Consider the following 60,948-nt stretch of genomic DNA (forward strand, 5'->3'; position numbering starts at 1 on the left):
TAGCTTTGCTGGGTAGAGTAATCTTGGTGGTAGGTTCTTGCTATTCATCACTTTGAATATTTCTTGCCACTCCCGTCTGGCCTGCACAGTTTCTGTTGAGAAATCAGCTGACAGTCACATGGGCGCTCCCTTGTAGGTAACTAACTGCTTTTCTCTTGCTGCTTTTATGATTCTCTCTTTGTCTTTTGCCCTTGGCATTTTAATTATGATGTGTCTTGGTGTGGTTCTCTTTGGGTTCCTCTTGTTTGAGGTTCTCTGTGATTCCTGGACTTGTAAGTCTATTTCTTTCATCAGCTAGGGGAAATTTTCTTTCATTATTTCTTCAAATAGGCTTTCAATATCTTGCTCTCTCTCTTCTTCTGGCACCGCCATAATTCGGATGTTGGTATGCTTGAAGTTGTCCCAGAGGCTCCTTACACCATCTTCACATTTTTTTATTCATTTTTCTTTTTGCTTTTCTGGTTGGGTGTGTTTTGCTTCCTCATATTTCAAATCATTGATTTGATTCTCAGGATCCTCTAGTCCACTGTTGAATTACTGTATATTATTCTTTATTTCAGTCATTGTATGCTTAATTTCTGACTGGTCCTTTTCCTTTTTTTTTTTTTTTTTTTTTTTTCCATTCTCACTAAGATCCTTGAAAGTCTCACTAAGTCCCTTGGAGGTTTCTAGAAGATTCTTGAGTAACCTTATAACTGGTTTTGAACTCTATATCCAGTAGTTTGCTTTCTTCCATTTCTTTCGTTTGTGACATGTTTCTTTGTCTGCATTTTGGCTGCTTCCCTGTGTTTGTTTCTATGTATTGGGTAGAGCTACTAAGTCTCCTTGAGTTGATAGAGTGGCTTTGTGTAGTAGGTGTCCTATAGGGCCCAATCAGTCTCCCTAATAACCTGAGGTGGACAGTCTAGGTACACCCCTTTGTGGGCTGTGTGCACAGTTCTATTGTAGTTGAGCCTTGATTGCTGTTGGTGTCACTGGGAGGCATTGATCTCCAGGCCAATTGGCTGTGGGGGACCAGCTGCGACTACAGAGTGGGAGAGCTGCTGTGGAGGAGACATCCTTATGGAGCAGGACTTGCTTCAGTGGGGCTTTGGTGCTCACTGAGTCTGCCCCTTGAGTGTGTCACTTATGGATGTGAAGAGTTGTAATCTGGTATGGTCTCACACTGACCACTGGGTACTCTGGCTCTTTGGTCTCCAAGGAGGTGCAAAGTAAGCCACTGCCTAGGGCCACCCAGCAGGAGCTACAGAGAGATCTGCAGATTCCTCTTCTTTGTATTGGGTTTGGAAGTGCCCAGACTAGGCCCAGCTGTGAAGCAAGGCAGGCTGGTGCTGGTGCTGGGTCTTGGGCCTTTTATTGATAGCTTTGGGGCTCCCTGACCCAGCTGCAGCTTGTTTGACAGGTTTTTAACCTGAGAAAAGACAAGCTATTCATATGCAAAAGCCATTGCTGACAGCTTGGACGGGGTTGTAAATTGAGTGGGGTCTCAGGAATCACCAGGGCAGAGCAAACAGAAATGGCTGCCAGTCAGCCCTGCAACCAGGAAGGTCCCAGCATGGAAACAATGACCACTGCAAGCACCTCCATCTGGAAGAAAGCCTGCCCCGATGCCCCAGGCAATCCAGTTTCTCCTCAAATGTCTGGTTCCCCAAAGCCTTGCCCTGGTCCTGGAGCTCAGAGGAAGTGGAAGCTTGTAAATTCAGTTCATGGTGCCAGCCTTTTAAGAGGAACAACTGGGTCTTCAGCAGCCTCTGTATCACTGAACCTCAATCTGCACTGGTTTTTACAGCCCGTAGTTCTTACTGCCCTTGGAGACTTCTTTTCCCAGCTCTGGGACTCTGTGCTGGGCGTCTGGAGTGGGGCTGGGACCCCTTGCTTCTCCGGGCAGCCTCTGCAGAAGTGATCTCCCTCCTGATTAAAAAAGTGGTATACATGGGTGCCGGACCAGCCTGTTCCGTGCCTCCATACCTCCGCACCTCCTACCAGTCTCAGTGTGCTGTCTTCTTTACTTCTCTAGTTGTAGTACTTCCATTCAGCCAGCTTTTCGGTGTTTCTGGATGATGTTGTTCTGTATTTTAATTGTAATTTTGATGTGGTTGTGGGCGGCAGCGAGTACAGGCATTTGCCTACACTGTCATCTTTGTTCTCCCCATTACTAAATTTAAAGGATTCAACATTCTGCCATATTTTCTTCAAGATTTTTTTAAGTATATAAAACATTAAAATATTCTCAAGACTTGATTTCATTTCCTTCCTGCTCTCCCTTTTTCTCCCTCCTGTGTGGTAATTAACAATATTTTGAAGTTTTCTCCATTGCAGGTTTCCACACATTTATCTGTCAGCATTATCCATCGGTACATTATAATTATTGACATTATTGTGCAGGGACTTCTTTATACCTCCATTGTCACTTATTGTTGTTTATAAGTGACAATGCTCTATGTCCAGTTTTTTGTGGGTGAGGTATCCTTTGCTTCTGGCACATTTTAAATTCTGTTTATATTTGTTTCAGTTTTTTGTTTAGATTTATTTCAATTCACAAATTCTCTCTGCAGTAGTCCATACAGGATTCATATCTTTATTTAATTTTGGAAAATTCTTCTCAATTATTTCTTCAAATACTGCCTCTTTACCATTTCCTTCATTCTGTTCTAGAATACCTAAGAGACAAAGGATGGGCCCTCTCTCTCTAGCCTCTATGTTTCACCCCTGTTAGTTACTTATTTATTTACCTCCCTGTGAATTTCGTGCTAAACTGAATTTTGTGCTTAATTTTATTTATAGTTTTATTTCAGTTTTCTAATCTTCCAATTTACCAATTTTCCCTTCAACAGTCTATTCAAGATTTACTCACAGGCAGAATTCAGGTGTGTTTAAGAGCTAGGGCTCTGCTGCCAATCTGTAAGAAGGTTCAATTCCACTTCTACCATTTATTAGCTAATGGGTTTGGACAAATTACTAGCTTCTCTGGACATCAGTTCTTTCATCTGAAAAATAGAAATAATAGTACTTACTTCACAGTGAGTTTTTTTACTATGAAGAGAGCCAATATATGGAAAGCACTTAAAATAGTTCTTAGCACACATGGTAAGGCTCAATAAATATTAACTGTTATTATGATTGTTCAATTAATATCTAAATTTATTTTAAAACTTTTTTTAAAAATATATTTTTATTGATTTTTTTACAGAAAGGAAGGGAGAGAAATAGAGTTAGAAACATCGATGAGAGAGAAACATCAATCAGCTGCCTTCTGCACACCCCCTACTGGGGATGTACCCCAAACCAAGGTACATGCCCTTGACCGGAATTGAACCTGGGACCCTTCAGTCCGTAGGCCAATGCTCTAGCCACTGAGCCAAATTGGTTAGGGCTATTTTAAAACTTTTTAAAAGAATTAATTTTCATATCCTTCCTTTTTCTTTTAAATCTTCACCCAAGGATATGTTTTCATTTATTTATTTGTTTGTTTGTTTGTTTATTTATTTATTTATTTAGTAGAGAAAAAGGAAGAGAGAGAGAAACATCAATGTGGTTGCCTCCTGTATGCACCCTGACTGAGGATCAAACACACAACCTAGGTATGTGCCCTGACCAGGAACTGAACCCACAGCTTTTTGGTGAACAGGATGACACTCCAACAAACTGAGCTGCCAGGCCAGGGCTATCCTTCCTTTTACAATTGCTGCCTTTAAAAATAATTATAATTTTTAATACAAATTACATCTTCATTTATCTCTTTGAACATCATAAGCATCCTTTTAAGTATTTTTCATATTGTTTCATAAACTGAATTTCATCTGGAGAGCTTGCCTATTCTGATTTTTGAGATCTGTTGGCTATATTATTAAATGTCATGGGTTTTGGGATGTAGAATAACAGGCTCATTTTGAGTGTGAGTTTTTTTTTCTCTCTTTCTCCAGGGTTCATCTCTTTTTGGCAGGTGTGTGGCTGCCTCCATCTGGCCTTCCAGACATCCAAGTAAGAAAGTAAGTAAGAAACAGATCTTTGATTAGTAATGTGGGGTCTCTTTCTGCCCTAGATTGATATTGGGGGTATCAAAGGTAGTGTTATAGAACCAATACCTAGTTGGGAGCTATGAGATAAATAAAAGCAATATATTATATTTTATGAAATCTAGGGGATGTCACTGATTGGAGGCTGCAGTGCTGCTCTGTGTACCACTTAAGGAAAAGAAAACTTCCAATTAAATCTTGCCATAATGTTTTGTTATCACCTGTAACTTTATTTTACACTCATCAAAAAGAGTTCTTTGAATATCATGTAAGGAAAAATATCCTGTAAGTAAATTACATCTAGAAAACTAATACTTTAGAAAATTAATTGTAAGGCTAAAAGCAAGACACCTATGAAAAACACACAAGTTGTCAAAACAAGCCAGAGGAAAATCATTTGGGCAAAAAATGCAATAGGATCCCAAGTCAAATTTACAGAAAATATTCCTTTATTAACTTTTGGTCGAGAATATGTTTGTATATTTTCAGAAAACAACTCCGAGACCATGTGGATTCCAGCAACAGAGAGGAATCGACAGGACTACTCCAGCCTTGAAGACAGAAGAGAAGCAGTCCAGAGATGGAAGACGCTGACGTGGCCTTCCCATACTAGCAGGTAGCAGCTGTGCATCACGGCAGGTTGCCCAAGACCAAACCAGAGAGAGTCGGACCTGCATTACCACCATTTGTCCACCATCCAGAACTGTAATGTCAGTGCTGACATGTACACATAAGGAACTGTTGGACATTGAAATTGGGTCTCAAAAGAACTGTTGGCCCAGAAAGAAACTCACTACAGACTGATTCATTTGCCTGTCACCATAACCATTATTGCTTGTCTCATTTTCGGTTCTTATAAGTGTATTTCTAATAGCACATGATCTCACTCATCTAGGGGAAATAATGAACAACATAGACTGATGAACAAGAACAGACCCAGAAACAAGGAGGCATGGATCAGACTGTCGGGCCTCAGAGGGAGGGTAGGGGAGGGTGGGGGTAAAGGGAAGAGATCAACCAAAGGACTTGTGTGCAAGCATATGAGCCTAACCAGTGGTTAAGGTCAACAGGGGTGTGGGGGCATGTGTGGGGAGGGGTGTGGGATGGGGATGGGGGGATGAGAACAAATATGTGATACCTTAATCAATAAAGAAATTATTTTTTAAAAAAAGAGTTCTTTGAGCATAGATGTCAATTTTTTATTATAAACTAGAGGCCCGATGCACGAAATTCATACAAGGGGCTTAGCCCTTGCAGCCGCGGCAGCTTACCTCGGCCCTCACAGCCCCAGCTTCATCCAGAAGGTCATCCAGAAGGATGTCTAGAAGTTCATTTGGCTGTCTGGTCTAATTAGCATATTACTCTTTTATTATTATAGATTACTCTGTAGATGCATAAAAATCAATGGGTAAGTTGTTTCTAGAATGTCTTTGCCCTTTTTGATTCAGACACTAGTGTCCATGATTTTTCCCATCACGTTGTTCTGTGTGTCAATCAGAACATGGGTGATTCAAAATTTCTTAAAATGTCTTCAGGGTTTCCTTCACTCCTCTGACCCTCCTTCTTCAGGCTTTGGTGCTAACTATCTGTCATGAAAACCAGCTCACAAACACCTGCTGGCCAACAGAAATACTGGGAAGCCTTCAGATTTTAGAGATATTGAAGTGTAGAAACAAAGTGGTAATTACCGATTTGTATTCCTACTCAAAACACTTAACAGAACCCGAGATATTTTCACGCACAGTGAAAGGGGAGGCATGCTAGAATCTCTATACTGCTTCAAGGAGAGTCCCTGATGCTGAAAAGCAGAGGCTGAAAAACTGTTGCTGATCCTTCCGAATCTGGAACCCAAACCAAGTGCCTTTCTCACCGATAGAACGAAACTGAGTTCGATAAAGCAGAGCAGAAACTTTATTCTTCGATGAAGGAATGGAGAAGGGTGAGCTCATGCTCTAATGGCACCTTCTCCCTGACTAGGAAGGAGCCTTCTGTGTGTATATAAGCTGTGACACGGAGTGATTAAATTCTCTTAGGCACGCATAGTTATTCTCCTGCTGCACTTGGCCCTTTTGTACACCGTCCTTTTTGTACACATGCCCCATTATCATCTTGGGTTTTGTGTTCAGCACCTTGGGCTTTGCCCTCGGCCTCTTCACTTTCTGATCTGGAATCCTTTTCAGTTTCTGTAAGCAATCATACCTTGTGACATAGGTTGGGTATTGAGAAACCTTAGGGTCTTTTAAATAATAGCCTGGTGACCAAACCACTTAGGAGCGCTTACAGCCTTGAATAAATTAAGTTCTCTATATCTCTGTCCCTTTGCCTATAGGGTCATGAAAGAATTAAACCTGTTAACAGAGCAAAATACTGTCAACCCATTGTCAGCTCTGATTCAATGCCAACAGGACTCCCCAATGTAGGGTTCAGTGAAGAAGGAAATTTTCATTCAGCGCAAGCAGTGATACAGCACGCACAGCCGTGGAACAGCTCAACTGTGATGCAGCACCCAGCAAGGCTGTGAGGCAGCCCTGGGGAGGATCAGTTAAGTTACATTAAGCAGCTCTGCTCTGCTGAGGTGTCTTCAGAATTTCAGCTTCATCCTGGAAATGCAGTCCTCACTCTTCTTTGGAAAGTGCGCTCCCTGAACCAGAGGGGAATTGGCTTATTATATGTACAGAAGTCCCCACTCCTGGTCCCTGATTAAGGCCATCCTCATGCAAATGAGGACACCAAATCCTCGCAGTTTGATTGGTCCAAAGGCACTGTTTGATTGGTCAGAGTTAAGCAGCTCTGATTGAATGAAGAAAGCTCCAATCCTATTGGTTGAAATAGGATTCTAGGAACCCTTTATAAGGGCTCAGGTGGTACAAACAGTGCTGCAGGTAGTTCAGTGCAAAGGCAGTTCAGTCCATGAAGTGCAGTTTATATGAGAGGCTCCTGTGCAGAAATGGCTGCTAGGCTCTACTTTTTTTTGTTTTATTTGAGCCCAATTAACTACCAGGAACCCTTCTTAGTAGGTGTCTTCTTTTTTCTTTTTTTCCTCCGGGTTTATAGCACCTAGAACAATAAGTATTCATGATTTCCCCTCTTCAAAATCCTACATTTTTCTAATTGCCCAATTCAAAGTTCTCTTTTGTTTCTAATTTCCTTTCACTGATAGGGAAGATCCCTACCGCAGCCCTGGCTTCCAGCTGTGAGCTTGGCACTAGGTAATATCTTCCCCCACCACTGCTCCTCCAGCTCAGATAGGGCTTGTTTTCAGTCAGCTTTTCTGGCAGGATCTTAACTCTGGCCACCGAGTCTGTTTCCGGACCCAGAGCCCGTCCCTTCAGCTCTGTTCACTGCTAAGCTTCTGGACCATAGAAACGTTTGCCTGGTTTCTGAGCTCAGCTATATATTTTTTGGTTTTCTCTTTTAATGTTTTACTTGTGGTAGAAGATAGACTAGGGCACATTAAACATTTTAGGAGTTTATTTGCACAAAAATCTACTCAAATTGGGCAACAACAAATCAGAAGTGGGCAGGAGCAATTTATTGGAAGAAATTAGGGGGGAAAGTTTTATAGAGAAAAATAAGGAAATGTTTGATTGGCTGTGGCTTAAGCATTTGCATTATTTGGGAAAGATTAGTTGGTTGGTTGTGATTGGTAGTCTTTATAGGTGTTGATTTCTTAACTTTGAGGCATTTACAGGCTTAGGTTTTGCTTTGTTTGCATTGGCTGCTAAGGCATTAGAACTGTCTCTGGTCTCTGTCTCCTTGTTTAACACCAGTAATTGCCATTATCTTTTGACCAGAGGAGGTGATTAAAGCATCGATTCCCTGTATCACCTTGGCTGGAGTTTCTAGTCATGTTTATACACATCTGTCTCCTTCACTGGGGCTTCTGTCTTATTCATCTTGGTGTCTAATTCAGCACCTGACACAGGCCTGTCACATGGTGAAAATCAACAAAAAAGGATTAGGTGAATGAAAAAATAATTTTTTTATCTCAAAACTTATCTCAGCACCATTATTTAAGGTTTGGGTTTTTAATTTGTTTGTTTAATTTGGGACTCTAAGTTAATGTTCTTGTTCTTTTCTGTGAGGTTTGTGGTCCAGGTCATAAATTTTTGTTTGCGCTTTTTTTTTTTTTTTCAATCAAATGTGTGTGTTTTTATACATTTTGAAATAGTATTAAATCTGTAGAAAAGTTGCAAGAGCAATATAAAGAACTCCAGCTTCTCCTTCTCTTCACATTCCTGCTTACTACATTGTCTCAACACTCCTCTCCTCCTCATTCTATATGTATATGTATACAGATAGATACACACACACACACACACACACACACACACACACACTGACATGATGCCCCATTACCCCTAAATACTAATGTGTAACTCCTGAAAATAAGGACACTCTCTTACATCACAACCCTATAACCCAATCAGAAAATCAACATTGTGACAACACAAGCATCCAATCTATGGACTCCATTCAAATTTTTCTAGTTCCAACAACTTTTCTTCTTCCCTTCCTGGTTTAGAACTCTATTCAGAAACTGGCTCTGCCATGTGTCTTAGTCTTTTCGTACTACTATAACAACATACCATAGACTGGGCAGCTTATAAGCAATACTTATTTTTCAGAGTTCTAGAGGCTGAAATTTTGGGATCGGATGCCAGGATGATTGGGTTAGGGTCCTCTTTCAGGTAGTAGATTTCTTGTGGGATCTTCATGTAGAGGAGAAAAAATTTCCCTCTACCCTTCTGTGTTACTGGCTAAGACCACTCTATAATATAAGACATTAACAAGAGAGCCTGGCTGGTGTAGCTCAGTGGCTGAGTGTCAACCTATGAACCAAGAGGTCACGCACGGTTCGATTCCTGGTCAGGGCACATGCCCAGGTTACGGGCTTGGTCCCCAGTGGGGGGTGTGCAGGAGGCAGCCACTAGATGATTCTCTCTCATCATTGATGTTTCTATCTCTCTCTCTCTCCCTCTCCCTTCCTCTCTGAAATCAACACAAATATATATGTGTGTATGTATATATGTGTATGTATGTATTAAAGACATTAGCAGGAGAAAAGAATTATGTTTTATAGTGGAGGAAAAACTTTCCCCTACCCTTCTACATTCTGTTGGCTAGTCTAATAATTAAATTGACATCAAACAGATTAACAGGAAAAAAAAACAAATTTTATTTCATTCTGTTGACTGTAAACAAAAAAGTTGGCTAAGTCTTCCTTAAGAAAGAGTTATTTCGAGAAAAAGAAAGAATTGCAATTTTGTGTCTATAGCCATGGTGCGCCATGTGCAAGGCCCCGAGGGAACAAAGGGTAGTAAGAGTTCTTATATAGAGGGAAAGAGGGACGGGGTGGGGCTGTTATGACCATAGAGTTCTTCTGAAAGGGCTTTTGCAACTGACATAGGTCATGTGAACTCCTCCTATGAGCCCTCCAGGTTGAAACTGTTTTTGATTATTGTGATAGATTTGAAAAGTTTTAAAACAGTATTTTGGCATAGATGAAGCCAATGATGTCACCTCAATGCTTTTTAGTGTAGCTTTTGTTAAAGGACTATAAAATGAACTTGAACAACAGGTTTTTTAAAAAAAAAAAAAAAAAAGGTACAACTAATTGGGCCAAATTAGTTGCAAACCCATGATTTAGTAAATTATGCTGAGTGATTCTCTTGAGCTATCCAAAAAGATACAAAAAAGAAAGATATATACCCCTAAGTCCTCAATTTAGGCAACTCAAGTAATTAGCCTACACTTACAGCAATTATCAGCTAAATCCACCTTTCAAGATCCCCAAGGCAAACCACCATTCAAAGGAGCTTATAATTATCGCAAAAAGCCTGAACATTGGGGGAAAAAGATGTTTAAAGCTCAAAAAGGCAATTACAAGGCCAACAGCCCATAAAATTTGCAAATCCTTCTCAAGGATTCCAACCTAAATTTTCTCAGCAATAGGACTACTTCAAAGATCAAAAGGAGATTTTTTTTTTCTATGCTCCTAACTAATTTTTTAAGAGAATTTGATCTAACTATTGGGGATAAGATAACTGTGACCCTCCTAGACACCCCACCCCCTCAGCCTCACCATTCCCTTCCTTGCCGGGGCTGACCAGCAGCCCCTGAACGACAGATGAACAGATTACTCCAACACAGCTTCACTGTGTGGGAGAGGGCTAAGGGACTCCAGGCTGAAGCAGCCAGGCGAGCCTCGATTGCCTCCCTCGTTAGGCTTTTATTGGAATTTTGATCTTTAGATACAATCAGTAATCTTGGAAGGACACATGTGTTTACATTATCCTCTAGGCCAGGGCATCCAGGGATTAAGCATAAGGATTCCAGTAAACACCTGGGGGTCTACACATGCACAGACTTGTCTGGAAAGGTCAAGGAATAATTAGGGGCGCTGCCTTCAACACTCCCCTAAGTCTCCCCTAAGTCGGAATTCTGATAAACAGGGCAGGTGGCCTTCCACACACTTCCTTTTTCTCAGAATGTCCTCCTTACAACTTTCCAACCAAGTCTCTTGTGCTCCCCACCACTTCCTAAGACCATAAAAAATGGTAGGAGTTCACAATTAACCCATGACTATCTCTAAATCCCCTCCAATTCCTTTTCAACTTGGATCTATTTAAAAAAAAAATCCACCAATTTATTTGGGTTCCCTCAGCCGTTATTGATCTCCTAGGATGAAACTTTCTTGAATCTTACAAATCCCATATTTTTTTTCGCTAAAAGGGGGAAATATTCCTATATCTTGAGTTTTTAACCAGTTAACTACCATGCATCCAAAATGGAAACCATCCGCACACGCCACAATATTTTGAATTAAATTTTAAAAATTAATTTGCAATGAATATTATAAAAATAAACATATTACTCACAATTCGAGTGTTCTTGAATATTTTCAGTTGAAAATTCTCATGAAAAAAATGACTAAAGCATCTATAGACGCTTATGGCATACAAAGGGTTAAAGACTTATCAACAAAGAGACATGGGTTATCTAAAGAAAAACTTCAGTTCTATAAAATTCAAGTTAAATATGTAGTTATTGATAATGGTCTCACATTGGATTCTGATAGAACCCAGGGGATTTTAAAATTTCCTATTGCCAAGACTAAAGATGCCTAGGTTTGGGCTGATATTATAGAAAATGGATTCCTAATTTTCTGTCTTGGCTCAACATTTACACTCTTTTCTCAAGGCTGAACAGACAGAGGCCCCTCACATGGACAGAGGAATCCCATAAAGCCTTCAAAGAAATAAAAGGCAGTCTTCAAAATCCTCCTGCTTTAAGCCATCCTAATTATCAATTGCCCTTTTCCCTTTTGTTTGTGAAAGAGAGAGAAATGCCTTAGTTCAGTGGTCAGCAAGCTCATTAGTCAACAGAGCCAAATATCAACAGTACAACGATTGAAATTTCTTTTGAGAGCCAAATTTTTTAAACTTAATCTTCTTCTAATGCCACTTCTTTAAAATAGACTTGCCCAGGCCGTGGTATTTTGTGAAAGAGCCACACTCAAGGGGCCAAAGAGCCGCATGTAGCTCGTGAGCGAGCCGCAGTTTGCCAACCACGGCCCTAGGTGACTTAGCTCAACAACATGAAGCCAACATAGACCCTTGGATACTATAGGCAACATTTAGATCTGGTGGCCAAAGGTCTCCCTCCCTGTGTGAGAGCTATTCCAGCCACTGCCAATTTACTACAGCATTTAAAAGAGATAATAATGGACCCTCCAATGACTATGTGCCTCATTCATTGGAAGTCTTATTTTCATCATAATCAGCACCTTTCTGCTAGCAGACTAACCTCCTATGGAGTTTTTTTTATTGTCTTTATCTAATGTGACTTGTTCATTGTAATACTCTGAATCCTCCTATTCTCTTCTCTCTGCTGACTAAATCCCTCATGAGTACCTGACATTAACAGACAGAATACTAACTCCTTAAATTGATTTATAGGAAACACCTCTCAAATATGCTAAATTAGTTTGGTTTACTGATTGCTCTTACCTAAAAGATGAAGCAGGCCACAATCAAGAAGGCTATGCAACTATCTCTCTAAATGGAACCACTAAGGCCAGTTCAATGCCAGGCAACTTCTGCTCATCAAGCAGAACTCTGCATTAATTTGAGCTTGCAATATAGCCAAAGGTAAAACTGTTAACATTTATACTGTCAGTAGGTACAGTTTGGTGTTGTCTAAGACTTTGGGATGCTATGGCAACAGAAAGGGTTCTTGACTTCTTTTGACAAAAGACAAAAAACAGTTTTTATGTTTTAGAATTCTTAGAGGCTAATCAATTGCCTAAATCTTTACCAATTACAAACGACCCTGGACATTCAATGGCAGACATGGAATAAAGAAAAGGTAATCATTTGGCTGACACTGCTGTAAGTTAGTAGCATTAAAACCATCTCAGCCCCTAATGGAAGCACCTATGCTACCAGCTGAAGCAACTGGAGATTTAAAAGATAACATTATGGAAGCACAGAATGTAGCTGTTTGACAAAATAGAAAGAAATTGTTAGAACAGTCTGTAAATTGGCCCTAAAAGTAACTTATGAGTAGGTCCAAATGACCAACCACTCTTCCCTGATTGTATACATCATCTATACTAATAAAAGGGTAATATGCTAATTAGACTGTGAGACCTTCCAGGAGACCTTCCGGATGTTCTTCTGGACAAAGCCATGGCAGCAGGGCTGAGGTAGAGGCGGTTAGAGGCCAAGAGGGGAGGGCAGTTGTGGGTGATCAAGCTGGTGGGGAGCGGGGCCATTGGGGGTAAGCAGACCAGCAGGCAGAGTGGTTAGGGGCAATCAGACAGGCAGGGAGGTGAGCAGTTAAGAGCCAACAGTCCCGGATTGCGAGAGAGATGTCCGACTGCCGGTTTAGACCCGATCCCTGTAAACTGGCAGTAGGACATCCTTCGAGGGGTCCCAGTTTGGAGAGGGTGCAGGCCAGGCTGAGGGACACCCACCCCCCATGCACGAATTTCGTGCACTGGGCCTCTAGTATATTATATTATGTATATGACTTAACTCCCTGGAACAGTGAGAGACAGTTTCATGGGAAAACAATACTACTGGAAGTCATCTCTGAAGACAGCTTCCCAGGCATACTAACATTTCAAATCTTCCTAAAGTGCAACCCTGGAAAACACATTCATACCTCTATGGGACATTTCCCTTGCCTTTAGGACCCTTTGAGGTCTGGCAAATGGACTTGACTCATTTGCCCTTTCTCAAGGATAAGTCTATTTTAATGATGATTTGTATGTTTTCTTCATTGGATGGAAACATTTTCATGCCACCGAGTCATAGCCTCAACATTAAGTAAAATACTCCTAGAAAAGATCTTTCCAAATAGGGAAATTCCCTCAGAGCTCCATAGCCACTGGGGAACTCATTTCACAAAACAAATAATACAATCTGTTTGTAAGATCTGGCCAATTTTGCAACATTTCCTTTGTGCTAATTATCTCCAGTCCTCCTGTGCTGTAGAACTGACCAACAGGGAAATCAAAACTCAATTGACAAAACTCAATTCTTTTAACTTGCCTTGACCTAAGGATTTTCCCTTGGTTTTGCCCAACCTAAGATCTACTCTCTTTGACAAACATCAACTGTCTCCATGAGGTTAGATCAAGGAATATACATATAAACCTGCACTGAAAGGAGACTCTGGATTTACTGTTAAGAATTTATAAGGGCCCGTAAGGCTAATTCACAGTTACTAGAGCCATCTCCCCAGAAGATAAAGATCTACATCATGATCTCCAACCCTGAGATTATGTCTATTGGAAATGCCATCTTCATAAAGATGCCCCTCAACCCTGAGGAAAGAGTCATATCAGGTATTAATAACTAACCCTCATGCTACTAAACTTAAGAATATATATTTTTTTAATTTTTATTATTGACATTATTACAGATGTCTCCCATTTTATACCCTTTGCCAACCTCTACACAGACCCACCCCTCCCCACCCTCTGGCCCTCATCACACTGTTGTCTGTGCATGGGCTATGCATATATATTCTTTAGCTATTCTCTTCACCTTCTTTCATCTGGTACACCTCAACCACCTCTTCTCTAACATCTGAGCCATGTATCCATGCCTTTGGTTCTATTTTGTTCATCAGTTTACTTTGTTCATTAGATTACAAATGAAAGTGAGATTCCATGGTATCTGTCTATCTCTGACTGGCTTATTTCACTTAGCATAATAATCTCCAGGTCTATCCATACTGTTGCAAAAGGTAAGAATTCCTTCCTTTTTACAGCCACACAGTATTCCATTGTGTAAATGTACCACAGCTTTTTATCCACTCATCTGCCAATGGGCACGTGAACTGTTTCCAGATCTTGGATATTGTAAACAATGCTGCTATAAACATAGGGGTGCTAATTGATGTTTCAGGATTCCTAGGATATATTCCCAGAAGTGAGATTACTGGGCCAAAGGCAATTGCATTTTTAATTTTTTAAGGAAACTCCATACTGTTTTCCACAGTGGCTGTACCAGTCTGCATTTCCACCAACAGTGCACTAGGGTTCCCTTTTCTCCACATCCTCTCCAGCACTTGTATTTTTTATTTATTGATGGTAGCCATTTTGGCAGGTGTGAGGTGATATCTCATTGTAGTTTTAATTTGCATGTCTCTGATGATCAGTGATGTTGAACATTGCCCCAGCCAGGTAACTCTGTTGGTTGGAGCATCATCTGGTACACCAAAAAGTTGCAGGTTCAATTCCCGGTCTGGGCACATACCTAGGTTGCAGGTTTGATCCCCGGTCTCCAGTCAGGGCAGGTATGGAAGGCAACCAATCAATATTTCTCTCTTAGCTCTCACTCTAGCTCTCGCTCTCACTCTCTCCCTTGCTCTCTCCCTCGCTCTCTCCCTCTCCTTCCCTTCCTCTCTCTCTCAGATCCATAAACATATCCTTGAGTGGGAATTTTTTGAAGAATATTTTTAAATTAAATTTATTCAGATAACCTTGGTTAATAACATTATATAAATTTGAGGTGTACAACTTTATAATATGGCATCTATGTACTCTATTGTGTGCTCACCATCCTAAATCTAGTCTCCTTCCACCACCATGTATTTTACCTACTTTGCCCTCTTTGGCTTCCCCTTTGCCCCATTCCTCTCTGGTAATACCATTCAGTTGTCTGTATCTGTGAGGTTGGTTGGTTGGTTGGTTGGTTGGTTGGTTGCTTTTTGTTTTATACCCCACATATGAGTGCAATGTTGTTCTCAAGTCCTTCTCGTTTTCTGTTGAATTTATTTCACTTAGCAAAATACTTTCAAGATTCATTCATGTTGTCACAAATGGCAATATTTAGTCTTTTTCATGGCTAATATTTCATTAATATATGTACCACATCTTATCCAATTATCCATCGAAGGACACTTAAGTTGTTTCCATGTCTTGGCTATTGTAAATAATGCTGTAATGAACATAGAGGTACATATGTCTTTATGAATAAGTATTTTCAAATTTTGTAGGTAGATACCCAAAATCAAGACTGTTGGGTCATATGACAGTTTTATTCCTAAATTTTTTAGGAACCTCCATACTATTTTCCATAATGCTGTACCAGTTTACATTCCCACTAGCAGTGTATGAGGGTTCCATTTCCTCTATAAACTTTCCAACATTTACTTGCTTTATTGATAATAGCCATTCTAACAGATGTGAGGTTGTATCTCACTGTGGTTTTTATTTGCATTTTTCCTCAGAACTATTGAAGCTGGATGTCTTTTCATATATCCGTTGGCTATTTGTATGTCTTCTTGGGAGAGGTGTCTGTTCAGATCCTGTGTCCATTTTTTAAATTAAATTATTTGTTGTTGTTTTTGTTTAGTTGTATGAGTTTTTTTTTTAATATTTTAGATACTGCCCCCTTATTGGGGGTATCATTTGCAAATATATTTCTTCAATTTGGTTAGTTACCTTTTTGTTTTGTTGATGTTTCTTTTGCTGTGCAGAAGCTGAAAACTGTAAAACATCAATGAAAGAAATTGAAGAAGAAATAAAGAAGTGGAAAGATAGTCCTAGTTCATGGACTGGAAGAATTAGTATTGTTAAAATGGCCTAAAGCAATATATAGATCTAATGTAATACCTATGAAAATCCCAATGGTGTTTTTCGCAGAAATAGAATGAAAATCCTCAAATTTGTATGAAACCACAAAAGACCCTGAATTGACAAAGCAATCTTGGGGGGGAGGGTGGGGGAAGCTGTAGGGATCATAGTCTCTGACATTAAATTATACTACAAAGCTACAGTAATTAAAACAGTATGCTATTGGCAAAAAAAAAATCAAACACATAGACCAATGGAACAGAATTGAGAACCCAGAAATAATTCCACATATATATGGGTGAATAATTTTTGACAAATGAGCAGAAAACATACAGTGCAGAAAGGAAAGTTTATTCAATAAGTACTGTTGGGAAAACTGAAAAGCCACTGAAACTAGGCTGCTGACACTATATACAAAGTGAACTGGAAATAGATTAAAGACTTCAATATAAGAACTGAAACAATAAAATACATAGAAGAAAACATAGGCACTAAACTTATGGACTTTGGTCTCAGAGGGATTTTTATGAACTTGACCCCAGTGGCAAGGGAAAAAAAGCAAAAATAAATGAATGGGACTACATCCAACTTAAGGGTGTTGTCTCACAGATTCATGTTTCTCATTTAAAAGGGTCACCCATACCTGAGTGGTCATCTCAATCTGTTGGAGATTTTAAGTTGAAAATGATTAGTGATGCTGAACATTGCCCCAGCCAGGTGGTTCAATTGGTTGGAGCATCATTTCATACACCAAAAGGTTGCAGGTTTGATTCCCAGTCAGGGCACAACCCAAGACCATTAGTAAAATTCTCATTCCAGGATTAAAGTAGATGGCATCTGATGTAAATGGCTCTCCCAAGACCCCAGACCAGGCCAGTCATACATCATTCTACCTAGTAACCCCTATACTTAGTCATCCATTTCACACCCATTTTTTCATTTAATAATTATATTGCTATCATAATCTCTTTTTTTTTCCTAAATGAAACTCTTGACAGGATAATCTTTCAATTCTAACCCAAATATATAGAAACATCAGATGCTCTTTTAATCATACTCATGATAAATCACATGATGACCTTAATATCTTCTGTGTTGATGATTATTATGATCACCCAACATATAGAAAATATGAAGTACCTGCCTTGTAGAAGAGTCAGCTGGCTGTGGTTCGATTGGGTCCTTGTGTCTGTTCCATTGGTCTATGTGTCTATGTTTTTGCCAATATCATACTGTTTTAAATACTGTAGCTTTGTAGTATAATTTAATCTCAGAGACTATGATACCTCCAGCTTGGTTTTCCACCCCCTCAAGATTGCTTTTCCTATTCAGGGTACAGACTCTCTTGGAAGGCTCTTGGGGAGGTCTGGGCACACTCAGGGAGAGACTGAGTTGTGTGGCTCTAGGGCAAGATCAGTTTTTCCCTCCCACACCCAACTGATGTTATTGTTCCTGTGCAGAGCCCTTTCTTCACACAGCCAAATCTTGGTCTATTTGGGCCTGATGTATTCTACTGGCCTTACTCTGACAACTTGCTGAGGCCTCTCCCCACCACAAAGGCCTGTGGGTATCTGGTAGGTGGCAACTGGCATTGGTCTCCTGAGACTTTGGCTGAGTGGCCTCAGACCCAGCACAGTCACCAAGTTTGAATCCGTATCAATCTGGTGAACACCACTCACTTCTACCTGGTGGTGACTCACTAAGAACATACCTCACGCAACTCAAGTACCACCAGAGGCTCTTTCAGTGACTGAGCCTAATGGGCAGCCAGCAGGCAGAGATAGATCTCAGGGTACCTTGAGCCTTTTGTTGACCTGCTCCTGGGCTAGGTACTGGTAAAAGTCAGATTTGCTGCTTGGCCCCTTCCATGTACATCCAGGCCTAGCAGAAGCAGCCATAAACTGAGGATCTCTTTGTAGCTCCAAACAGGTAGCCCAAAGCTAGTTACAGGCAGCACCTGACATTAAGTACCTCTCAAGAAGCCCAGAACCAACACACCTGGTGGTGAGTTTCAGACCATATCAGAGCAAGATCCAATTAACTCCACAAGTGGTACACCCAAAGGGAGATCTCAGCGGGCACTAGACCCTGCTGGGGTGAATTCCACTCATGTTGTCAGCTCCTGCATAGCAGTTCATACACAGTAGTCAGGGTCAATTCTCATAGTCAGCCAGCCTGAAGGTCAACGCCACTCAAAGATGGGCCAAAAGCAATTAAGACTCAACTATCAGAGGAGGGCTCACCTAATCCATAAAAGGGACATTTCTGGACAATCTAACTCAGGTAAACAGGGAGCCTGAGCACCACCAGACACATACTACATAAGGCCACCTTACCAAGACTGGAATGCATAGCAGATCTACCTAATACAGAGTAACAAATACAGAGAGTCAGCTAAAATGGAAAGACAAAGAATCATGCCCCATGAAAGAGCAGGAGAAATCTCCAGAAAAAGAACTAAATGAAAGGAAGGCAAGTAATCTACCAGATATAGAGTTCAAAACCAAATATTATAACCAAATATTTCATTGGTTATAAGGATGGATGCTTAAGAAACTTAGGGCAAGAATGGATGAACTCAGTGAGAACTAAAGAGATAGTAAGCATCAAAAAAAATATACAAACCATAAAAAAATAACCAGTCAGAAATGAAGAATATAATATCTGAAATGAAGAATACACTATAAGGAATCAAAAACAATTAGGTGAAGCAGAGGATCGAATCACCAATTTAGAAGGTAAGTTAGCAAAAAACACCCAATCAGAGCAGTAGAAAGATAAAAGAAGTTAAAAAATTGAGGGGAGGTGAAGGGACCTCTGGGACAACATAGGGGTACTAGAAGAAGAAGAAAGAGAGCAAGGAATTAAGAACATATTTGAAAAAATAATGACTAAAAACTTCTCTAACCTGGTAAAGGAAAAAGACATACAAGTCCAGGAAGTACAGAGAGTTCCAAAGAAGATGAATCCAAAGAAGCCTACACGAAGACACATCATAATTAAAATGGCAAAGGTTAAAGACAAAGAAAGAATCTTAAAAGCAGGGGAAAAAAGAACAGACAACAACAACAAAGGCAGTTAGTTACCTACAAGGTAGCTCCCATAAGACTGCCACATGATTTCTTAACAAAACATCTCAGGCCAAAAGGTTGGATCTTGCTTTTTGTTTGTTTGCTTGCTTGCTTGCTTGTTTTCTCTCCTTTAATCTGGATTAAAGCGTTCAAAGAAATTAAATGACATCTGACTGGATTCTCCATCTCTTTCTTCATCAGGCTCTAAAGCCACTGTATTAAAGTCAGGCTAATTAAAAGCCAGCAGTTCAGGACAGATACTTCCATGAGGTCATTGGCATTTGCCTCGACTCCTAGCCATTGCTGCTGGGAGACCAGGCCACTGGAGGGCTGCTTTGCTCAAAAGGCACCAGAACTACAGTGCTTGGAGACTAAGGCTTGAGACCTACACAATATATTATTGGCTTCAAAATATGCTGAGAAAGCTACAAAATCAAAATGGGAATATGTTTAATTAAATGTCCACAAATACATGTTAACTTCATTAAGTGCTGAAGTTAGTACTTATATAAAAATTTCATTCCATTTAAACACAATTTCAAGTTAGATTTTTTTCAGTTTACAAGAACTTAGAATGCATTAGTGCCAAAACATCAGCTCATCATAATTTAAATTACTCACAAAAAAACTCAAAAGTAAAAATATACTTTAAATTTAAAATAAAAGATTATATTTAATGTGGATTAGGGTACATACATGGTAATATTTTCATGATGTAGGGTAGGAGTTCCACAAATAGGAGTTCAAAGTCTACTAGATCCTAACATGGTCTTGGGAACTTGCCAGTTTGCTTCAAAAACAGCCTAGGTTCATTTTTTAAATTTTATTTTGAATTACAATTAACATGCAATATTATGTTCATTTCAGGTGTACAACATAGTGAGTAGACATTTATATCCCTTACTAAGTGATCACCACAATAAGTCAGGTGCCCGCCCTAACTGGTTTGGCTCAGTGATAGAGCATTGGCCTGGGAACTCAAGGGTCCCAGGTTCGATTCCAGTCAAGGGCATGTACCTTGGTTTCGGGCACATACCCAGTAGGGAGTGTGCAGGAGGCAGCTGATCGATGTTTCTAACTCTCTATCACTCTCCTTTCCTCTCTGTAAATAAATTAATAAAATAAAAAAAAATAAAAAAGTCTAGTACCCATCTGGCACCATATGTAGTTATTACAATATTATTGACTTACTAGAGGTAAGTCAATAATATTGTAATGTCGGTGCACGACATTCCTGCACTGGGGGCAGGGAGGGGTGTTCCTCAGCCTGGCCTGTGCCCTTTAGCAGTCCGGGAGCCCTCGGGGGACGTCCGTCAGTTGGACATCCTTAGCGCTGCTGCGGAGGCAAGAGAGGCTCCTGCCACTGCTGCTGCACTCGCCAGCTGTCAGCCTGGCTTGTGGCTGAGCGGCACTTCCCCTGTGGGAGTGCACTGACCACCAGGGGGCAGCTCCTGCATTGAGCGTCTGCCCCCTGGTGGTCAGTACACATCATAGTGACCGGTCATTCTGCCGTTTGGTCGATTTGCATATTACCCTTTTATTATATAGGATTTCCTTATGCTGTACTTTATTGTCCCCGTGACTTATTCTATAACTGGCAGTTTGTACTACTTACTCCCCTTCACCTTTTTTGTCCATCCCTCTAACCCCTTTCATCTGGCTACTATCAGTTTGTTCTTGTATCTCTGAGTTTGTTTTGTTTTGTTTGTTCCTTTGTTTTTTAGACTCCACATATAAGTGGAATCATACAGTATTGGTTTTTCTCTATGACATTTCACTTAGCATAATACCCTCTAGGTGTATCCATGTTGCTGCAAATGGCAAGATTTCATTATTTTATCAGGCTGAGTAATATCCCATTGTATATATGTAGATTTTCTTTATTCTATTGCTTCCATATCTTGTCTAGTGTGTATAATGTTGCAGTGAACATAGGGGTGCACATATGTATTCAAATGAGTGTGTGTATGTTGTTGTTCTTTTCAGATAAATAGCCAGAATTGTGGTTGCTGGATTATATGGTGGTTCTATTTTTTAATTTTTGGAGGGAATCTTCATTTATTGGTGCAGTGGCTGCACCAATTTATGATCAGGTTCATTTTCTATATACAGTCATTCCCCTTCCAGCCTGCTTATTTGTCCTTAGCTGTAGTTCCCTTTCACTACTCTTGTAGAATTAAATCCTAAATGATCCTACAGATATTTGCCCCTACCCCAAGGCAGTTAGTATATTATTGCCAGGTTTAGAAATAAGTCGCAGACAAATGAAATGATTTCCCAAAGGTTCTCAGCTAGTAAATAGAAGAGAGGCCAAGACTGGAACCCATGTTTCCTGACTCCAACATTCTTACATGACCTTATTAGCAGCAAGTCTAATACCTACCCCAGAAGACTCCCCCTAGCATCTGAAATTGGGTACAAATCTTAATCAGTTTCCTCCCAGAAGACTTTAGGGCTCCACTAGTACCAGTGTCTAGCCAGTTGCTCAAGCCAAAAACAAACATCTGGGAGTCATTCTTAATTCCTCTTTATGCTTTCTTCACTACCATGCATCTAACCCCTCAGCAAGTCCTGGTAACTCTACCTCTAAAAATATTATCTTAAAAGTTTTTATTCACTCTTCCCCATCACCACCATTACCAAGACACTATCAGCCCTTGCCTGTACAATTGCAATGGCCTATAAGTTTCCTACTTTTACTCTTGTCCATATAAGATTCATTTTCCATGTAGCAGCCAAAATTATATATTTTTAAAGCTCCTTGTAACACTCATTTTACTCATGAGCTGAAGAACCATTGTTGGTGGCAGGGCAAGTACATCGTGTAATTGTCCCATTCTGTTGGAACATGGCTCTACACCAGTTGGCCAAGGAATCATTAGAACTGTGCTTTTGGGGCAGGGGGTGGCGGGGGGCAGTGGGGTGGAGAATAAGAAAGGCTGCACAGGGAAGGGAAGAAAAAAATTAGTTTGAGTGAAGAAACACAAATGACAACAAAACCCCAAACCCAAAACTACTTCCTGATGTTGTCTTGGGCCACCTCTCCTGCTAACAGCATCCTCCATGGAGTTCAGGTCGGAGGCTGGAGTGTAGGAGCCAGAGCAATTTTCCATGATTGACCCTGGGAGTCAAGCAGGACAGAATATCAGAGACAGACTTGGTTGTCTTTGGGAAAGTTGTGTTTTTTTCTCAAATCCAGTTCCCAGAAAAGGATCTGCTCTTGGTCACTTACACAATCCAAGTCAGCCAATGACCTCCCAGAGGGACAGTTGCATTTCAGCTGTCTTAGGTTTGCAGCAAGACACAGAACTGAATGTTGGCTCACTTTTACTAATCATTAGGGCTTCATGTTGTGGCTTTCTGTTTACTCCCACTCCCCTGCGTTCATATTGAGATTTGTCCTTAAATTTTCATTCCACTGGATTATTTATTGTAAAAACATTTATATTTTAAGGTATGTCAGAACCTTTTTGTTGCTAGACAGCGTAAAATTTATCAAGTTGAGAAATAACTATGTCCCCAGCAACTGAGAAATGCTTATTTGCCTAAGGCACTTTCACCTCTTAAATCACACCACTTAGTTATATAGTCCTGGCCCATTCCGCTACCGAAGGGCACTGTATTGTGCTCACCACCACCCTAAGGAGGCTGCAGAAGCCCCTCGCTCGTCGGAAGTCTCTTCTGGAGCTCTAAGCCAAGGACAAAACACCCAGCCGGTTCACGTGCTTGGAAACTTAGAGAAAATCAAGCCAAGAAGCAGGGGAATAAGAAACAAGCCCCTCAAAGAATTTAAAAGTAAACGGAAGTTCTCTCCTTTTCAGTATATTGACAGGGAAAACTGAACCAATCCCAAATGGCAAGAAGTTGATTTACTTTGCCTTCATGTTAATTCCCTGATGGTTCTGCCAACTAGGGTCCCCTGTTGAGGGTGCTCCCCTAGCCCATCCAGTTCTGGTGCTGGGTCCGTCTCTCAAACATCCTGCAGGAGAGACTCTCTATCCACTGCAAGAGTAGCAAGAGCAGCTTCCCAAGCTCAACCGTGTGACTCTGCCTCGAGTGTGCCTTCGTCTGGAGGCCTCTGTGGCTGGATCTGAAGTGCTGAGTCCAACCCAGTCAGGAGAGCAGGCCTGCGATTCCTGTGGCCCTGCAGCAGCCGGTGAGTCTCCCGCTCTTTCACTGCCCATCCAGCTCTCTTGTGTCAGGCAGAAATCAGAGCTGTCCGGGGAACAATCGCTTGTGTGTTTGGTGAAGATGATACCCAGATAGGATCATGGAGACCATTAAGCAACTTTCCTAGAAGAGCATGGTCCAGTGACCTAGTTTAGGAGCTCAGACTCAGAGCCTGGAGCTCTTCAAAGGTCTTATTTTTCGTAACTCCAGTCCCTTTGGCATTATTTCCTCCTTGCAGCAGGCTCAGCAGAGATTAAACACAGCTGGTTGTCATTATTGCCTCCACCAGCACTCTTTCCGTAATTGAAAACAACCACTTCGGACTTCCCTGCCTCAGATGAAATAATGCCAAATCCACAAATATTTCCTCCATGCTCTATGTTCCAACTCTAATCATTTTCAATGGGGACTTGACTTAAAAAGCATGTCTTTCTTCAGGGACAAGAATTCAAATTAGGTAATGTTATTATTTTTATTTATTTTTCACAAATAATATATGCATATGTACAAACTATAAAAGGTGTTCCAGGGAACACAGGACAAAGGCTACCTCTGTCCCTCAGCAACCCAGCTCCCTGACCCAGAACCAGTTGCTGTTACTGGTTTTTGAGGGTCCTAGCAGAAATGGCCAATGCATTTAAAAACATATATGATCTATATATTTCACACACACAGGTGATAGCCAACACATACTGTTCTGTCATTATTTCACTTAACAAATTTTTGGGAAATTTTCCCAAGTTGTACCTATGAGACTACTTCTTTGATATGACAGCATACAGCAATATGGTAACACAGAATAATGTATTTAACTCTTCACTATATTCAATTATTCTAAATACTTTGTTATTACAAACAATGCTATAATTAATATATCTGTGCACTTATCACTTCACACGTGTAAGAATTTACATATAGGATAAAAACTTAGTATTCTGGGCCAAAGCATTTGTTAATTTTTAATTGTGAAAGACACACCATATTGCCCGATATATCCCCCACCTGCAGTCTAAGGCATCACTCTCCTTGGCACTGCTTTTAGTAAACTTTTTAAAATCACCTCAAAGTTTTAGTTTGCCTTTCTATTATTATGACTGAATCTGAAGATAAATATATTCTCACAAATTTTAAAACCAGTTACATTTTTTAACTGTGACTAATCATATCTTTGCCCACTTTTCTAATAAGTCACTAGACTCTCCCATATTGATTTATGGTGCTAAGGAAATTAACTCGGTGGTTTTTGTCTTAGTGTTTTCTTACCACAAAGAAATGTTTAAATCCAATGTGGTTGCATTTCTTAATCTTTTTTTTATTATTATTATTGGCTTCTGGATTCTGTAGGCATTCAGAAATGCCTTACCAACTCCAAGAATATTTAAAGAAAAACTCTCTCATATTTTATTATTTTTATGGTTTAATTATTTATGTTTAAACTAGTGGCCCAATGCACAAAATTCAGACAAGGGTAGGCCTTTGCAGCCCCGGCGGCCTCAGCCTTTCACAGTCCCGGCTTCTTCCAGATGGTCATTCTGCTGTTCAGCCATTCGGTCAATTTGCATATTATGCTTTTATTATTATAGATTTTTAAACCATATGGAATTTATTTTGGTATAAGATGTAAAATAGTAACCAATTTATTTTCCTAGATGGTTACTCAGTTGTTTTAATACCATTGGTTAAATAATCTTATTCTTTTCTAAGAATTGGAAATTTTGAAATTTTAACTTGTCATATATGTATATACACTTATAAGAGGCCTGGTGCATGAAAATTCATGCACTGGAGGAGGGATCCCTCAGCCTGGCCTGCCCCCTCTCACAGTCTGGGAGCCCTCAGGTACGGGAGTTGACCCAGCGATCAGGGGAAGGCAACACCCCATCACACTTCTGCTGCTGCCACTGCCGGCAGTGCAAGCCTCGGCTAGCCCTGGTTACCTGAGCCTCTGGCAGCCCTGGGCAGCTGGGCAGCCACCATCTGAGGCTTGCCTGCGCCTCGTGCCGGTCCTGGGTGGCTGGGAGGCTGAGGGGACTGGGCGCCACCATCTTGTGACTGTGGATGCCACCATCTTTGAGGGCGTGGCAGTCAATTAGCATATTCCCTCCTTATTGGCTGTGGGCGCTGCCATCTTTGCTACAGTGTGAGGGTCAATTAGCATATTCCCTCTTTATTAAATAGGATTAAATACATATATATACTAGAGGCCTGGTGCACAAAATTCGTGCAAGGGGGGCAGGGGAGGCTGTGACCCTCAGCCCGGCCTGCACCATCTCCAATCTGGGACCCCTCAAGGGATGTCCGACTGCCTGTTTAGGCCCGATCCCAGTAAGATCAGAACTAATCGGGCAGTCGGACATCCCTCTCATAATCCAGGACTGCTGGCTCCCAACTGCTCGCCTGCCTGCCTTCCTGATTGCCGCTAACCGCTTCTGCCTGCCAGCCTGATCACCCCCTAACCACTCCAATGCCAGCCTGATTGATGCCTAACTGCTCCCCTGCCAGCCTGATTGCCCCTAACTGCCCTCCCCTGCAGGCCTGGTCACCCCTAACTGTCCTCCACTGAAGGCCTGGTCACCCCTAACTGCCCTCCCCTGCAGGCCTGGTCTCCCCCAACTGCTCTCCCCTGCAGGCCTGGGTCCCCCACAACTGCCCTTCCCTGCAGGCCCAGTCGCCCCCAACGTCCCTCCTCTGCCAGCCTGGTCACCCCTAACTGCCCTCCCTTGCAGGCTTGATCACCCCTAACTGTCCTCCCTTGTAGGCCTGGTCCCTCCCAACTGCCCTCCCCTGCTGGCCATTTTTTGGCAGCCATCTTGTGACCACATGGGGGCAGCCATCTTTGACCACATGGGGGCAGCCATCTTGTGTGTTGGAGTGATGGTCAATTTGCATATCACTCTTTTATTAGATAGGATAGAGTATATATACACTAAAATTATATATATGCATTGGGTCTATTTGTTCCCATTGATCTGTCTTTTCATGTACCAGACAACACTATTTTAATTACTCTTAGCTCTATCATATATTTTATTTATTTATTTATTTACTTACTTACTTATTTATTTATTTTTTTTCTATCATATATTTTAATATCTGGCACAGTTTTTTCTCAGACAGAGACATCAACTTGCTGCTCTATCCACCCATGCATTCACTGGTCACTTCTTGTAAGTACCCTGACTGGGGATCGAACCCACAACTTTGGCATATCAGGACAACTCTCTAACCAAACATTATTTCTATTATTTTTCAGAATCTTTCTTCTTATTCTTACTTGTTTATTTTCCATGTGATTTTTAGAAATGCAATTTTTTTTCTTGGTAAAATATCTTATTGGTATGTTTATTGGCTTCACATAAAATCCATTGATTAATTTGGGGATAAAATATATTTTTATGATCTCAAATCAACATTCCTAATCAAGAGCATGATATGTCATTTCATTTGTTCATCTGCTTTTGTGTCCAAAATAATAACTTTAAAATCTGTTCTTATTCCTTGTTGAACTAATACCTAGATATTTGAACATTTTTCTTGCTTGTTGTAAACAGAGTGGTTTGTTTTAAAATCCAACTTGTTGTTTGTACATATGAAGGCTATAGACTTTTAGTTTTATTACATTTACCCTCAGCTACCATACTAAATTTTGTATTGAATAAAATAAAATATCAATTGATTATACTAGGGTTTTCAGATACATAATTATCTTCATGTAATCATAACTTTGTTTTTCTTTTTAGTTTGAGATGAGCACCCTGAACTTATAGTAAAGGGGCAGAAGAAATATAAATGAAATGATGAAAGTGGCATTAATGGAACTTAATTAGATATGGATGAAGGGATGGGCTTTGCTACCATTCACTGAAATATCAAACACAGGAGGAATTGCAGAAAAATATTTCAAGAGAAGATAATGTGTGTTGAGGTTTTTGTCATGTTTAGTTTTATATACCTGTGGGACGTCCAATGTACAATTGTATGGGCTTGTGTACACATGCACGCTCGTGTGCACACACACACACACACACACACACACACACGTGCGCACGCACATACACACAAAAAAGTAAAGGACCAAGAACAGACCCCTGGAATCACTAGCACATAGTAGGTACCGGATCAATTTATTTTCAATAATGAATTTTAATATTGAGATTTACTTGACCAATTTGGAGTATAAACACAGTCATTTTTTCTCCAATTCATTCTTGAGTTCTTACATGCCCTTATTAGCAGCAAGTCTAATACCTACCCCAGAAGACTCCCCCTAGCATCTGAAATTGGGTACAAATCTTTTTCTTTTTTTTTTTAAATATATTTTATTGATTTTTTACAGAGAGGAAGAGAGAGGGATAGAGAGTTAGAAACATCGATGAGAGAGAAACATTGATCAGCTGCCTCTTGCACACCCCCTACTGGGGATGTGCCCGCAACCAAGGTACATGCCCTTGACCGGAATCGAACCTGGGACCTTTGAGTCCACAGGCCGATGCTCTATCCACTGAGCCAAACCTGTTTCGGCTGGGTACAAATCTTAATCAGTTTCCTCCCAGAAGACTTTAGGGCTCCACTAGTACCAGTGTCTAGCCAGTTGCTCAAGCCAAAAACAAACATCTGGGAGTCATTCTTAATTCCTCTTTATCCTTTCTTCACTACCATGCATCTAACCCCTCAGCAAGTCCTGGTAACTCTACCTCTAAAATATATCTTAAAAGTTTTTATTCACTCTTCCCCATCACCACCATTACCAAGACACTATCAGCCCTTGCCTGTACAATTGCAATGGCCTATAAGTTTCCTACTTTTACACTTGCCCATATAAGATTCATTTTCCATGTAGCAGCCAAAATTATATATTTTTAAAGGTAAATCAGATCATGTTATTCCTCTGTTTAAATGCCTCCAGTGCTTCTCATTGTACTTGGAATAAAATAAGATGTTCTTACCATGTGCTACAAGGCCTTCATGATCATTCTTCTGTTTACTTCTCTTTCCCAACCTCCTGCCTCCTCTGACCATTGAACTGTGCGCTAACCCCACTCGACTCCCCAGCTCCAGACTTCTGGAAATCATCATACTTACTTCTACATTAGGATGTTTGCACTGGCTGCCCCCACGCCCTGCCTAGACGGCTCTTCTTCTTACTCTGTCTATGGCTTGCTCTCTGCTATTATTTACATCTTAGTTTAAATGTCACCTCCTCACAGAGCCCTTTCTTGACTACCTAAACTAAAAACAGTACCATGTACCATTTCATCAGAGCACTTAGCACTCCATGCTATCATCTATCTATGGTGGAAGACAAAATACACCAGGAAATATGAGATTATTTTATTCAATCTATTAGAATAGAAAAACAATGTTCATTAATGAGAACTGTCCCAAGGGAAAAGAAGGGGGTCTGGAGTTTTAAAGGGATAGGTAAACATGGAGTCCACAGCAAGTTCTGAGGGAGTCAAGAAGAAGAATGGAGAGAATATGAGAGAACAAGGTGGGCCTTTATGACTGGCCATAAAGTTCAGCTCTCTCTCTCTCTCTCTCTCTCTCTCTCTCTTTCTCTCTCTTTTTAATAAAATTACTTATAGATATTTGAAATAAAACATTTAATAGTTTCAGTAGGATTAGATTGGATGATCAAGAGGTCACTTTTCTGGCTTAAAAATCAATTTTTAAAATACCATATTGAGTATCTTCTTACCTACTTGCAATTATGTCTTACCTACATATTGTAGGTCTTTGGGTTAATATGTCAACCTGAAAAGAATCAAATATATATTCAAAGTTTCATTGAATTCTGAATTTTGAAGAAAATAGTGGAGACTTAAGTCGAAAAGACCAGCCTTCAAAGATCTCAGATATGGCAGGAAGTCAGATTTCCAACACAACACAGAGTATTAGAACTGCTGGAGACCTCAGCTATTCCAAACTTCTCATCTTATAAATGAGGAAACTGAGGCCCAGAGGAAACGAAGTGATTTGTCTGAGAGCACAGGATGAAAGGGAGTCTTGAGGGGAGTCTCCTGATTTCCAGTCCAGTGTTTGTTTTTACAATATATTATCTTTCCATTTAATTAAACATAGAAAAATAAAGTCAAAAATTTTTATGAGTTGTTTATTTCTTCTCAAAAAATGAAATCAAATTATAGTCATTTCAAGGCAGAACAAATAAGATGGGTAAATTCTGACTCTTCTTACATACTTTTTAAAAATGCATACAGATGTAGACAAGGTTGTTGAAATAAAGTTCCTTTAAATTTTATTAATGGAATTGGGAAGTTCCATTACTAATTTGTAGACTCTTAATGCCCATTGCAAATTCCTCCTTGGACAAATCATTCTGGGAGCCCATGAACCTGGTCAAGTTTTTGCCTTGATGACACCTTTATTTTAATACGTTTGGTTTTGTTTTTTTATTGATTTCAGAGAGAGGAAGGGAGAGTGAGAGAGGGATAGAAACATCAATGATGAGAGAATCATTGATCAGCTGCCTCCTGCACATCCCCTACTGGGGTTCAGGCCTGCAACCGGGCATGTGTCCTGACCGGGGATCTGGGAATTGAACCATGACCTCCTGTTTCATGAGTCGGTGCTCAACCACTGAGCCACACCGACCAGGCTGACACCTCTATTTTAAATAGGCAAGAGTCCTGCTTTCCAAAAATCCTTGAAGACTTAAGTTAGTGGATAAATAAGAATGCTTTAAATTAGTGCATCAGTTTGCTTTTGGAAAATCAATCTGAAGAAGTTATAAGTATTGTACTTCAAAATAGTTTAAACAACTTCCTTGAGATGTTAAAGTTCTTTTAAAAGTCTTTATATATTTAAACCAGAGGCCCGGTACATGACATTCGTGCACTGACAGGGGCAGAGGGGTCCTTCAGCTCAGCCTGTGCCCTCTCGCAGTCCAGGACCCCTGAGGGGTCCTTAATGCTGCTTCGGAGGCAGGAAAGGCTCCTGCCACCTCCGCTGCGCTTGCCAGCCGTGAGCCCGGCTCTGGCTAAGCAGCATTCCCCCTGTGGGAGCACACTGACCACCAGGGAGCAGCTCCTGCGTTGAGCATCTGCCCCCTGGTGGTCAGTCTGCATCATAGCAACTGGTCATTCCACTGGTCAATTTGCATATTAGCCTTTTATTATACAGGATCATGGACTTCAATCCATGTCACACCTACCTGTTGAGTCACAAAAATCTCAAAAGTGGGAGGTTTAAATAAATGAGCTTTTATAGTCTTTTCAATATGTAGTCTATATCATCCCTGGTCTTGTTAAAGAAGCAAAATCTAATATGCCAGGTACTACATATGCTGTTGGCATTTAATAAATATCAAAGAGAATAAAATCATTTGTCACTAAAAGAATAATTTGGATTTTATAGGATTGCTCTCTTCACAAAATGAACTCTTAAAAGTTCAAGATCCTGTAGGAGAGCTCATTCTTAAAACTTTTAACAAAACAAGAAATTCAAATTTTAGTTCATACAATTGTATACTTTAAACTCTGGATCATAATATATATCTTTTTAAAAACATAGTCCAAGCAGTTAGTATCTCTTGAGCATTGACTCTCTACAAAGCACTGTCTTAGGCTAGGCAGAGAGAGAAGTTTCAAGTCCACTAGAAGAGATAAGACACATAAAGAAATACTTTTAGTGCATAGTAATTGTGATGTGTCCAAGGCCAGGCAGAAACACAAGAATACGGCATTTCAGAAATAAATAACGGGTATGCAGAAGCAAACCAGATCAAATTCCTATCTTTAAGGAGATTGAGTTTTATTGGGAGAGACAAGTTTTATACAAATAAACAATCTACTCCACATCTACATTCATATGTGTCTATGTGTCATTCCTGGAAGTCCCTCCTAGGATGATGATGTCAGGTGCAGAGTGAGAAGAGAGAGAATGACACTATTTTATTTTATTTTTTAAATATATTTGTATTGATTTCAGAGAGGAAGGAAGAGGGAGGGAGAGGGAGAGAGAAACATCAATGATGAGAGAGAATCATTGATCGGCTGCCTGGCAGGCCCATACTGGGGATGGAGCCTGCAACCTAGGCATGTGCCATTGACCGGACTTGAGCCAAACCACTAGGGCAGAATGACCCTATTTTAGACAGGGTGTTCTGAGATGGCCTCTTCTGATACTGTGATATTTGAAACTTGATAGAGGTAAGGAAATGAGCCAAGAGGAATATATCTAGGAGAAGACCATTCAGGCAGGTGGGAAACAAGTTCCAGGAACATTTCAGTGTGGCTAGAACTCCGTGTTCGGGTGGGAGTGGGGGGATGGGAGGACATTGGCAGGGGTCACAAGAGAGTTGGTTAAAAGATGTGGCTGGAAAGGTAAAGGGTCAGATCATCACTCCCCAATGCCAAGGATTTTGAAGGTCCTTGAAAGTGAGGCAAGATAGTAAGTAGCTAGGAAAATTCCTGGCAAGTAGAATGGAGAAACTGAGACAAGATAATCAAACAAGGCCAAACAATTTGACCAATTTACAGATAATCAGGGTTATATGAGGTCTATCCCTTCTCTAACCTCATACAACCCTGCTTATCTATTCTCAAGTGAGCGCTTATGTAATTAGTTAAATTCTCTGCAGAAGGTCGTTATCCCAAGCCTCTGACCAATTTATCAACTCCCTGCAGAGAGCAAGTTGCATTTCCTGTCTTTGCATTCAGCAAAAACAAAAAACGGTTAACATCCTGTGGCTATAATCCCTCCACAATTGGATTGAGCAAGTGTTGATTGTCTGAATGACTCAAACCAGCATAGGAAACTAAAGATCTTTGACTTTCATAACTACCCTTGTAGCTAGGAGGGGGGCCTGTCTACCACTCATAAATAGCTGTGTCTAATAATATGATTCCAGTTGCAATCTGTGCTGCAGAACCTGTCCTTCTCGTTGTGGCTGCTTTAAGTTGGGGAAGGAGCCCATTCCATCAGGAGCCTATGGGTTGATTCAGTATCACCATTCCTGGAAGTCCCTCTTAGGACGATGGTTCTCAGACTTTGTTGCAATAGGAATCACCTGGGAGAATTCTAACAAATACGGATGCCAGGGTCTCATCCTTAGAGATTTTGATTTCGTTCATATGGGGTGTGGCTGGGCACTTGCAGCTGCCAAATATCCCCAGATGATTCTAATATGCAGTAAAGTTTGTTCAGCTGATATCAATTATTGATTTCGGTGGGGCCTTCTGTCTCTTTGCACTTTGTGTGTGTGAAAACAACAACCAGTAAATGAGATAATTCTACAAGGAAGCTCCCAATGCCAAACCCACATGTTGCTTCAGAGCTGGCTGTAGTCACATGTAAATCACAGTCAGGGATTATGAGAAGGAATTTGCCCTAAAGTAACTTTCCCTGCCTACCCCACCCCCCAACTTGGAATTTTACTATTTTAACACTATTCCTCATGCTTAGTCTACAACAAGTGACTGTTTTCAGGAGAGACAGCCAATGCAAGCACAGCAATATTTTCCCTTCACAAACCTTCTTAATTATTGTGTGTTTGTTAGGTCCGGGAATAGCTGACTCCTCTGACCATGGTCATTTCTATTTCTCCTCAAACACTTAATTATAGTGGTTTCCGGTGGTGCACTAGGAACTTGGTGCTTTAGCACAACTTTAGACTTTGTTGGGGAGAAAAAAAGGAGGGAGGGGAGAGTCTGGCCTGAGTCTACCTGGGGAATCTTGAGATCCAGAAGCAGTATGTGGGGCTAACATTGGAGCTTCAAGGCTTCAAGATTCCCAGGGATGAAAAACAATCCTATCAATGCTGTTTTCTGTTCATAATTCTACTTAGATACAAATACATACAAATTAACTAAGTGAGATCTACTTTAGCAATTTTAAATTGTTCTGTACAATTTTAATTATTCAAGAAATCATTCAGCACCCATTTCCAGTCTCTCCCTTCTCTCTTTCTCTCTCTCCATCTCCCCCCCCCCTCTCTCTCCCCCTTGTCTCCTCTCTCTTTCTCCTCTCCCTACATCCTCTCCCCTTCCATCCCCTACTTTCTTCTCCTCTTGTTATTGCTAGGGAGCTCTCCATGTCCCAACCTGTTGCTGATAGAAATAGGGTTCTTGTGAAGTCACAGGAAAAGGAAGTTTCTTATTTGTGTGAATTTATATCCCTAAGTTTCCAAGGTCCCATTTCCCTTCATTCCTCCAAGAAAGAGGTGCATCTGTGTCTTTAGCTCAGAGTACAGCTGTTGCCCAGAGTTTCCATTCCATATTTGTATTGTCTAATCCAGCACCAGGCTAGCTTAGCTTGTGTTCCCAGCTGTGGTCCATCAGTCCATTGTGTGTGGGGTCTGCATGGCCCTGGGCCATGCAGCTTCTAGGAACACAGACAAAAGCAAGGAAACGGCGGAGCAAAGCCAGAGGAACAAGAGAGCCAAAAGAGAGAGAATTCCTTTGTCTGGGACTATGTATTCCCAAATCTTCATAGGCTTGCACTGACTCTATCCCCTCTAGCCAATGATCTCTGTTCTTGGTTACAATGATAGGCACCTTCTCTATGTCACCCTGACTTTACCGCACATGTGCCCATCTCCCCCTTCTTGGACCCCTTTCCCCAGTGATCTGTGTGGGGAATGGGCCAGTGGTTCCCTGGGTAGTGTAAAATAGCAGCTTTTCTGGTGAAGCTGCCCAGATGGCCAGGCTTATAGTGTCTGGCCTTTCCTTTGCTTCTTTCCTATCCTATATAATCCTATATAATCAAAGCCTAATATGCTAAGTGTCCGGTCATCTGGTTGGCCATTCAATCAAAGTGTAATATGCTAATGATATGCTAAGACTGCTCAACTGCTTGCTATGATGTGCACTGACCACCAGGGGGAAGACACTCCAACCAGCAGATTAGCTTGCTGCTGGGGTCTGGCCCATCGGGACTGAGCAAGAAGGGCTGGACACGCCCTGGAGACCTCCCGTGGTACCTCCCCGGCTGGCCAACCTCCCGCATCCCTCCCTGGCCCCGATCATGCACCGGTGGGGTCCCTCGGCCTGGCCTGCGCCCTCTCGCAATCCGGGCTGAGGGAATACCACCCCCCCCAAGTGCATGAATTTTGTGCACCAGGCCTCTAGTTATTAATAATAGCTAATTACAATGGTATCAATCCCCCCCTTAAGAGAAATACGAGCCTCTTTTATTCTTATAAAGGGTAAATGGATGAAGGTCTCCATCTTCTTGTAACTGCTTCATGCTGTCAGAGGGGCATAGTCCTGCCTATCCCAAGGCTCAGAAGAGGAAGAAGGAGCAAAAGGGAAGGGAGTCTTCATACAGAGAAGAGGGATTTTGCAATGTCCATGTCAATCTGGTGTCCTTGGGAGGTGGCATAGGCAATGTCCAGAGGACGCAAGCTGGCATCCCTCTTGTATTCTAGAAATGACAAACTTGATAAGAAGGTAAAAAAGGCATAATTCAAAAGTGAGGAGACTTATAGCAACCAAAGGTCTACTGAGAGGTTAAAAACCCATGTGATAAAGGGAAGGACTAACTTTATAGTATTACTAGAGGCCCAGTGCATGGATTTGTGCACCGGTGGGGTCCCTCAACCTGGCCTGTGGGGATTGGGCAAAAACTGGCTCTCTGACATCCCCTGAGGGGTCTCGAATTGTGAGAGGGTGCAGGCCAGGCCAAGGGATCCCACCAGTGCATGATCAGGGCTGGGGAGGGACCGTGGGAGGGCTCTAGGGTGTGTCTGGCCCATCTCACCCAGTCCCGATCAGCCGGACCCCAGCAGCAAGCTAACCTACTGGTGGGAGTGTCTGCCCCCTAGTGCTCAATGTGCATCATAGCAACTGGTCAACAGTTGAACGAATGGTGGGACACTTAGCATATTAGGCTTTTATTATATAGGATAGATTAGGTTAGGGAATGGCTACCCTGGAGGCAAGTGTGTCACACCTGTCTGAAGCCCTCCTGTTCAACATGCTTAACTCAAAAATGAGGTCTATACTGTGTGAACTCGCAATCAGGTCATAGGCATATAGTCTATGAAAACAGAAGGAAGAATATAAAGCACAAAGGTTAATGCACACAGCAAATCATAAACCAGCTGAGAAGACTTCCAGGCTTTTGCTGGAATGAAAGCAAGCAGTGACAATCTGATGGGTCTGGTGAACTTATAGCCTTACAGACCCTCTGTGTCTACAGTCAGAACATCTCTGGTGATGTCATCTGGAGCAGAAGTCTGTAGGGCATACACAGACATAGTCTTAAAAACAAAACTTTGAAGACAGTTAACTGCACTGGAATCCAATATCCACAATTAGGCATTGTGATTTTCATCGGAACACAATTTTTCTCCCTAAGATTACCCTTATTTGCATTAAGTCCAGTTTGAATTTGCCTGATTATGTGCATAAACATAACAAGAATAAAATGTAATCAAATAGATCACACAGGCTTTTTCAAATTTATTTTGCTGGAATTTTCACAAGGAATCTTCAAATTGAGCTATGGCGAGCCTCTCAGGGCAAAGAAGCCAAGCCACAGTTACCATCAGGCATTGCCTGTAATACCTGTAGGTATTGGTCAATTTCTAAAGTCTTTGAGGTCCCCAGGATGTCTTGAGGTTCCTTCTTTGCCATCTTTCAGGAAAGCAACCTTGCTCTTTACCTGGGAAGATTGCTATGAATCATGTGACCAAGTGAAGTATTAGAGCATATCTGCAGTGGACTTTGATTGGCTTTGGAAGTCAATCTGAATTCCTTAAGGCTTTCTGGTGACATCCAGAATCCAGGCATGTCTTTCTTAGACATGGCATTCCAGTCAAAGTCTTAATTAATAAGACCACAAGTGAAGACTAGTCTTACTAAATGTATGCAAAGAAACATATTGCCATTGACTTGCTTATTAAGAACTGACAAATTTTGTAGGGATAATGTAGGGAGAAAAAGCTAAAAGTAAGCAATTAGTACTTCCCAAGATTGGCAAACACTCTCCGTAACTTTTAGACATGTAGGCTCTTTACTGACAAATACACTTATACTTTAAGAGACATACTTCCATGAGACAAGTATACAGCAAAACCCATTGATAATTCAGTCATAAGTGAACTAAGTTGAATTCATTGGCTCAGGTAGCTTAGGCTCAGATAAGATCTATTTTTCAGAATATGCATTCCAACAGATGGCTCAGATAACAGTTCTTGGAGACCAGGAATTGGCACTTTAGAAACAGACAGTTCTTTCCCAGAGTTAAATTCCTTGCCAGAGTATGTACTTTATTTTTTAATATGTTTTTATTGATATTAGAGGAGAAGGGAGAAGGATAGAGAGAAACATCAATTGTCTGCCTCCTGCATGCCCCTTACTGGGGATTGAGCCCACAACCCAGGCATGTGCCCTGACCAGGAATCGAACCAGTGACCTTCTTAGTTCATGGGTTGACACTCAACCACTGAGCAACCCCAGCTGGGCCAGAGTATGTACTTTAAAAGAGTCCCTTGAGGCACTGTGAATTGAGACTTGTATTGCCTATTGACTTCAGGGAAAAAAACCTTCATCCTCAAAGAGAGGGAGGAAAAACCTTTCATCCTCTTGAGAGGGAGATTTGGTAGCTGAGGGAGGCATGAATGTCTTCTATGCTCCCTAGCTCCACTGACCAGACCAAAATCCAGAATGACCTGTGACCCCTTGTCTGTCATGGCGTCCCATGGCCCATTCTGCCTAAGACGGCTGGGGGATTGGCTACTCAGCCCGAAGTCTCCTCCAACCCCGGAGCCGAAGACTCTTCCCAAAGTGGCCAAGAGCAGCAACACAATTGTCCAGGTGTGGACCTTTAACTCCACATGAGAGATTCTGATGGCCTCTGACCTTACTGGAGGTTTCCACCCTTTGCTGTCTTGGGTAAAAAAAAAAAATCTGGCTTTTAACTGGCCTCTAACAGCTGGGCTAGCAATCTGTTTCTGTCTCTTATATTCCTAACATCTCAGTCCCTTACAAGGCTTGGCTGAGTGAGACAGCCTCCGCTAAGACGGGAGGGAGTATTCCCTGTTAATCTGGCTGGACAGAGGTTTGACACCAGACCAGGGGGCAAATTCTGTTAGAAGTCAGTCTCCTAGGTTAGTTAACAAAAGCCTTTCATTTCTCTGAGGCTTTTTTTTTCTATTAGCTCTACCTGTGGGCTCAGCCTCACCTCAGCTCTCCCAGCTGTGGCCTGTCCTCTGGGTCTCAGCTTTGTCTAGTGCGGGCCTTTTCTTCGATCAGAGACCACACCACTATGCCTATTGGAGATCAGAATATGCCACCCCAAAATATGCCACTTTGGCATAAGGATTATTTTGTGCTGAAAGCAATAGATGCAGGAAAAATTCTCTGCTCTCCCCTGACCCACCTAAAAAGTATGTAACCGCAGGACCAACCCCAAATGGTCCTATCTAGTTTCTAACAAGATATTGAGTTGCCTTTCAGAATCAACAGACCAAAACTGCAAGTCATGCAGCCAAAGCACACACAGAGGAGAGAACTTTGACTTCCAGCTGCTTGAGGAACCAAAGTTTTACCCAACTCATGGAACTGAAAGACTAGGACATGACCGGGACTTGAACTCCAGAACTCTTTCAGGAGTGACGGGTCCACTGTGCAGGAAGATCCGGTGCTGAAGTCCCTTGTCACCTCTTACCATACACGGCCAAGTTCCAAAGCTTCCCAATCAAAACCAACCCTGCCAGCACTTCCACATGCCAGCCTTTCTCCCTAATCCCTAACCCTCAATCTTTGCCCTAAAAAAACCTCGATTAAAAGCCACTGGGGACTCCAGGTTTTTAAGTGATAGTTTTCCATCCTCTTTTCTTAAGAATATTGGTATTGATTTCAGAGATGAAGGGAGGGAGAGAGAGAGAGAGAGAGAGAGAGAGAGAGAGAGAGAGAGAGAGAGAGAGAGAGAGAGAGAGAGAGAGAGAGAAACATCAATTATGAGAGAGAATCATTCTCCTTGCTTGGCACCCAGAAAAATAGATGGCTTTCATTTCTCCATTGCAAATCTTGATGTTTGGTGCCTGACTTTGCTGCTCATCAGGTGGGCAGAGCCTCATTCAGTTCGGTAACAGTATATATTTCTCTTTGAGGAACATGCCCAACTTCCCCATGCCAGGGAAAGAAGAGAAACTTGTCATTAAAGATGGAGAATTAATATCAAGATAAGTTTGCATGAACAGATCTTGCTAAAATAGCCCTTATCTTCCATTAGTTACTCTACATATTTTCTAGTCACTTTCCCACAATACATCATCCCTTGAAGCCCAAACTCTCTTTACCTTGTCAGAAGGGTATTAGACCACCCAGTCTAATTGCTTCTTTGGGTGTGACTTCTTTTTGTGAACTCCCATACACATCAATATTAATTTTAAAAATTGTGTACCATTTGTCCCATTAATCACCTCTTGTTAATTTAATTCACCGGCCCCCTGCTATGAAATCTAAGAGTATAGTGGAAAAGTTTTCCTCACCAACACTATTCTGTATTAGACATCTTATGTTGACACAAGAGCAGCCTACATGGTCATCTCCCAGAATTCCTAACAGGAATTGGGACACAAGTTTCCTTGTCTTTAACTTCTGTCTCAACCAATGTGGACATCATTCTGAAGTTCTTGTGTCCCAACCACCATCCCAGATCAAAGCCCAGGCCAAAGGGGCTGGGCCACTTTCAATTATCTATCTTTTCTCTTTAAAGGGGATTTCAATTCTCCTTTCTAACCTGCTTCTTTTTCACCTGTTGCTTCATTATAAGCAGTGAAGGGAAGCAGAGTTTGCCACCTCAAAATGTGCCTTTTGGGACATTGATTATTTTAAGCTGGTTATTTTTTAAAATATATTTTTACTGATTTTAGAGAGGAAAGGAGAGGGAGAGACAGATAGAAACATCAATGATGAGAGAGAATCATCAATTGGCTGCCTCCTGCATGCCCCCTACTGGATGGAGATCGAGCCCACAACCCAGGCATGTGCCCTGACTGGGAATCAGACTGTGACCTCCTGGTTCATAGGTTGACTCTCAACCACGGAGCCACACCAGCCAGGCCTAACCTGGTTATTTTTAAGAAACAAAAGACTGGAAAACTCTTTGACCTTCCTCCTAACTGCCTACAAGGTATTTCGATAGAGGACTTGCTCCAGGAAGGGAGATATCATCACAGATAACTATCGTTTAATATAAACTACTGATAGAGAGGAACCTTGCAAGGCCCATTGTTCAAAGTCCTCTCCACATCCCATTGTTAAAGGTGGCCCAGCAAACATGTATTTAGCAACATTTGCTTTTCTATCTCCATGTGAATTGCCCTTTGAAGTCCCAAACCACAACCCCCTTCTCCTTAGCTCCAGAATTGCATCTAAGCCTCAACTGCCCAATGTGTGTTTGGGTCTCTCATGGCACGATGTTATGTACACTGCTAGTAAATTTTGGACATTTTCTCCTGTTAATCTGTCTCATGTTAATGTGATTACTGGCCCAGACAGAACTAAGAAAGAGAGGAGGAAAGTTACTTGTTGTGCCCCCTCACCCCCAGCAGTATTCACCTTCCTCCCTGAGAGCAATTAGCCTTGCAATGTAAACTTAATGGCAGAAAGGCAGCTCTGCATTAGAAAATACAGGAAATATTTTGAATATTCCTTGTACATGTATGTTCTTTAGCGCTAGGATATGAACGAAGCCATTCAGTGGTGTGGGATTTAATCAAGGAAGATAGTCTATCACATTTGAAAACAAGAAGCAGAAGTGTCTTTGGGAATTCCAGGACAATGGCAGCAGTGATGAAAACATACGTTTCGGATATTGCAGAATACCAACGAAAAATAGAGCAAATAGATAGCAAAGCCAAAAATCCATGGACAATATTTGCAACAGAAGTATGTGAAGAGGTATTCTACCTGAACCCCTCAAAAGCAAGTGAATAGGGGCATACTACCAAAGCTCATACAACATGGCATTGGTACCTGTGTACAAAAAAAAAAAAAAAAAAAAAAAAAAATCAGAGAAAGCAATGGGGAAACTCAAGAGCCTTGGAATAGGAAGATCCTACAATAACCAACACTATTCACTGGCAAGTGATGCTGGTGGATTTGAGAAGAGCAGCTAAACCAGGCAGAGGCGTTGCCCTCTTCAATAGAAGGGTAAGAAGTCCATGGTAAGGTCTTCAAGACTGGAGCAGCCTAGTCCCAGGAATTGTTGAAACAGATAAGTAAGGCTATCTTCCAAAATAGGAACACAATGAGGGAAAACTGCTGAATTAAATATAATAGGAAATATATAAGAAAAAGAGAACATCCAAGTAAAAGTGGGGAAGAAAAACAGACCCAGAAAATCCTGGAAATAAACAGCCCAATTTTGGGTGATTTTTACATTGAAAATGTTATTGAGACCATGGTAGATTCACATGCAATTTTTAAAAATAATGCAGAGGATTCCTTTGCATATTTTACTTAGTTTCCTCCAATAGTAACATGTTGCAAAAATATAATATCAGAACCAAGATGTTTTAGGCGATACAATCTACCAATCTAATTTAGATTTTTCTCAGTTTCACTTCTATGCATTTGTGTGCATATTTAGTTGTTCATAATTTTATCACATGTGTAGGTTAATGTATCCACCACCCCACTCAATGCTACTGAACAGTTTCAAAACCACAAGGATCTTTCAAGTTGCCTTTTTATAACCACATCTGCCTACCTCCCCTCTCTCTACACCTTCCTGCTTTTCATCTCTCTGATGTGACCATGTTAAGATCATTATATAAATGAAATCTTTATATAAATGGAATCATACAGTCACTTTTTATGACTGGATTTTTTTCACTCAGCGTAATTTCTTGTAGATTCAGCTAGGTTGTTATGTGTGTTAAAAGAGCCTTTCTTTTTATTACTGGGTAGTATTTCATGGTATGGATACTATATTTTGTTTAACCACTTACCTGTTTAAGGATATCTGGGCTGTTTACAGTTATTACAAATAAAGATGCTATAAACATTCATGTGTAGGATTTTGTCTTTAGTTCTCTGAGACAAAATCCCCAGAGTGTAATTCCTGGATTGTATTATAGTTGCAGTAGAGGCCCGGTGCACGAAATTCATGCATTGGCGGGGAGGGGGGTCCCTCAGCCCAGCCTGCGCCCTCTCACAGTCTGGGAGCCCTCAGGGGATGTCCAACTGATGGTGGGGAGCGGGCCTAAGCCAGCAGTCAGACATCCTTAGCGCTGCTGTGGAGGAGGGAGAAGCTCTCGCCACCGCCGCTGCGCTCGCCAGCCGTGAGCCCAGCTTCTAGCGCACTGACCACCAGGGGGCAGCTCCTGCACTGAGCGTCTGCCTCCTCATGGTCAGTGCACATCATAGCGACCGGTCGTTCTGCTGTTTGGTCAATTTGCCTATTGGTCTTTTATTATATAGGATGTTTAGTTAGTTAAGGAACTGCCACACTATTATCCAGATGGGCTGTACCATTTTATATTCCCACCAGCAGTGTATCAGTGATGTCATTTCTCTACATCCTTGCCAGCATTTGGTGTTGTCCCAAATGCTTTTAAACTATGCAAGCAACAGAAAAAGAAGCTCTGTGAATTTAGCCTCCTTCCAAGTTGTTTTTCTCTAAAAGAAAACTAATCTCATGTAAACCACAAAAACTAATTTCACATGAAAAATGGCAAAAGAACAACTTCAAAGTTAAATTTTATACAACATTATTGTAAGAATAAAAGAGCATGAGAAAATGCATAGCTTTCTTACAAACAGCAAAAGCACCCCAGGCAGTGCCAGTAAAACACATCAAAACGAATCTATTTTTAAACTAATTAAAAGTCATCAAGAAGATGATAAAAGACATGAGGAAACAACAATAAATAGAATCGGAAAACTCAGAAATAATGTGGCTAGGATTCAAAGAAAAAATAGAACAACAAGAAACATCTTTTAAAATAAATAACTAAAAGGAACACAAGTTCTGTTTACTGGAAAAGCTTTATGGTTATACCGCTGCTGTGGTGGCCCCCAATCAACACCTCCCTGCCTTTGTTCCCTCCCACACCGGCTCTGGGCTGGGCACTGTGACCAGCCAATAAAACATGAGCGAATGGCATGCAAGCAGAGGCCTAATAAGTACTTGCACAGTGAGACTTGCCCCCTTAGGGTACTTCCTGTTAGAACCCACCTGCCACGCTGGGTGAGCAACTCTGTTTTACCACGTGGAGAAGCCGTGCAGGGAGAAAGCCAAGGCCTTGGCTGAAGCCCAGGCTGAGCTACCAGATGACAGCCCCAACTTGTCATCCATTCAGCCCTGGTGGAGATGGTCCAGCTGACACCATGTGGAACAGACGTTCATAGTCCACACAAGCCTGGCCCAAATTACAGAAGTGTAAGAAAATAAAAGATTATTGTTGCTTCATGCCATTAGATTGTGGGATCATTTGCAATGCAGCAACCAATGTAATAAATCTAGAAATAGTGACAACTCAGTAACAATTAGCACCCATATTGTTGTCTTGAAATATTATTTCTCACTAAAAGAAACCAAGGCTTCTTGGAGAAATTCCAGGTGTGGGCATGAAATGTCAAGATGCATGTGGGGCATCTTTACATACCAGAGAGCGGTGGGCTGGAAACTTGCACTAGACCAGTTGACTCAGAAAACATGAGTAAATCTACAGTGTTCGCCAGACCTTTTCATTCTTACGTTGTGTCCTCCACAGAACACAGAAGGGAACCAGAAATGACAGAGATTATAGAATTAAAAATAAAGATATTAAAATCATTATTATAACTTTATTTCATATGTTCAAGAAGCTAGAGGAAATATTTAACATGTTAACTGGAGACATAGCATATTTAGAAAAAACTCAAATTGAACTTAAAGAAATAAAAACTCTATTATATGAGATTAAAAAACACTGGATGAGATGAACTACAATCAGACATTGCAGAAGACAAGATGAGTGAATTTGAAGACATTAGAAACTACCCAAAATAACACAGGAAAAATACTCAGGGGGAAAACTGAACAGCATATTAGGGACTTGTAGGACAAATCCAAGCTGTGTAATTAGAATCCTAAAAAAAGAGAGAGCAAAAGGGGGACAGAAAATAATGACTAATGTTTGACCAAATTTGATGAATATAATAAACTCACAAATCCCAAGCACAAGAAACATGAAGAAGACTCCATCAAGGTCCATCATAATCCAATCCCTCAAAACCAATGCTGAAACATACATTGCATATGGAGGAACAAATATAATGATGACAATAGATTTATTGTTAGAAACAATGTAAAAAAAAACAATGAAGCAATATCTTTAAAGTAATGAAAGGAAATATCTGGCAAACTAGAATTACTTACACTATGAAAATATCTTTCAAAAACAAATGTGAAATAAGAACATTTTCTGACTTGTATATGCAAAAAGAATTTATTATCACATCAGCACATCAAGAAATGTTAAAGGAGCCCTGGCCAGTTTGGCTTAGTGGATAGAGTGTCGGCCTGTGGACTGAAGGGTCCGGGGTTCAATTCTGGTCAAGGGCACATGCCCGGGTTGCGGGCCCCCGGGAAGGGGGCATGCAGGAGGCAACTAATCAATGATTCTCTCTCTCTCCCTCTCCCTTCCTCTCTGAAATCAATAAAAATAAAAAATTTAAAAAATAAAAAAGAAATGTTAAAGGAAATCCTTCAGGCAAAAGGAAAATGACACTAGATAAAAACCTGGATCTTCACAAACAAATGAAAAACACCAGAAATGATAACTACTTAGGTAAATAGCAATATAAAATTGTATGTATGATACAATTTATACATACAATTATAAATTGTAAATACAAAATATAATATGTATGATAGAAATATATAATATTTTGACACATTTTATGTTAAATATCTTTAAATCATTCTAATTTCAAAGAGTACAACCAGCACCCATATCTTGGTTTCTAAATACCTTCCTCCAAAAACAGAAATGAGGGTTCCCAGGAAAATGGCTTATTCTAGAGTTGGGCAGAAAGTATATAAAGTGAGCCATGCCATGACCAGGTGGCTCAGTTAGTTAGAGCATCATTCTGTACAGCAAGACGTTGTAGGTTTGATTCCTGGTCAGAGCACATACCTAGGTTGTGGGTTTAATCTCCAGTTGGGATGCATATGGGAGGGAACCGATCAATGTTTCTTTCCTTTTACTTTTTAATTTTATTTTTTCATTACAGTTTACATTAAATATTGTTTTATACTAGTTTCAGGTGTACAGCATAGTGGTTAGACAATCGTACACTTCACAAAGTGCATCCTCCTATATTTCCAGCTTATCGCCATTTTTTAAAAACGTACCTTTTGAGTATATCGATACATTTTAAGGAGTAGATGTGATCAAGGAAAGAGATTTCAATAGTCTGTCAGCCAACATTACTTATGTCACAGTTTAGATAATAATGCACTTGGATAATTTGGTCTTAGGTGGCTATAGCACTTTTCAATTTCCTTCTAACTATCCAAATAATACGTTGAAAAAGAGAACTTGAAACAAATATATTTGCTATTGATTAAAAAAAACTTTATAGAAATGTCAAGAAAGAAAAAAAGGCACTTTTTACTATAAGAACTCTTTTCTTTCTTTTTTAGAAAACACTTCTGGGTTTTTGCCGAGCTGTGTTTCCTGTTTGCAAACCCTAAGATCCTTGAATAAATCTTTATCACTTATTTATAGCTAAAGCCTCCAGAATCTTTTTTAGCTTGTGTGGCATTACTTAAGAAAATGAGCATACTTTTTTTGATCTGAAGAGAAATTGCTGAATAAACCTGAAGCAACTTCATTTGCATTTGCATCAGTTAAGCAACTTGTTTGTTTGTTTTTTGTTTGTTTGTTTTTTAACACCTGTAATTCCATATGAGGGGGATTCCCAAGAAGTGTCAGACCTTGCTCTCCCTTAGCGTTGGTGTCTGAGCAAACAAGATGCCCAAGCAAATGTTATGAAACAACACAAAGCAGTTATGCTAAGGGCCAAATGAGTGGTGGAACAATAGCATCTATCTGAGTTTAGGAAAAGCAAGAATTTGGCCTCAGTCAGCCTGAGAAAGGAGATGTGCCTAAGTAAGGTCTTACATGCCGGATGGGATTTGTTTGGCTGGAGAAGCTGAGAAAACAGCATTCATACTGAGGGGCGGTTTGGAATCTGGAATTGACTAGCCGGCCAAATAGAATTTTGTGTTTGGAAATAATGTTTTGGGTATTCAAGTTACTGGAAAAATACTCTTTTTTTTTTTTTTTATAGCATTGTTAACAAATACAGGAAGAGAGAGAGGTGCCATTTCAAGATATTTAATCTGTTTATTAGCCATATTCTCACTGAACATATACTCTTTTGTCCAGAAGTAAATGGAAGTCATGGCATTTATTTGTTCATCTATAAACTCCTTCCAGTACATTCTGGAGACCTAATAATAAGAACACAAACACTTAGGTCAATTTTACCTCAATTCAATGCAGCCTCACCTTCAAAAAGGAGCAGATACCATCTTTGCTAATGTATGTTCCTCCTCTGTGCACTACTTGCAGACTCCAATTTTAAGAGAAAAGAAATATGAGTGTTTTTAACCTCTTTCACTTCACTTTCCACTGTGGCAGCTAGCATAGCCTTTGCCAGGCCTCATCGCTGTTTTCCGAAAGTGAAGACAGTTAACAGGGGCTCAGTGCTGTCAATTCAGAAGAAAATCAAGCTCAGAATTAAGCGTGCAGGGGCCACTTTGCCCCTAAGAAAAGTCAGATATGGAGTAAGCAAATAACTTTTGAGTAATTATTTGTTTTCTGTGATCTTGAGACTAATAAAGTGCTCTGTACTCATTATGGATAAGGTGTCGATTTCTGAGAAGAAAGAACAAAATCCAAAGTTGATTTTTTTTTTTTCAGTTCTTTCCATTTTCCTCCTCTACCTCCCTCCACTCTCCACAAGTTTCCAAGACTGTAGATTTAGGGGGAAATCCCTTACTGTTGGACATTTGCAAAACTGTTTAGTGGCTTCCATTGATCTTTGGATAAAGTCTAAATGGTACCCAAGTTCTTGCATGGCTTTGCCCCTGCTGTGTGCACCACTCTCTTCTGAGCTTCTTGGGTTCCCGGAACAATGGCTTTCTCTTTGTTCTTCATTCTCCCACCTCCTTTTTGTCTTAGACCTTTGAACATGCTGTGCCCACTACCTAGATGCTCTCTTGCCTTTTCTTAGTCTACTTTTCACCTGAATTACTTCTATTTATCTTTCAAGACTCAATTTAAATCAGCTTTCCTCAGGGAAGTTTTCCCTAATCCCCACATAAGGCTGGCACCCTTGTTCAACACTGTAATCCTTGCCATCCTTGGCACTATTGCCATTACATCAACCCCAGCACCTAGCATAGAGCTTGGCTCATAGTAGGCACTGAAATACCTGTTAACTAATGACTGAATAAACAATTGAATGAATAAAGCTTGATGTGCATGTCAGACAGAAATACAAATAGCTATTTCTTTTTATAATTTATTTTTAAATTATAGTCAATGTGTAATATCATATTAATTTCAGGTGTATAACATAGTGATTAGACATTTATATAAATTGAAGTGACCATCCAATCAGTCTAGTATCCATCTGATGCCATACAGTTATTACAATATTATTGCCTATACACTGAGTGGCCAGATTATTATGATCTCTGAACGCATAATAATCTGGCCATTCAGTGTATATCCTATATAATAAAAGGCTAATATGCAAATTGTCCCCTCGACCAGGAGTTCAACCAGCAGGCAGGCCAGCCAACTGCCATGTCCCCTCCCCCTGACCAGGCTGGCCGGACCCCACCCATGCACAAATTCATGCACCGGGCCTCCTATACACACACACACACACACACACACACACACACACACACACACACACTGAGTGGCCAGATTATTATGCGTTCAGAGATCATAATAATCTGGCCACTCAGTGTATTCCCTGTGCTGTACTCTACATCCCCATGACAAGTAGCTATTTCTTTTAACTAAAGGCTGAGAAGGTGCAATAAAAGCTACTTTCCTAGCCACACTTTTAATTCCTTACCACTTAATAGTGTCTTTCAGATTTAAAAAGAAGTTTTAGTGGTCGGTGTTCAGAAATGGCATGTAGTGCTGCTAAGTCAAATAAGAAACGAAGTCCTGGATTTGGGGATTCTAGACCTTTCTAAGGTGAGTTACCTCATGAATTAACTATCCTCATATTTCACAAGACTTTCTTGATAAAGTCTTGATAAGCAGATTTTTGTTTGGTAAGTAGTCTATTTGCTCAAGTGAACAGACCCTTATCTTCAATAAATTTATCGGTAGGCATTTCCCAAAACAATTGGAATTATTTTTTGTTTTATAGTTTTATCTCTCTCTGGAAGTTCTTCAGGAGCAAAGAACTATGTCATGCTGACATAGGTGGTCTACAGACTTATCTAAGTCATGTGGACACAGATGGTTTCAGTTCTCACCCACTAAGTCAAGTCCTTCTAAGATGTTTCCTGCCTGAGTCACTGGTAACACCCACCACCCTGCTACTCCCCCAGGGGAAAGAACTTGGTGTAATTTTTACTTCCCTGTTCTCTAAGGCGGTCTCTCACCCTCAACTCTCTTACTTTGCGATTGCTTCCCAAGTGCTCTTTCAGCATCTCTTCTGTCTCCACACTTTCTTTCATGTAGTCTTATTTCTAAAATAAATAAATCACTTCTCCCCTAAATGATTTGCAGTCACTTCTCCCCTAAATCAGTTTCACAATGATCACATACACAGCGAGGCAAAAGTAGGTTTACAGTTGTGAGTATGCAAAACACAGCTTATTCTTATATTATTACTTATTGTACTATTTTCCATCCAAACAACTATAAACCTACTTTTGCCCCACCCTGTATATTAAACTATTATATATACACCCTTAATATATACATTTTTTATTTGTCAACTATTCCTCAATTAACTTTTTGGAAAAAAAGTTTTCCAATGCTAAAAAATAAAACCTGAACTTAATAGCGCTGAATCCAAGACCCTCCCTGAACTGGTCCCAACCTCTTAATTTACTTCACACTACATATATTTTTTATTTATTTAAACTAAAAAAATTAAAAAAACAAAACAGTTTACCCATATCTCTCCATTACTTAATATAGACATTCACAGCTAAAAATTTTCATCTAACCACTGCTTAGCTGCATCTCATAAGTTTTGGCCTGTTGTTTCTTCATTTTCATTCATCTCACAGTATTTTCTAAAATTCCTTTTGATGTCTTCATTGATCCTTTGGTTATTTATGAATATGTTGTTTAATCTCCACATATTTGTGAGTGTCCCAATTTTTTCCTGCTATTGATTTTCTTTAAATATATTTTTATTAATTTCAGAGAAGAAGGGAGAAGGAGAGAGAGATAGGAACATCAAGGATGAGAGAAAAATCATGATTTTTAATTTCATTCCACTGTAGTTGGAAAACATGCTTTGCATCATTTATAATCTTGTAATCTTACTGAAGTGTCTTATGACCTAGCATATTTTCTATCCTGAACAATGTTCCATGTGCACTTGAGAAGAATGTGTATCCTGTTGTTGTTGATTGCAATATCCTCTAGATATCTGTTAGGTCTAGTCTACTTTTTAATCTTCTGTCTTATTTTTGTATTCATTATTGAAAGTGGGTATAGACAACTCCAACTATTGTTGTCTAATTGTTTAGTTTTCATGTCGGACAGTTTTTCTTCGTGTATTTTGGTGTTCTGTAATTAGTAGTATATATGTTTATAATTGTAATATTTTCCTGATAGATTGGCAATTTTATTATTAGAAAATGTACCTCTCTAACTTTAGCAACATTTTGTGTTTTAAAGTCTATTTTGCCTGATGTAGCCACATCAAATTTCTTATGATTATTGTTTGCATAATATATATTTTTTCTTTATTTTACTTTCAATCTATTTGTAGTTTTAATTGCCCATTTAAAAACTTTAATTTACATTTGAGTTTTAAAATATTTTACATGTTGGGTTGTTTATTTTATTAATATTAAGTTGTGATGGTTCTTCATACATTTTGAGTACAAGTTCTTAATCAGATATTTGTTTTGCAAATATTTTTCCTAGTCTGGCTTGTCTTTTTATTGTCTTTCTTTTTTTTTTTTTCTTTTCCGTAACAGAGCATTATTTCTATTTTAAGCTCCCACTTGGCTGCAGTAACAATAATCTTATCAATGGAGGCTCAGCCCCTCCCTCAATGCTGTGTCCAGATTCGGGAATTTCTGAAGTGCCAACATGAAGAGAAGTGGGACTAGATCTTTGCATCACTGGTCCCCACGAGGATTCTAGGATGCTCTTTGTCCACTCTGGTGTTGGTTTTCAGTCTGGCCCCTCCAATCATGGTGACTGCCTGGCTTGAGGGTCGGGAATATCTGTGCCTTCCTTGCCCTGTGATGTGGCAGAAATCTCTGTGAGATGGCCCTCCTGCCTGCCACAAAACATTTTTGCTGATGAAGAGCTTAAGGTTTCAGGTTAGGTGACTGGTCCAGAAAAACCACAGGGAGGAAGAACACAGCAAGGACCTGGCACATAATAAATGCTTAACAAACATTTAGCAGTTGTCACCAATGTTCCGTCGATTATTTTCTTATGTGAGCAGGTTAGTTTGGGAGTATTTTCTCAGCAAACAAATACTTGAGTGCCTACCGCATTCAAAGCACTTGGAATTAATGTCCTGATCTTACACCGTATTAAAGGATGATTAGGAAACATTTTTTAACAGGGCTTCTTTTAAACAGGTTAAAAGAAAAAAAACCTACACAGTTTCACACATGACAAGAGCCATTTTGGGGGTAACATCTTGTCTTTTTATTTTCTTTCTCATTGAGAATTTAATAAAATTATATATGACTCAGGTGTATGACTCTATAATACATCCTCTGTATATTGTATCCTGTGTCCACCACCCAAGTCAAGTCTCTTTCCATCACCATTTATCCTCCCTTAATCATCCCCTACCTCTCCCCACCCCCTTTCCCTCTGGTAATCACCATACTGTTATCTGTGTATGAGTTTTGTTTTTGTTTTTTGCTTAATCCCTTCACATTTTTCACCCAGCCCCTAAATCCCCTCCACTTTGACAGCTGGCAGTCTGTTCTCTGTATCTACGACTGTTTCTATTTTGTTTGTTAGTTTATTTTGTGTATTAGATTCCACATATAAGTGAAATCATATGGTATTTATCTTTCTCTGACTGGCTTATTTCACTTAGCATAATACTCTGCAGGTCCACCCATGCTGTCACAAAAGGTAAGATTTTCTTCTTTTTTACAATTGAGTAGTATTCCATTGTGTATATGTACCACAGATTTTTTGTCCATGCATCCACTGATGGACACTTGGGCTACTTCCAAATCTTGGCTATCTACATGTACACTAAGTGGCCAGATTATTATGATCTCTGAACGCATAATAATCTGGCCACTGAGTGTATATCCTATATAATAAAAGGCTAATATGCAAATTGTCCGCTTGACCAGGAGTTCGACCAGCCTGCAGGCTGGCCAACCACCCATGTCCCCTCCCCCTGGCCAGGCTGGCTGGACCCCATCCATGCACAAATTTATGCACCGGGCCTCTAATACACACACACACACACACACACACACACACACACACACACACTCACACACACACACATAAATACATACACTGAGTGGCCAGCTTATTATGCGTTCAGAGATCATAATAATCTGGCCACTCAGTGTATAAAAGCCTAAGCGACCGAACAACGGAACGACGGGTCAACCAGTTGCTATGACACACACTGACCACCAGGGAGCGGACACTCAATGCAAGAGCTGCCCCCTGGTGGTCAGTGCGCTCCCACAGCCAACCTCCTGTGGCCGACCAACCTCCCACAGCCCCTCCCCCTGGCCCAGCCTGCCAACCTCCTGCAGCCCCTCCCCCAGGCCAGCCAACCTCCTATGGCCCACCCCCATGGCCCTGATCGGGGTGGGCCAGCGAGCCAACCTCACGTGGTCCCTCCCCACAGCCAGCTGGGTGGTCAGTGCACTCCCACAGCCAACCTCCCGGGGCCAGGTAACCTCCCATGGCCCCTCCCCTGGCCAGCCTGTTCCAATCAGTCCTGGGTGACAGCCCCGATTGGCCCAATCACTGGCTAGGCTGAGGGACCCAACCTGTGCACGAATTCATGCATCAGGCCTCTAGTTATAAATAACACTGCCAGGGACTTAGGGGTACATATATTCTTTCAAATTAGTGTTTCTGGCTTCTTTGAATATATTCCCAGAAGTGGAATCGTTGGGTAATAAGGCAGTTCCATTTTTAATTTTTTGAGGTAACTCCATACTGCTTCCCACAGTGGCTGAACCAGTCTGTATTCCCACTAACAGGGCACAGGGTGCCGTTTTCTCCACATCCTGGCCAACACTTGTTTGTTGATAGCCATTCTGACAGATGTAAGGTGATATCTCATTGTGGTTTTAATTTGCATTTGTCTGATGATTAGTGACACTGAGAATCTTTTTATATGTCTATTGGTCATCTGTATGTCCTCTTTAGAGAAGTGTCTATTCATGTCCTTAGCCCATTTTTTAATTGGATTGTTTGTGGTTTTTATTTGGTGTTGAGGTGTATAAGTTCTTTATAAATTTTGGATATTAACCTTTTATCAGATGTATCATTGGCAAATATGTTCTCCCATTCAGTGGGTTGTCCTTTCATTTTGTTGATGTTTTCCTTTGCTGTGCAAAACCTTTTTAATTTGATGTAGTCTCATTTGTTTATTTTTTCTTATGTTTCCCTTGCCCAAAGAGATATATCAGAAAAAATATTGCTATGAAAAATATCTGAGATTTTACTGCCTATGTTTTCTCGGGCATCACCAAGGTTGAAGTCCTTGCCTTCCTCCAGCAGGGGGCGGTAGGTGGTGATCTCAGCCTCCAGCTTGACCTTGACGTTCAGCAGGGCCTCATACCTTTGGGCCTGGCGCTGCCCCTCTGCCCAGGTCTAGGCCACCACTGGCGCCAGGTGCAGCAGGATCCCGTTGAGCTGTTCCATCTGCATGGCAAGGAGCTTCTCCACCTTCCTCAGGCTGTTCTCCAAACTGACCTTCAGATTCCTCCTCAAGTCCAAGTCAATCTCCATGAACTGGACCCTGCATCTCAGCTCTGTGGGTGCCATCTCAACAGCTTTTACCTCTGCATTCTGTGAGGTAACCACTGAGGTGCTGTCCTCCATATGCTGAAACCACTACTTGTCCAGCTCCTCTTGGTTCTTCTTAGCCAGTTCATACTAGGCCACGATGTCTACCATGATCTTGCTGAGGTCCTGAGATTTGGGGGCATTCATTTTCACAGTCCACCCAGAGTTGGCAAGCTGGGTTTGTAGACCATTTACTTTCTCCTCATGGTTCTTCTTCCTGAGAGCCTCAGTCTCTGTCTCAGATGCAGTCGAGTGACATTGAGGTCATCAATAACCTTTCAGAGCCTATTGAAGTCACTCTCCAAACACTGGCACATGGCCAACTCTATCTCATACTTGACTCTGAAGTCTTTAGCAGCAAGATAGGCATTGGCAATCTGCAGAGCGATACGGGCATTGTCTACAGAATTTGCAAAGATTTGAGCCCTCAGGGTCTCAATGGTCTTGAAATAATGCTCCCAGACTTTGACCTGTGGTCTCTTCTTCAGGTGTCCCAAGTTTCTGTTCTCCAGTCTCTGATTATCAGCTTCAAGGCTCCTGACTTTCTCCAGGTAGGAGGCCAGGCAGATATTCAGGCATTGCATAGTCTTCTTCTTGCTCCGGATGCTCCTTATGCCCACCAGATACTTTGACATCTCCATAGCCGGACCCCCAATTGCCCTGCACACTGGTAGAGTAACACACAGAGATCCAGGAGCCTGAGACCCCAGCATCTGCATAGACACTAGCCATGCTGCTGGCAGGCTGGCCAGGTGGCTGGGCAGTTGCACGGAGCCCAGATTCCATAGATTGTGAAGAAGTTGGAGCAGATGCTGAAGCTCCTATTGTTGAAGGAGAGAAACTGAAAGTGAGGTTCAAGCCGCAGATGAAGAGTAATCTTTGAGCTACCTTGTCACCAGTGTTTCAATGGTCAGTTTCATTTATTTTCTTTTGTTTTTACTTTAAAAAAAAAATGGCTGGCAGAACCACTTCACCACTTTTCTGACTAACTAAAGGGTTTTAATGTCAATCAACTGTCAGATGATGAACCTGATAAATCCAGTAAAAGTACATGGTAGGAGGGACAAAAAGGAGAGAATTAGAGGAAGGGAGGAAGGAGAGAAGTTAGTTTGCAGAAGTCAAGTCTATTCTAAATTGAGACTCTCCTTGCCACTTGACCTTTGGATTTCACAATATTGGTATTTTTATTGGACTACAGGCGCTTAGTCTCTGATATCAGATATGGCCTCCATAACTCACTCACAGATGTAAGAAGCATAATGGAGTAAAGAATGTGGGCTTTGGCAAAAGACTCACCTGGATTTGATTCTAGTGCCTGTCATTTCCTTCTTGTAATCTTAGGCAATTACTTAGTCTCTCAATTTCAGTTTCCTCATTCAAAATATCAGGCTTCAGACAGAGAGTGACCCTGAAAGGCCATTGTGAGTCATGAACATCTCCCTTTCAAAGGGACTGAAATTGGTTTACCAGAGTTTCATTTACGAGTTTTAAAGTATGGACTTCGCTACAAAGAGGATGTCTTCAGACTTCCACTTCCAAATAAGGTGAAGTAATAGATAATAGAGACTGAAGCAAAGGACCAAACCAGACAAATATATGAAACAAATGGTTTTCAAGTCAATGGACATTAGATAACAAAGACAATCATCCCTGAGAGAAGGGAAACAAATGATGTGAGCCCTGCAGTGATCCAGGTTAATGTCTGGGGAGAGTGTTAAGGCTGCAGTGCAGGAGAAGGGGCTCAGTCTGAGTTTGGAAAACAAGGCTGAGTATCTAGGGAGCAGCTAGAACTTGAAGGAAGAGTGCTTACTAGATATGAGGGAGAGACAGAAATGGAGCTCTAGAGTCTGCTGAGGGATCCCCTGAGTCTTCGCTTTCCTACGGATCAGTGTGTGTGTGTGTGTGTGTGTGTGTGTGTGTGTGTGTGTGTGTGAGAGAGAGAGAGAGCGGTGGGGGGGGAGGGGGGGCGGGGGGGGGGGGGGCAATGAACTACCAAATGTTCACAAAAGAACCCTCTAAAAGGAATAGAGAAAATAGTACCTACATAGCTCACACAGAAATAAAATATTGTCTGTCTCAAATTCACAGACTAGAAAACTGCATAATTAATAGCTTGTCAAGTAAAAACACAAAAGGGTTTTGCCTCCATAGTAGACAATATTAGCTCTGAAATAAACACTTCACAGCTTAAAATCAAGACCCAAAAGGCTCAAACTGTTTCCAAGAAACTGCATGCCAGACAAAGCTAAAGAATATTTATAAGAACAAGAATTTTGAGCACCCAACAAGGTAAAGTTCACAACGTGTCCAATTAAAAATTATCAGGAATGTAAAAACCAGAAAAATGTGACCCATAAGTAAAAAAAAACAACCCAATCAGTCATAACCAGCCTAGAAATGTCACAAATGATAGAGTGAGTACACTAGGACATTAAAACAGTTACAGTCCATCTATTCTAAGAGCTAGAGACAGGACTATGTTCCATAGAAACATGGAAGTTATCTCAAAAAATAAACACCTAGGGATGAAAACTGTAATGTCTGAGATAAAAAATAAACTGAATTGAATTAATTGCATTGCAGAGCCGGCATTGCAGAAGAAAAGATTAATAGACCGGAAGACATACTATACAACATTAAAAAGAAAGTAGAAAGTGTCCAAATTAAATACAGCCTCAGTGAGCTGTGGGATAATTTGAAGTGTCCTGTGAGATGTGTAATTAGAGACTTTAAATGAGATGAAGGCTTTTGAGGAACAGAAAATATGTATAATAAAAAACTGGTGGAAATATTTTCAAATCATATGAAAACTGTAACTTCATAAAACCCAGGCAAAAAGAAAACTACACCAAGGCACATCGTGATCAAGTTGCTCAAAGCAAGTGAGAAAGAAATGTTTAAAGCAGCTAGAGAAAGAAGATACATGCATGCAGTGGAAGAAAGATAAGGATGGCGGAATATTTCTTGCTGAAAAAATGCATGAGATACTAATGAGCAGCATCTTTGAAATACTCAAAGGATATAACTGTGTCATAGAATTCATATCCAGTAAAAATATCTTTCAAAGGTATTTTTATAAAAACTTTTTAAGACATACAAAAGGTGATAGAACTCATCACCAGCATTTGCAGACTACAAGAAAGGCTAAAGAAATGTTAAATGTCCCTAAGGTAGAAAGAAAATAGTACCAGATAGAAATATGGACCTACACAACATACTGAAGACCACTGGAAATGGGAAATAGTTAAGTTTTTTCCTTATCACTTAAATGTGTTTAAACAATCACCTGTTTGATGCAAAAGTAACAACAATATAGGAGAAAATGGATGGCAACATGAAGCAGAAGTTGGGAGGAGAAAAATGAAAGTATTCTATGGTAAGACCCTACGCTACAAGTGAAGTTGTATCACATAACAGCATTAGAATGAAGACTGTGATAAGTTAACGGTTCACACCATAATTGGTAAATAAATAAATAAATAAATAAATAAACAAACAAATAAAAGAACTAAAGAGTTTGAGCTAATGAACAAGAAAAGAGAGAACAATGACTTAATAAAAAGAAAAAAAATCTAAAAGAAGACAGAAAAAGAGAAAAAGGGAACCAATAAGAGATGGGACAAATAAAAAACAATTAGCAAAGTGATATACTTAAATCTATCCATATCAGTAACAACATTAACTGTAAATATGATAAACACCCCCAAATAAAAAGCAGAAATTGAGAGAGTAATAACATTGAGCAACTAGAACCCTTAGGTACTATTAGTGAAAATGTAAATGGACACTCACTTTGGAAAACTCAGTTTGGCAGATTCTTTTAAAAGTTAAAACAAGCTTGTCTCCATGGTCAGGGATTTTTCTTCCTTTGTGGGAAAACACATACATCTGCCTCCCGACCAGCTGGACAGGAACCTGTACTCTCATTTATCTCTCACCCCAGGGAGGAATGTGCCCCAACTTTCCTACCCATAAAATGAGGGGACACCTCCCAGGGCAGGAATGGCAGGTAGAATTCACCCATATGCCTCCCCACAAGACCAAGTATCTGCTTACCATGGTAGACACTCTGACAGGATGGGTAGAGGCCTTCTCTACCTGCAAGGAAACTGCTGAGGTGTGGCTGAGACCCTAATAACACACATAATCCCAAGGTTCGGTCTCCCCACCTCCATACAATCAGACAACGGCCCAGCGTTTATATCAAGGGTCGTTCAGCAGGTTAGCACCTCTCTTGGCATCTCCTGGAAACTGCACATACCCTACCGCCCACAATCATCGGGTAAGGTCGAGAGGGTCAACGGCCTACTTAAAAGACCATCTAAGTAAACTCTCTCTAGAAATTCGTAGCTCCTGGCCGGACCTCCTGCCCATGGCCCTGACCAGAATCTGGGCTACACCAAGGAGCCCCACCTTCTTAAGCCCTTTTGAACTCCTATATGGGAGACCCTTCTTGCTCAACCATCGTCTCCCTACTGACCCTCCTCTCCTGGCTCTTATCTTCCATACCTGTCTCTACTCAGGCAGCTGCTCCGGGACCACGCTGACAGGTTTCTGCCCAGGCCAGAACCAGCCGACCAAGGCTCCCGAGGACCAGCCCTCCAGCCGGGGGACTCAGTCCTCCTTAAGAATCTACATCCCAAGGCCTTGGAGCCCAGGTGGACGGGACCTCACACAGCAATCCTCACAACCCCCACCACCTCTCCAGACTCAAGAGGACCCCGGAGCAGCATGACTTCTATAAATGTGAGATGTTGGGCCCCACTAAGGTCCGCCTTAGCCGCCCTCCCCCTCCTCCTTCTCCTCCCGGCCCTGGGCAACCTACACCCACCCGCTTATGTGTGGAGGTTCAAGGTCCGTGAAATCTACGACCAGGACAGCACATAAGACACCCGGCAGGTGGAATCTCAGGACTGCCCTCTGGTCGGCTGCCAGGCGGAGATCCTGATTGCTGTCGACCTCCGGAAGAATGCTGCTACTACATCAATGAGTCCGGAGTGGTAGAACAGAACGTGCAGACCCTGACCAAGCTGAGTGAAGAGCTACATGCAAGACACTCCCGGGACAACTCTCTTTTCGGCTGGTTCCAAAGCCCCTTAGCTACCTGGATCCTACCCATGGTAAGGCCCCTAATTCTCATTTGTGTCTTTTTTCTCCTAGCCCCCTGCCTCCTCAAATTCATCTGCTCCCGGATCAAGGAGATGTCACAGGTGACTGTAAACCAGCTCCTGCTCCATCCCTACACTCGGCTGCCCTCTGACCTGCCTCTGCCTGACCCTGGCCTTTAAAAGCTCCCCTCCCTCTTCGCCCCTGGTCAGCAGGAAGTAGCCAGGACGATTTCGGCGCCCCCTATCACCAAAAGGCCGGGATGTTAGGTCAGAGGAATTCCAGAACCCGATGCACGCAACCGATGGTGACACAGATAACAGACTAGTGCACCAGACAGATGGCGACACAAATGCTGGTCCCTTCCTGGAACCCGTGACGGACCAGTGCTCCAGGCAAATGGTGGAGCAGATATTGGCTCCATTCCTGGAACCCCTGCCCTCGGCAGAAATTCCACCCGCCCTCAGCTCATGGTCCTCCACCCTCACTGAACACCTGCATAAAAAAAGTGCCTCAGCTCCCGCCCAGCGCAACTTCTCCGGCCCTACCCTCAGGACCGGTGAGCCTCGCCCGGGAGTGCAAGATTAAACTTCCTTTTCACTGGCAAAAAAAATAAAAAAGTTAAAACATCCACCTTCCATATGATTCAGCCTATTTACTCCTAGGTATTTACCAAAGGGAAATGAGATCGCATGTCCATATAGACTTGTATATGCAGGTTCAGAGCAGATCTACTTGTAATAGCTGTGCAATGAAAATGGCCTGCATAGTTCAATGTGTAAATGTCAAATTGTGGATTTATTTGTATCAATATACTCAACACATGGGTGAATCATAGCCTAATTATGCTGAGTGTGTGAAAGAAGCCAGACAAAATAAGAGTATACACTGTATTATTTCATTTGTATAGCCTTCTAGTAATTTCAAATTAATCTATAAGGGCAAAGAAATGAATTAGTGATTGCCTTAAGGCTGAATGGAGGGGGACAGGAGAGAGGGTTTATGAAGGGATATGAGTGAACATTCAGGGGTTGTAGATATATGTTCATTATATTGATTGTGATGATGGTTTCACTATCACACTTATCAAATTGTGCACTTTAGAAATTGTGCACTTTATGTATGTCAATGAGCTTTCAAAAACAAAACAAAAGAGAAAAGAAGCTATATGATTTTTATTCATGGATATATTAAAGATCAATTTATTTGTTATAGAGATCCCCATACTCCTGGGGCCAAGGGGGTCTAACTGAAGAGGAGTTTCACAGAACTCCATTTGCTCCAGCAAGAATACCTTGAAAATACCCTCCCTAATACTTGCAGCTTTAATGTAATAACCTGTCTTAGACCCCATCATGCCTCAATTCCATCATGCTCAATAACTGTTTTCATTGTTTCAAGATTCCTAGGTTATCATCTTCTGACTCTCATCCCCTTATGCCTCTACACATTCCCTAATCTTACTGTCCCTTACCCATCCCCAACCCCACACACCCTTCAAGTTTCTTCTGAAATTCTTGATTTGCTACTAGCAAAGCCCATTGTATACTCAGCCTCTTGTCTGAACACAGTCTTTTCCTTCTTTCTCTGAGACTGGACTATCCCTTGAGAATACCTCTTTCCCGTAGCTTTCTCTAATGGTAGATATTCTCTTTCCATTTTCATCACTCGGCCTGAGGGTGGAATAGATATCCTTCTTGCTTCTCCTTGCCAACTTTGAGACCATTGTTTCTTTCTCTTCTCTCAACCCCAAAGTTTGCTAAAGCTCATGTCAACAAGGTCATTATTGTCTGACTCTCCTTGTTTATACATACATACTTTCTGCTGACAATTTCACTTTAGTCAACAACTCATTTTTAAAAAATATATATTTTATTGATTTTTTTACAAAGAGGAAGGGAGAGGGATAGAAAGTTAGAAACATTGATCAGCTGCTTCCTGCACGCCCCCTACTGGGGATGTGCCCACAACCAAGGTACATGCCCTTGACCGGAATCCAATCTGGGACCCTTCAGTCTGCAGGCCGACACTCTATCCACTGAGCCAAACCAGTTAGGACATCAACAACTCATTTAAATGTCCAGAAATCCTTCTACATTTCCACTCTTTTGTTCTCCCAATTGATTATTTCATCTCAACCTCCAATAACTCCTCACCTCTCCTCACTCTCAGCAGATGGTTTTTCCTCTTATTTTACTGAGAATGTAGAGGCAGCCAGCCAAAGAGAACTTCTATGTGCTCCAGTCCTAAATCTGCCAATTTCCCAGCTACAATCTCCATATGCTTTCCTCCTCATAGATGTTTTCCGTTACCATCTAAGCCAAAATTCCTACACATATCAATTGTGCAGAAGGAATTCCTTCTCTCCTACTTTGTCATTGCTATAAAGTTGTTCCTGTTCTCTCCTGCCCCTCAATTTTTACTTCCCTTCTGAGTCACTTTGTCAGCCTACACGCATACTATAATAGTTCCTACTTAAAAACAAAACTCCCCACATTCATCACCAATTATCATTCTATTTCTGTGTTCTTCCTTACAGCAAAATTGCCTGACTCATCTTTACTCATTGTTCCTACTTCCTCTGCCCATTCTCAAAGTCCAATCAATCTGTCACTTTCACTCCCCCAATCTTACTTTTATTTGGGTAATTGATAGCTACCATGATGCCAAACCCAATTGTCAATTCTCCTTTCTCTTCTTACTTTACTTTCCAGCGTAATTCGACTCAGGTCTTTCCTTGAAACACCTTTTAACTGATCTCCAGAACTCCAGTATTTGCTATCCTTCTCTCTGATTGCCTACTCCTTTTCAATGTCATTTGCTGGTTCCTGCTCGGCTTCTTGAACTTTAAAAGCTTGATTGGATGTCCAGCCGGTGGGGCTCTGTGGTTGAGCGTTGACCTATGAACCAGAAGGTCATGGTTTGATTCCCCTTCAGGGCACATGCTAAGGTTGCAGGCTCGATCCTCGGTAGAGGATGTGCAGGAGGGAGCTGATTAATGATTTTCTCTCATCATTGATGTTTCTATCTCTCTCTTCCCCTCCTTTCCTCTCTGAAATCAATAAAAATGTATTATTTTTTTAAAAAGTTTGACTGCTCCAGTGCTTACTCCCCGGCCATCTCTTCAAGGTGATCCTATTTAGTTCCATGGTTTTAAGCACCAGGTAACTGATGATGAACCAAAATTTACATCTTCAGCTTGTACGTCTCTTCTAAATTCCAGAATTGTATACATCCAATTGCCTATTAAATATATTCACTTGGAAATTTTTAGTTGTAAGA

The 60,948-nt window shown here is 41.0% G+C and overlaps 1 pseudogene; it reads right to left on the reverse strand.

Annotated features, from left to right (window-relative positions):
* Window positions 1-34,629: 34,629 nt before the first annotated feature.
* LOC103299568 (keratin, type I cytoskeletal 18-like) lies at window positions 34,630-53,882 on the reverse strand (annotated as a pseudogene).
* Window positions 53,883-60,948: the final 7,066 nt, after the last annotated feature.

This window comes from Eptesicus fuscus, chromosome 6, assembly GCF_027574615.1.
Source record: "Eptesicus fuscus isolate TK198812 chromosome 6, DD_ASM_mEF_20220401, whole genome shotgun sequence".
Lineage (NCBI taxonomy): Eukaryota > Metazoa > Chordata > Mammalia > Chiroptera > Vespertilionidae > Eptesicus > Eptesicus fuscus.